The sequence below is a fragment of the Patagioenas fasciata genome, chromosome 2 (assembly GCF_037038585.1).
Source record: "Patagioenas fasciata isolate bPatFas1 chromosome 2, bPatFas1.hap1, whole genome shotgun sequence".
Taxonomy (NCBI): domain Eukaryota; kingdom Metazoa; phylum Chordata; class Aves; order Columbiformes; family Columbidae; genus Patagioenas; species Patagioenas fasciata.
In genome coordinates, this window is record NC_092521.1 from 42695156 (window position 1) to 42767244 (window position 72089).

Consider the following 72089-nt stretch of genomic DNA (forward strand, 5'->3'; position numbering starts at 1 on the left):
GCTTAACACAAAATTTTGACATGTACAGTTAGAGCTACCTATTTATAAAGGCCCAAATTGGGCATGCCTATTTTAATTGGAACTGTAGATATGGGTGGGTGTGGATGCTCATTTCTCTGCTTTAATCCAGTATCCAGGTATCGATTTGGTCAGGATGCTTCTCTGAAGGTATAGCTGACTGGGACCTTTAGACAGGGAGGGGGTCCACTCTCTTCTGGAGCTTGGGGACTGGTAAGATCATGGAACTAAATGATTTTTTGAAGGAAAGGACTGGAAATTGGTAGCGGTATGCTCGCTAGCTGTGGTAGGTGTTATTTTGGAGGACTGAAATATTTTGTGATACCTAATAACCACTGACATACGCAAACTTAGATTATCCAAGTTGTGTTTAGAAAGTTTATACAAATCCATACAATGTATAAAAACATACATAGACTGCATATTGTCACTGTGTAGTACTTTCAAAACGTATCATGAGCAGAAATCTAGCTACTGCTCTGCTGTGAAATGAGGAGGCATCCATGTGTTTCAACAGTAATTGACTGAAACAGTCGTTGACCTCTTTAACTAGTGTTCTGGTATTCCCTGTAATGAATTCCTTTTGGCCGAGAATAACTGCTATTCTTGTAGGACTGTTGTTGATTTGGCTCTCATACTTCATAGGCGGCTGCAGATGCAACCATAACTATTTTCTTTTCATCTGTCCTTTAATTTGCTCTGGCAATCTGGTCATTTCAAGCCTAAAAGAGTAGCAAGAGAAATAGCCCAACTATTCCACAGGGTTCAGACTGATATTTCTTTCTATTCTGTTTCTTAGCGGTGTTTTATGATTGTTGATTCCCTGCACTGGTGTCCCATGGATTATTGGTCACTATTCTCTCTTTTTTTGTCTAAATGTGTGTTTTATTGTTTTAGAGCCAGGAACACTAATATGGCCCGGCACAATGTAAATAGTCTCATGTGAAAAAACAAGGCTATCTAATTTGATTTTTCTCTTGCTGTGACATTTGCAAAGTGCAGTTAATCGGGTAAGAAACTCCAGTTAGGAAAAATCTTTCCATCAGAGTGGGACAGCCAAAGGCCCAGCAGAGTCAACAGATGTGTGCTGATTTGTTATTTGTTAGACAGGTGTTCCCCTGGCCCTGCCGAACGCTAGAACCTAGTTGGATGGTTGGGCTCGTAGGGTGGTGATTAACAGGTCATACTTTAACTGGAGGTTGGTGAGAAGCAGAACACCACAGGGGTTTATCCTGCAACCTGTCCTGTTTTACATCTTTATCAATTACCTGGAGGAAGTGACATTGCACACTCGTCATATGAGAAGATGGCACCAAACTGGAGAGACCAGTCAATATGCTCAAAGGCAGGGCTGCCATCCAGAGGGACCCAGACAGGCTGGATGAACAGGCCAACAGTAAACTTATGAAATTCAATAGGGAACTCAATAAGTCCTGCCCTTTGGAATGAAGAATGTCTATCAGCAATGCAGGATGGGGACAGACTGGTAGGAGAGCAGCTCTGCTGAAGAGATCCTGGGGGCCATGTCAGACAGTGAGTGGCACAGGAGCCCAGTGTGCCCTGTCAGAAAGAAGGCCAATGACGTCCTGGGTGGTATCAACAGCAGCATGGCCTGAAGGTTTAGGAAAATGACGATACCCCTTAGCCAAGTCACATCAAGATTCTGCATCGAGTTTTGGGACACCCCAAAAATAACAAAGGCATCGGTCAAGTGGAGCAAGTTCAGCAGAAAGCTGTGGAGATGGTCAGGGACTACAGCACTTGGCCTGTGAGGAGGAGATGGGGGATGAGGTCTTGTTTGGCCTGGAGAGGAGACACCTTTGGGGACACTTAACAGCAGATCCTGAGTATATACGGGAAGGTCATCAAGAAGAGAGAATCAGGCTCTTCAGAACAGTGCATAGTGGGAGGATAAGATATAACAGGCACAAACTAAATGAGAGAGGTTCAGACCGCAAACAAGCACAAGGTTTTCTTCAGGAGAATAGTCAAAACAGTAGCATAGGCATAGTTGTACAGTTCCCATCCTGAAGGGTTTTCAAGACCTGGCTGGATGAAGCCCTGAGCAAACTGGGCTGACCTAATGACTCAGCCTAGTTTGAACAGGTGATTGGACCCCTGCAGATCCTTCTAACCAGAATTTTCCTGTGGTTCTCTGGCGAGATGGCATCTATCACACAGCAATTCGCAATCTAATTTGAGACCAAAGATGACCACAAGGGGATCATAAGAGATGCAAAAGAGCTGTAAAGCATTCTTGATCAGGTGGGAAACAGTAGTTTTGGCATCCAATGGCTTTACTGTTTTGAAAATTTAGGTCAAAGGTGAAGTGTGGAAATTTTGAAAATTGTAGTAACTGTGACCCATAAAGACTGTGCATGGCATTTTCTTGACAAAAGTGTCAAACCAATCCTGTCCGAAACAGTGTTGACTATAAACACTGGTGACTCCAACATATTGCAGTAGAGGGATGGCTTCCTATCTGGAAGAGGTCAGTGACAAAAATAAGTCACAGCTGTTTTCTTGAGAGCTTGCTGCTTTCAGACACCAGGAGAAAAACCCGACATGGAATATATATATATACTTTTCAGTTCACCTTTTTCCTGATTTTTTTTTCCAGTGCAGATCAAGCTGGGCTGCTTACCGTGATGATTAGAAACTGGCATTACTCTTTGCATCTTGATTTTGTATTCCTATGTCTGGGTTTCCTAGTCCTGTGGTCTCTAAGTGCTCTGTTTAAAATCATGCTTTCTATATTAGCAATCACTGCATGCAGCCTAAAAAATGAATCTGACTGCTGTAAGTCCTTTATAGAATGTTTTAAAGATGAAAAAAGGAAAGTTATTTGTATATATGGTAGTCATGTACCATATATACCATATATGTACCATATATATCAAAATTTTGACCTCTTTAGTCAGAAAGGTTTTATCCATTTAGGAAGGATTAAAAATCACACTTTTTCTTTCTATTACAGCTCTCTCAGTCAACATTTCCCTATAACATGGAAATGTGCAAAATTTCACATTCTTCTTATCTCTTTGCTTGTCATCTGCCTCTCTCCAAACATATTTTGCGCTTCCTCAAGCAGAAAGTGCAAAAGATATGCCCAAATCTGTTAACAGAAAATGTACAAATCTCTTTTGCCTGTGTGAAATGTATTCACTGTCATAAAGTTCAACTGGTATGTTTAATTCATTCTGCAAGTTTGAATCTGCTCATTTGACCTTTTTGGTATACCGTCAATAACACCAGTGCTAGAATAATGAATTATATCTATTCTGAGCACTGATTTACTGCCTTCACAGTAGGTTTTGGAAAGTGTTATGTCATTCAAGTGGTATTAAAAATGAACAATGCAGTGTTGTGGAGCAAACTGGTAAATATCACCTTTAATAAATCTTGGAGATATTGGAGCAAATACTTTCTAAGGAGATTCATGAAATATTTCTCTCCTATAAAGAGAATTCTTCAGCACTTTTTTCCAAGCACTCTGCACCTTTTTATGAATCCTCATTTTCTTTTCTCATAGTCTCTCATCTATGCACTGAAGTTTGAGGTGCCTCAATTTTTTTATGTGTTCATATTAATGACCTAGTGTGAACTAGTATTCAAATAGAGTTGAAAAGATGCAAGAAAGCCTATGAGATTGTATTAGGTTTATGCAGCAAGGTTTTGGTATCTGAGGAGGTTGCAGGGATGGCCTCTGTGAGAAGACATCAGGAGCTGCCCCCATGTCCAACAGAGGCAGCTCCAAGCAGCTTGAAGAGGGATCCACTGTTGCCAAAGCTGTGACCATCAACTGATGGTGTTTCTGCAAAAGATATTCAAGAAAGTGTAAAAAATGCTGTGCAGCAGCTGTGAAAAAGGGGTGAGAAAATGTGAAGAGGGAGAAGAGGAGGTGCTGCAAACACTGGAGCAGGGATTCCCCTGCAGCCTGTGGTGCCGACCACGGTGAGGCCAATTGACACCTGCAGTCCATGGAGGACCATGCTGGAGCCCACGTGCAGCCCATGGAGGACCCTACACTGATATGTCCCCTGCAGCATGTGGAGAGCCTGTGCAGGAGCAGGCTTCTGGCAGGAACTGCAGCCTGTGGAGAGAAGCCCACACAGAAACAGGTTTTCTGGCAGGAACTGCACCACCACTAAGCGGTTCTCCTGTCCTTATCTCAGTCCACAAGCTTTCCCATCTTATTTTCTCTCCCTGTGGTGCTGAGGACAGGGAGTGAGAGAGCTGCTGGGTGGGCACCTGGCAGCCACCAAGGTCAACAACCTACCACAGAGACACATGGCATATAGACACCATTTAAGAACCTGTTGGCGGTAGGGGAGAGGAACAGACAAAACTTTAGAAAATCAAATCTCAGCCTGGTTCTGATCTGATGGATTTCTGATCTAAGCAAGGTCAGAAGACAGTGGACATTGAATAGATGATTAACATATATACGATTCGTTGATCTTTCTTCCTAACTATGGAAATAGGTAGTTGTGATTGTTGGTAAATTAAAGAGTCTGCGATAAGAGGTACGGGCTTTATAAATTTACATGTAACCCAAGCTCAGAGTGGAGAGAGGTATTGCCACACAGCCCATACAACTTCTTATTTTCACCCAGCATTGAATTAAGATTTTATTTTATTTCACAACTTTGCAGTTGTAAGCAAATGCTTGCTTGTAGCAAGATGTTATTTGAATCAACCTTAACTTGTCATTGTGAGGTTGAGAAATATTGCTGCCTTCCCCTTAACAAATGTGATACCCTGTAGGACTGGTTCAAGATGACAAAGAAATGCAGGACTAAGATTAAACTGGAACCCAAGCTCCTGATGGTGTTGGGGTGATCTGGGTGCTGGCTCTCACTAATCATAATCAATAAAACTGTGTTAATCTTTTCACTACATCTCTCTACTGGATGTATTCCCTGCATGAAGCAGAAATGCTGAAGGCAATAAAACAGTTAATCTCCTTTAGAATTTCCATGGTGATACATCTGCACAGGAGGGAGAGCTGCGCAGAGGAAACCAAGTCAAAACCAATCATCCTTCCCTCTGCCTTCTATGCCTCTTCCATGCCCAGCCTAGGGAGCTTCCTACATTGATAATATTGCACTTAAATAAGCAAATTTCCACCGTAGTAATTAAAGATAAATACTATTTCCTCAGTAATCTGAAAAGTGCAATTGGACATAAATACAGCACAAAATAGCTTTAAAAAATTAAATCAACTTTTATAGTTGTACATCTGCATAATTATGTTTATACTCATGTTTACTTATAAACACATACAGAGAAATGTATATATACATAGACAATATTATGTAATTTCAGAAGTTATGTGAGACTATTTCAGATCAAAAATACTTTATCAAAAGTTTGTCTTTTCATAAATGTGACCTAAACCCAGTGTCTGTTTAAGAATAACATTTAAAAGAACATTTTGATACTAGAATCAACATTAGAAATGTTATTGAAAAAGAAACTTTTTTAAAGCTTGGAACAAAAGTAAGGATCTTTGAGATGGAACTTTTTTGTGTGTGTTCATTACAGATATGTACAGACCCTACAAGGTATGTGACATGCTTCATGTTCTACTACTTGTTCTTTTGGTGTCTGGATTGACTAAATGCTGTGGCAAGGATCTGTGACAAAGGTTTATGCAGGCATTAGTTCAAATTAAATTTGTTTTGTATAAGCTACAAATTGGAAATTTTTATATGTTTTAAGGACAAATTAGTCTTCAGTCTGGACTTTATTTCTGAGTCCCAGTGAGATTTTAAGAATAAACCAAATGGCAGAAAACTAGGTGGCTATCTTTGAAAGCATTTGTATAATGATAATAACACTGACATTAATACATATTGTCCCACTGGACCAATATCTTACCTGTTTTATGCCAAGAAGTTGTGGCTGACAGGAATTCTGTTTTTTAATGTAACCAGAAGATGATAGCTGGCATCATTTGTGGCAAAGTTTAAAGTAATTGGAAAAAAAAAAATCCTCTTAGAACTCATATGCTTGCTTTCTGGATTTTTTTTTTTGGATACTTGGCCAGCTGTGCAGCATTGGTTGTTTGTGCAACTTCGTCCCCATGGCATTTGGAAGTACATGTCCCACTTCTGTCCCCTGGAGTAGCACAGAGCTGAAGAGTGCATGGTGCTGGGCTGTGCTGAGGTAGGTCTTGCTGGCCATACTGAAGGAAAATGTGCTCCAGATCATGAAGCCTTCAGCACACTAACAGGAGGGAATGAATGCTGCTGTTGGCATTACAGACACCAACGTGGTGAAGATTTTACAGTCCTTGTGTACGTAAAGCAAACTTATTTTTTTTTTTTCTTCAGTGTAGGCACAAAACATTTTCATTTCGGCTCCTAGTGGACAACCAGCTGGATGCTAAAAAAGGAGGTGAGGTTTGTTGGTGCTACAGACCTTGTTTCAAAGGCTGAAAATCATAGCTGGGCCACATCAAAGGGAAAGTATTTACATAGTATGACCAAAGAACATCCCCTGAAGCTCTTCTAGCCACTTGAAAAACTGCAGCCTGATTTCCTCACATCCTTTCACTCTTCATAGGCTGACACAGTGGCAGGCTGTGGTTGACAATTTTGGGTACTACCAGACTAGATTTAGTGAGACCAGGATTTCAACCTCAGACCTTCATAACAATGAAGAAAACATCTGTTAATTAAAACATTTTATTAAAGCATATTATAAACTACCTTGTCCTAGACAACGGCAGTTGTATGGAAACAAATTAGGTGTTTATAATCACTTGTTTTATCATCCTCAGAATTTCACCATGTTAGAAAATCCAGGGACTCCTAGAGTAAACCTTGATCAGATGAAATAACCTTTTGATCATGTTTGAAAGCATGACTGGACTTATTCAAGTAAAGCCACAGTTAGTGTCAAACTACAGAAATATTAGCTAGTATGATATGCACCTTCAGCTGAAGGAGATGAGGAGCTGATGAATCTCACTGTACAAGATGTGAGTGTCATAGCTGTCTCCAAAAGCTGGTGATAGAGATACTGGAATTACTGAAATATAAGCAAGGGTAAGATTCGGTCTACTGCACAGTTATTCCTGGTCCTAATGGAAAAAAAAAAAACTTAAAGTTCTACTAGTCTTGTAGTTTGTGTTGAGTTTCTGAGGCGCAGATGGTTAGAAAACTGCCTGTTTATTTCTAAATTGATATATACTGTACTGAGACACAGTACCCATGAAAATCAATGGTGCCATTCTTGCAGTACCCTATGAACTGGAGGAGTAGTCCAAATACAATGAGAGGAAATAACTCTAGAGATATCTTAGGGACAAAAATAATTTTAATTTACAACTCTATTCGTTACATTCAAGTGTAGATATGTACTGACACAATGGAGAAGTAAAATGCTACATCAATTTCAAAGTAAACTTTGTATTTAAAGATGAATTTTCAGGGAAAAAATTTAGGAAAGCCTATGCAGTTAAATTAGTATAATAAGAGTGGAATTTAACACAATAATCACAGTCAGCTTTAGAAGGTCAGGAGACTTTCCTTCATTCTCTCCAGATAGAACATAATCCAGCCAGAGAAGGGAAAAATAGCTATGTGAAACTCCAATAAATTTTTCATACCCCTGTAGGACTGTAATCTCCTCAGAGCAGCAAAAACGCTCTGAACTTTTTTTTTGTATGTAACACCAGAGTCTAACATGTGAATTGTTGTGAGTTTCTCAGGGGGGTAAATTTTCGATTCTCAGGAATTTACTTTCCATATTTGAGAATAACTTCAATATCAGGCTAGAGAATAACATTAGGAAAATTAGTAGCCATAAAGTACTTGTCTAATCAAATGGCACAAACCATTTTAACTATGTGATTGTTAAAACTAGTGATATTTTAAAAGAAGCAAAGAATAAAGCCTGCTTATAATGGCTGTAGACTAATTTATTCATGAAGACCTAATAGCAGTCCCAAAACTTATGAAGCATTTTATTGACCTCCTATCTACAGAAGTGTGGTTAAGTCAAGCTTTCTTTGGAGAACACTTTACTGTACATTTGGGTTTAGCAACAATGCTTTCTTTTAGAAGAGTTAATATCAGTTATTCTGTTTGTAGCTATGAGTACAATTCAGGCTTTTCTTCAAAATATTTTAATGTTTGGACTGAATTCCCCTCCGAAGCACACCCTAGAAGTGAACTATGTGATTTCATATACTCCTAATTTATTGTTTTAAATGTAAGAGACATAATCTGTGACCCCCCGATCTTGTGGCCATTCTCAGCACCAGGTTCAGTTTCGTTGGTGCCCACACCAGGCATGATGAGTCTCTCCCACCAAATAAAGAGGAAACTTGTAGGACTAACCTTGAGCAGATAGCGAATGCTCTGTGTGTTGAAGGCAAGCCCCAGTTCCCCCAAGTGGGCTGCCTGGTGTTTCTGGTGTATAACCAGTTTGCAGCAGGCATAGCCTACCAGTCTCTGTAGGAAGCTCATTATAAAGGATCTTAACTCAAGGTTGTGCTAAGCATGCTGCTAACAAGCACTGATACTATGATGGATATTGAATAGCAACGTGGCAAGGGTGTTCAAAATGCCCCTGTGAATGCAACCGGTCAAGCACTTTTTGTGGTTGTCTTGGCTGTGGGTACCGAAGCCAGATGTGACCGTGAATCATTACTTGCTCTGAGCCTCCTGTGGCTCTGCTGTCTTATAGTAGACATTTATATCTCATTTGGAACCAAAATTTAGGAATTATTCACTTACTCCACATTTAGGAGAGAGTGAGTCAGCAGCTTTGTGACTCTGTGCTGTATAGAAGTATCATATGCTAAGAGGAGATAAAAAGTGTCCTTGCTGTCTGTGTAATGGCAGCAGTGTGGATTGTTACAGGTATTAAATGCTTCTCATTGCATTTCTCTTTTAATTGAAAATTTACAATATGGAAGACAGGTTAGCTAAAAGTAATTTTGGAAGTTCCTAGCACATAAATTTCAGAGAAGTGATCTAAAATATCTGAGACCTTGATTAAAAAAAAAAAAAAAAGAAAAAAAAAAAGCAGTGTGATAAATTCATACTAAGTGGAAATAATATAGTGGATAGTTGTGTTAGGCAGAAGGAATGCTCCAGTCATTTATCCAGTTGGCTCTGTTGTGTCTCTTACCACTAAGAGCAGCAAAGGTAGTTTGTTGGTAGAGACGGTTATTCTTCATTTTCTCCTCTTATCTTCTGATCCAGTAATTAAGGCCATGATGTAGCAGATCACAGAATCATACAATCATTCTGTTTGGAAAAGACCTTTAGGATCATCAAATCCAACCGTTAACCTAACACTGCTAAATCCACCTCTAAAGTGTGTCCTTAGGAATCTCATCTACATGTCTTTTAAACCCCTCCAGGGATGATGACTCCACCACTTCCCTGGGCAGCCTGTTCCAATGCCCGGCAACCCTTTCTGTGAATAATTTTTTCCTAAACCTTCCCTGATGCAACTTGAAGCCATTTCCATTTGTCCCATCACTTGTTACTTGGGAGAAGAGGCCAATACCCTTGTGCCATATATGAAGACATCTGAACATAAGGTCACTGTAAGTTGGTATTCGATCCACTTTAGGGCAGTACCATTCCCTGTGTCAGAACTATCTGCAGGCTGCTGTTCTTGGCTAAATGTACCCCCTGCCAGGCTCCTGAGCATCCCGTGGGAATTGCCCTTCAAGACCTCCTGAGCTGTGCTCCTGCCTCATGTGTGAGCAAGCAGGCAAGACTCCAACCAGCACTGACCACAGCAAAGGGATGTATCTGGGGTCCTTGGATATCTGGGAGCCCCAGGAGACTACATCTAGTAGAGCTGTGAGAACTTTCCAGGCTCTTCAGTCCAGCTACTCAAGAAACAAATTGCCTCAGGATCAGATATGCCCAATTCAAGGATCAGAAGTGTTCTGAGTTAATTTTAGCAGTTCCCTTTTTGAAATAATTTGCTTTACTTCACAGCTTTTGTTAGGGACCAGGATCTCTCATTGTAATTTACTTTTCAGAATATTTTATAGGGCATATTTTCTCTGTTTTCTTTTGCATACATTACCCTTTACAAAGAAATATTCCAGTTCAAGTCTGCTATCATTCTCGAGGATTACTCCCTTCCCCCTGTGATTTAAGAATGTCCTGAGATTCCTGCCTGCTTTTGAAAGGTGTTTTTGTAAAAGTCCATATTCATTTCCATAATTATAAAAATTGTCTAACTAATCTATTCTGTTACTGATTACAGTTATATCAGTGCTGGACAAAGAAAAAACAGCAATCTACTTTTGCCAAAATTATTTCTCTGTTTCAAACTCTTGTTTCCTGTTTTCTACTGATCCTCAAACTAATTTCCCAGACAAAGTAACTATTTATTGTTTTTGTGAAGTATCTTTTGCAAACCTCTCAGAGATTTAGTAAAAATAATGTATGATAAATGTAACTAGAATAAAGAGAAAAGCTCAGTCAAAGTACTACTAATCTTGTCAACTGTAGAAATATAAAGGGTGCAAAACTGATTAAGTCGGAAAGAAAAAAAGTCAATGTTAACTTATGTTTTTATAAAGTAACATGATGTTGATTACTTAGAGTGTAACCAAGCAGGCTAGTATAAAATAATTATTTTAACATATGACTAAGATATGACCTTTCCTTAGAACAGGTAACATTTCCAAGTTTTTGCTCCCCTTTTTCAGTTTGAGTTGCAAATCAAGGTAAAGCCAATGGTCTGATAATAGCATAACTTTTCACATTGTCAAAATTGCATTTTAGGTGGTCAGTGGCTGACATCCTAATAAAATGGGTGCAAATGCAAATGGTCACTTTTTGAAAAGTGAGTGCCAAGAACATGTCATACTTTTCTTATGGTGTTTAGCTGCTCCCATGGCATCAGAATGACCACCAGCTTTGGCATTCCCTTGTCAACATTTACTTAGGATGAAGCAGCTTTCTGCTTTGCAGGATTTCAGCGCAGCGTCACAGCTCTCCATAACTGGTGGTAAAAAGCTTACAAAAAAAAAAGAATCCACACTTGGTCATGACTTTTCTTCCCTGAGGCAGTGTCATACCAGCTGATTTGGAAAGGGAGCAATACGCTCGCAAAGGTGCAGAAGTCTTTTGCTCTTTTTGTTGGGCCAATTATGCGCATGAAAAAATTGCAGAAAATTTTCACTCCAGGTGAAGAGCAGGAGACACTTACTGGCTTTCTGCCCTGAAATTGGATCTTGTTGGTTCACTGGTGGAAAACTGTGCTCTCTGCTCCAACAATAAATGGAGCAGTGGGCATTTCACATGCCTGGGCTCTGTGAGCACTGTTCTGTGTCACAGAAGGAGAACGTACGCTGGGATCTGTCTGGGGACAAAGAGGCCACCCATGACTCATTTCTCCAGGCTTTGTCTGTGTGGCCCATTTTCATCTGCAACCAAAATAAAAAATTCCTGTAACCCACCTCCTTGGTTTCCACATCCAGCTCCTATGGGTAAATCAAACTATTAACTTTAGAGGTGCTAAACCAGCCAGTAGATAACAATATAAAGATACGACATGACAAGCTTTGCAAATTCAGCTTCTCTTGTTGGTAGCTTAAGTGGCAGTCCAAATAAGAGACCAACAGAGAAATGAGTTGATACATGCTTAAGGAGATATACACTCCAGTGTTTTACTTAAAATAAGTGACAATTCTGGTGTCAGAAATGTCTGTGTGGTAATCAGGGTCTTGTTCTCATGTCTTTAAAATGGAGGAAAGGCTCCTCATTCTGCTTTCTCATCTATTTCAAATCATTCAGCTATGTGTCATAGGCTGTTGCTTCTTTCCCAATGGTGGAGACCATAAATATTCTCATTATTGTTCTTCCTGCTCTTATTAATCAATCTTATCCCAGAAAAAAAGAATGCATTTGTTTTTAAAACCCTGGATTTTTCCATATTTAATGTTTATTTTCTACCTAACTTTGACCTTTTCACTATGAGCTAGCGTCTCTGTTCCTTCACTAAATGGGCATTGGCTGTTCTTCAACATCCTTGCCTCATTTCAATGCAGCTGAAATATCTGAGGAAAGGATCTCTTTATTATAGTAACAACAAATGAGCCTTGGACACTGAAACTCCTTTCTTCCTGATAAATATTTTTATTTTTATGGGGAATGCTTATGTTTTTTTTTCCTTTCTTTGGAAACTGATTTTTCTAAACAAGTTGTTGTTCATATTGATCTTCATTGTTCACAGATAGCATGTTTTAATCCTATAAACAGTGGATTATACATTTTATTTATATTACACAAGCAGATTTCATTGTTAAGCTAGATTTGGATGGGATAAAAATTATAGAATCATAGACTCATAAAATGATTTGATTTGCAAGGGCATCTAAAGATCATCTAGTCCAACTCCCCTGCCATGGGTGGCAGGGACACCTTTCTCTAAATCAGATTGCTCAAAGTCCCATCCAATCTGGTCTTGAACACTTCTAATGATGGGGCATCTACAGCTGCTCTGGGAAATCTGTTCATGTGTCTCACCACTCTCACCATAAAAAATTTTCTTCTTTATGTCTAATCTAAACCTACTCTCAGTTTAAAACTGTTGCCCCTTGCCCTGTCACGACAGACCCTGGTGAAAAGCCTTTCTCCATCTGTCTTATAAGCCCCATGGAAGTATGGAAAGGCTGCAATAAGGTCCCTGAAGCCTTCTCTTCTCCAGGCTGAACAACCCCGGTTCTCCAAGCCTTTTTTGGTAGGAGAGATGTTCTATCCTTCGGATCATTTTCCTGGACCTCCTCTGGACCTGCTCTAACAGGTCTATGTCTTTCTTGTAAAAAACGCTTGTTATGAATTTGTCATCTATAGGTTTTTTTTTGTTGTTGTTGATTATTTTTTTTCTCATGACTGAGCCCATCTTCAGTCTTTATTAATTCTTTTTTTTTTTTTCTCTTTTCCTCAATGATTCTTCTTTTCCATTTCCCTTGTTCAGACATTCTTCATCTTTTGTGGCAGCTAATGTCATCTTCCTCTTCTGGCAGGTGGAAACAGTGGATCATAATTCGTGTTGCAGTCTCCGTCATTACTTTGCACAGATCAAGAAAACAGATTAGGTGATCACTGCAGGAAGATAGTTCTTTCCTTCTTCTGTTGCTAGAATCCAGATCTTCAGCGGATTCCACTATGGGAACTTTTTTTTTTTTTTAATCACATTTATCTTGAACCAGGACAAATTTCTACGCATCTTCAATTTCTCAGAGGGCAGTTCCTACTTACGAAATCTCAACTCCTTTGGAACTGGAAGGCAGGAAAACAGTTTTCAGAATGCTATCTTCTTTTAATCTCCAGCTGCAGGAAATTGGTTAATTTTGAAGGTATGCCATGACTGCAGCACCATAGTCCTATTGTGATACATACAGAATTCAGAAGGGATAAAATTGCATTACTTGCTTTTAGGTAAAAGAACAAAACTAAATGTCACATATGTCTTTCTGTCTGTCTCTCCTAATGGCTTTTAAAGATATTGGACAATTTTAACTCAGCTTGTCAAAAGAATAATCAAAAGGATTTAATACATGTGAAATGAGTTTAGTGAAATTGAATGGCTGGATGGAGAAGAGAGTCCACACTAGGAGCACCATATGAGGTAGAAGCTGAAGAGGAGGTTTTAAACAGGACAATTAATACACCAATGGGCCACTATGGTCATATATATGCCCCTTGGTCAATAGACAGTGCCCTTGACCAATGAAATGCCTCAGTTAAGAGAACTTCTAGAGCACTACCATAAATGACCACAAGCTCAACTAGGGTATAAATGGAGCCCTCCGAAGAGCCCCATTGAGTTGGTCTTCCTTGGAGTAGTGGGTCTGCCGTTCAAGACTCTCCTTAGATCTGGGACGCCATCTAAAGAAACTGCCTTGAGGACAGAAACACTTTGGTGAGTATTTATGTCTTCTGCGTACCCTTGAAAGACCTAATTTTTTTTATGAGTGAGTAAATGTGCATTTTGAATCATTATGGTAAAGATTTGGAATCCGCTGCTTCTGAATCAGTTGTGTAGCAATTGAACTCCTAACTGGTATGTGAATCTGTCTTTCATAATGTTGTCAGAGTGCTAGAATGATTTTGGATAAACCCTGTTTCTACTTGGTTCTCTGCTAAACAATTCTGGTTAGATTTAAGTCTGTTTGGAGCTTATGGTCTGCCTAAATTGATGTTTGGGATGCGTCCACAACAAAGAGTTCTTAAAGTTCTCCATGATGATCACTGACTTGTCTTGGCTTGAGAGTAATTGTCTGGGTCACAGTGCCCTGTACACCTAATTCCTTCCAAAGCAAGTACACTTAAAAATGTACTATATGATGAAGTGTTTAATAAATTTGTGTTTTCCAAATGTCAGTTTGCGCATCATTTATCCACTTGGAACAGTGCATTTTTGCCAATCCATTACTGCCTCTGTGATTGAGCGTTTCTCTGGGAATAGCATGTTGATTAACTTCACTAACAACATGTTCTGCATTTTTCTCTAGACTGAAAGCACGTCATTTCTGTAGAATATATATAAATTAGATAGGCTATTATGTTGCTTTATAGCTTTGCATACTAGATAAGCCATGAAGATTACGTTAGCCTCATTGTAAAATAAATGTTTGCTACCTGCACATTTTTTCTAGTATTAAAAAATGCCACTTGATATCCATCTTGATCTCCCTTTCAAATTTTAAATACTTTATTTAATCAAATTCATAATCAAAACATGCTTGAAAATAATTAAGAAAATGCTTCCACATGAAATGAATGTTATTTTCATTGGACACTTATGCATGGTGGTAAATTTATGTAGATTCAATTCAAAGCACTCAAATACCAGTGTAACTGTCCTTCCAAATTCAGGTTTTTTTCTTAACAGCAAAGAAGCAATTCACCAAATTCTTCTTGTGAAAACTTACATGCAAGGTTTTCTGCATAACAGCTAGGTGAAAAACTGTCTAAGGATTTTTTAAATGGGCAGGGTATGCAGTTAGGAAGAATTTAGTGTAGAAAATTTCCATCTTTCATGTACTACAAATTTGTTTTTCTACATTTTCTAAAACCTATAAATATTGGAAATTACAGATGCAGTCATGATCTTGATGCAGTCAATGCATGTTTTTCTGTTGACTGGAAAATGATCAGGATTTTCCCTTCATTTTTACTTTATATTTTATTACCTCAGTTTTATTAGTCCTATTGCCTACTGGAAATACCTAGCTGGTTTGTGAAGTAGTGTCTGTTTTTTTCACCAAATACATTCTTAGGCCAAAGACCACAGGATTTTGAGAAAACTGAAAGGGAAAGACAGAGGAAGGGGGAATAAGCCTTTAACTCAGAGTAGATTTTCTGTTATTTTGAACAAATCTCTCTTTTAGTAATGTCAAAAAACAAGTTAAATTCACAGTGGTGGTGCTGAAGATATTAATGAGCAACAAATCGATGGTCGTGGCTGAGACAGTGTACTCTCATGGCTGTAGAAGGTTTTTTCATATCAGCCTTCAGAAAAGCAGGTAACAGACGGGGGTAACAAATAGGGCAATAAAATGACCCCAACAGATTAACAAGGATAGTACCAGTTGCACTGCTGGGTACCTGCACACATTAAGGTAGCAAAATCACTTAAAAGCATAAGGCTTCAGAGGACCATTTTTTTCAAGTCTAATTTCAATTTATTTGTGTGATTTACTCTAAAGCATCTTTTTAAACAATCAAACAAAACCTCCAATTTATTAAATATGATTGTAAAAGAGGTTAATTTTCTTGTCCATCTTTCAATAAGGTGGAAAATTAGTAATTTTATGGTATTTCTTATGGACTCCCGAATTAAAAAGGCAACATGGAGGAAAACATGAACACAATTACTGAATAGTTTTGCTTGTGAGTTGCCCTGGTGGACATTGATTGTAGAATAAAAAGATGAGCAGTAAAATAGGCCATAAAATGGCAGTAGTAGTAATTCCCTGTAGTCTCACCTGGAGAACCCTCAGACTTGGGTTTGTTCCAGGCCAGATGAAACAAAGCTTCTGAAAGTTACTGCCCTATGGCTGGATTTTGGAAAATCTTGGGGAGATATCATTCAAATCTTGACATTTTCAGCTGGATTTTTCTATGTTATTCAGTTAGTTATGTGCTGACTGGATATGCTATGAAAGAAATACTGAAGTGGAATAGGCAGAAAAAGTATTCAAGTGATCAAAACTATGATGTTTACTCTCTCTGTTCACAAGCTAAAAAATACTTACAGGCTACTTTTCTGGACTCCACTCTCTCTACAGAGATGATAATTAAAAATTAGTTTTCCCATGTACAGTTATGATGTCTTGGTTTAAGTAAAGGCAGTAGGCAAACAGCCAGCTGTTTTTGTCAGCCTCTGCCTCTTCCCTCTTCAAGTGTCCCCAACCTTATAATCCTTCTTTCTTTCCTTTCCTTTCGCTCTATGCATTTCTTTCTTTTCCTTTCCACTAGCTTGGCACTGGGTCAGGACCTGATGAGCTGAGATTGCTGGGTTCAGTTGGAGTCAACCTGCTCAGGGTGAGCAGACTCTATGGAGATGTCACTTTCCTGTGGCCTGACAAGTCTCCTCAAGGCACTTACTAAGGTGACAATTTTCAAAAGCTTTCAACATAGCACCATTTGGAGAAATTTCCGTATGAGGCGTACTCTTGTAGTTCAAGGTGATTCCGCTCTGAAAAATATGAAGTCTTGCTGCTAAGACGTGTTAGTCCCAGGGAGCCTCAGCAAAAAGACAAAGTAAAACCAGACTGCCTAACCTTGTTCTGCAGAGTGGGTAGATACTTTTCTTCTTTGCCAATTTCTCCCAAAATCATTAAGCTAATGACCACAAGTTAGCAAGAAGAAAAAACAAACAAACCCCCAAAATACCAAATAAACAAAAAACCCAAAGCAAACACCAACATATCCAATATTAAAAGTTTGTCTGAAAACTGAAAAATAGTGTCTCTGAGAGGACAATGACTGAACGTCTCTACATGCAGCAGCAGTAGCTTCTTCAAGGCTGATTTTAAACCCCCTGTGAATAGCCCTCCTCGTGGGGCTAAGGGAAGGGGCACGAGGAGACTTTCTTTGCTTATTGTAGAGGGAGGTCACCAATGTCTCTCCAGGAACTGCTGTTGATGCCTTTTTGTTGGCTGCTGTGGGGCAAGGCAGGTGGAGCCACAAACTTGGGCTTATTTTGTGGAACTTCATGATTCAGCAAAGTGGCTGCCAACTAATTGTAGCCTTCAAAGTCATTTGGAACATTTTTCAACGGAAGAATATTTTTTCAATGTTTATTCTGTTCTTCCAGTCGGAAGCATATTTAGGTCAGAGTCGGTTAAATATGCATTTAAAATATTAATTCTGGGAGTGTTCTCCTTGTTAGCCAGGCATTACCTGTCTTGTGAGTTTGGCGATTTTTAACTGCTAACAATTTGACTTTACAGGAAAAGGGGAATGATACTGTCGGTAAGACTGTAAAAATCTCTCAGAACTGTAAAAAGCTTTCAGAAGATGTTTAATGTTGCACATCAGTGCTTTTTTCTCTTTTCCCCCTTTTTCTTTTTTTTTTTTTTTCCATATACAAGTATATTTATACTGCATAAGTTAAATACTTGATGGTTGTAGAACACATTTTTCTTCTTGAGGCAGAGTTTGTAAGCTCATCAGGTTAGGACAACTTTGGTAGTGCAGAAGCTAAAAAATCCAGAGAAGCTATTCTCCTACTTTATTTCAAATCGTATCTTCTACATATGCCTTTGTCTATACCTCAAAAGGCAAATGGGTGTATAGTGGAGATTAAGTTTGGATCTCACGGTGAATAGATTAGTAGTTATATGTTCAGAATTTAATTACAGCAGAATTGATTGAAAAAGAAATATTTCTTTTCTGCTGAGTGTAAAATGAAGAAACAGAAAAGAAGAAAACTTTCTTAAAACTAAGAACAGGAAAGGTTTAATACCAGTGCAGTCTGGGGAGATGATCATAGGAGGAAGGATATATCCACCTATAGAGTTTTAGGAGCAAAATGAGGAGAACCTTCTGTTGTAGAACAACAGCTATGCAGCCAACTATTTAGCAGTGAATAAATTACTTTGGAGTGATTTTTCAATTCAGTTTTAGTATGTGATGGAATTTTAAAGCCCCCAAATTTGAATTCTCCCCAGGAGGGGTAAATTACAATTTGGCAACTGTATTTCATATCTATTGTGGTTGCACCTTATAGACATATCAATGTCAGAATTAAATTTGTCATCCTTTCTTATTTTCAGTTTTTTGTATTTCTTGATTGCACTGAAAAGATTATAAGGCTAAACCACGTTGAAGATTTGCTCTCTCTCATGTATCAATTTGTACTTCTAAGAGATCTTTTTCAAACCTCAAAGATGTACAAAGTCTTATCAAAATATAGGTTTGATAAGATCATGTGCAATTCATTTACCTCCTGGAAATTAAAATGAAAACTTGAAAGGCATTTTTATATTTAATAGTTGTAATTAGTTGTTGCTTGTATCTTTCAAGCAAAAGCAGCAATGCAAGTGCTATTTATCAATTATATATGTATAAAGTATACACTTTTATTTGTGGAAACAGGTGTTTTTAAAGACTGGTGGCTGAGGCAATAGTCAGCTGTTAGTTTTGTTGTTGCTCAGTTTCTGAAATTATTCTGATGTACACTAACTAATAATTCCTTCTGTTGTAAAGTTATGACACCAATCAGATATGGATTTTAAACCCGTGAAAATTCATATTGGTCCAGATTTGAGTGGCTCACATAATCCCTTTCCTTCTCCTGCATGGTAAAGAGCTATAATCAGACTATGAAAGCGACTAATTTCCTGAATATGCAGGTGATGTGAAATACTAAGGACAGGTGTTTCCACAGGGTATGGTGCTTTTATTTTCTATACTTCTTATTGATATGGAATCAGACAAAAATAATCCACTATTTTTGAAGACCTGTCCTGTTGGGCCTTACTATAATAACAGGGCTAATTGGACCAGCCTCTCTAGTGGACAGCTTTTGATAGAGACAGACTGTTTGACTCACAGAAGGTTCACAGGTCTGATGCACAATTACCCAGTGATATTAACACAGAGATAAAGCTTTAGGAAAAGGAACGACAGGAAAGCTTGCAGAAAGCCCAGACATGCAATCTGGTAAAGGAGAGAATAAGTAGAGGTAGAAAAGAAGGGACTTTTGAGTCTGCTTCTGGCCCTCTTACTGATGCTTTCTGTATGTCTGGAAGCACAGGACAAGCTTCATGTGTTTTCTCCATTTTACACATGGTGAGGCTTTTTACTGTACTCACCTCACAGCAGTACTGAGGTGCCTAAGCAGTTTGTAAAACACTGTGTTAGAATTAATCAGAATGTGCAAAATGCAGAAAGTTCCCATCAACAATGGCATTTCCATTCTTCCTCCATGCAGGACTGGTTCAGACAATTTTGTTGGCAGAATGTATTTGATCATGTCCAGTTACACACAGAACTAAGTTCACAGGGAAATAAAAGAAGAATTGGGGGATTTAAAAATCCCCTACCTACCTGGACTTATAATTATGATGAAAAATATTTTAATACTGCCAAAATCCATTTAGTGCATTACTATAAAAGAACGGGGAGCAATCAGAGGGAAAGCAGTAGCTGTGTGTGTATGTGGTACATAGGTTCAAAACCTGTTAAACCTGGATCCTATCCCAGAAACACCTTCTCTCTGGGAGGAATTATTAATCTGGAAATGATACAGTCTTACGTACCCTTTCAAGTGACAAAATCTGAAAAAGAACAATATTAATGAACATAGTCTGCAAAATTTTAAATAAAACTGGTCTTCAATTTGTTGAAATAAGTTGCTGCAGAAATGGTGCCTTGTAGAAACTTCACGTTATATAAATAAGATTACTATTTCACCTGATTATCAGTATTGTATTACTTTAGGTGTGCAGAGATGGCTGAGTTAAAACCGATTATCGTTAAATATTTATTGTATTTTTTTATGATTTTTTCCTTAGTATACAGTAGTTTGGTATAAAGTACAAGCCCATGGGGTAAACCAGCAGCTACAGAGTAGGAATGGCAGGGAGAATTGGTGACAAGGAAAACTACCAGTTTGAATGGAGGGCTAACAGGTTAAGGCAAACCACAGGTGTATAATACTAGTGTCAGCTGAAACACACCATGGGTCTTCAGATTAATCACAGTGCCAAGGGACTGCAGGCTTTTTGAGCCAAACCACCAGCTGGTAATTGCACAGTAAAGGTTTATCAAAGCTGTGTTACTTAGAAGCTTCCATGGCAACATCCACAAAAGAGGACCTTCACCTAAAACCCGACATGCCTGCATGAAGCATTTCCAAGGGTGGTGGGACTGATTTTGCCTGTGGGGATGGGCTGCACAGCAGGGGTGATCATGGACTCTAAAGATCACTATTTTGCCTTCTTTTTTTTTTCCATAAACACTCAAAAGAAGAGAAAATCCAATTATAAGAACAGTTTATCTGCTTTTCCCCACCCTGCCAAGACACTTACAGAAACCCAGGAATGTAACTCTTTGCAGCAGCCTTGGGCTATTTCCATTTTTTTTTTTTTTTTTTTTTTTTTTCTCAGAGGCAACAAAGGTACAAGAGCAGAGGCCTTCTGTGTACTTTCAAATGGTTCTTTCTCATATTGTCCAGACTACATAGAAAATCTGGAGTGTCACATCTCTTGTAGAAGAATAGCTCTTCTCTCTTCTTTTGTCCTGTTTGGTTCCTAACAGCTGGTTCTGTATTTTTGGCATTTCTGATAATGGAAGGAAAGTTAATGACAAGAGGTATCCTGCATTATTCTGAGAAGCATAGAGAAGAACACCTCATCATGATCCTCTGAATATAGTAGACCTGTCTATTAAATCCAGACCCTCATTTCCTTCTAACCAGGATTCATCACCACGATTGTCTAAGGTGATCTCTGAAACTCTCTTCTGAGATGGTGTGTACATGGTGATTTCTGAAACAATACTGTGTGGGTCACTGCCGAGCAGAATTAGAAGGATACAGATTTTGCGATGGTGCAATAAATACTTTAATTGTGGCACTCAGCCGACAGTTCCAGAAGAGCAGGACATAATTTACCTTGAAAATATTTTTCTTTATAACTTTTGTCCTCTTGCATATCAATTTAAAAATAATAAATAATAAACATATCTTGCTGGAGGACCCATGATTGTGTCTGAATTTATGGCTGACTGCTAACACAATAAATTTAATCTGAATAGTTCTTAAGACTTTCCTAACTCTTCATCAATTTCAGACATGGATTAAGCATTCTATATGCATTGTGTGGCTTTTAACTACACAACATCACGTAAACACTTTGTAAAATTCAAGGTAAATATCATTCAAAATCTACTGCCAAAACTTCAGATTTGAAAGACTGATGTAAGACATTCAGATTCGTACCTAAATATTTAGTGAGATTATTTTATCATTTCTGTTAAAATATTTGGTTTATTACTTAGAATTTACAGCTTAAATTGATATTAACAATTTAAATGTGAATGTTCTGGATAAAACCAAGCACATTACTGGTGGGACCCAATAAGGACAAGCTCACCTGGCCAGCATGTGGGAGATCAAGACAGTTACTATACCTGGTTTGGAGCAAGGAGGTGAGTCTTGGCTTTCTACATGTCTAGTAAAAATTTTGGCTACTAGACTAGAGACTAACATGCCTCTCCCTGAATATTTGTTTATCTACAATGGGCTGACTCCAATATGAAAGTCTAAAGCCTAAAGATGAGTTGTTTCTGTAACCCTAAGCACCAACTCATTTGCCAGCCTCAGCTGCTGGGGCTTCATTTCTCTCATTCTCCCTGTATGGTATATATTCATCCATCTCCCATCTTTGGCAGCAATAAAGTGCCATCAAAATAGACAGTTTCTACAAAAATTGTGTTCAAGAAACTCTGAAGTCTCTGATGGGTTATTTGCAGATCTTGAGCTCTTCTGGTTTGAGGAAAACCTGCTATACAAGACAGTATCTTTGTGAGCATATCACAGGACAGTCTTGAGGAATTTGCTGATTGTGCAAAATTACTTAGAGCTATTGGATGGCACACTTATAAAAAGTGTGTACATTCTGGCTACCTGTAAGTACATTTTAGGAGTAATACTTGGTTTAGTTATGATGCAGATTTTCTTAGAACTTGTGTATCTGCATAAGAAGCTGGTTGCTGGCCTCAGTCCCTCTAAGGTGAATATTTCTCAGGAGGCTTTCTGTCCTTACGATGCAAATGAGCCAAAGGGTTGCATGTTGTGAGGAATATTACAGGCTGTATACATGCTTTTTGTTTTCCAGACCTCATCAGTGATTTGTTTGTGTCATATGAAATAAGCACTTACATGCATGTTTAATACCTTGTTCTTTAACGGATAAACCACATGTTGTTTTATTTTTAACAGCCAGCTGTGTAAAATGCATGGCTGGCCAACTCTCCCTGCTGGCAGAAAGCAGCGGTTTCTGCCACTTTGCATGACAAAGCAAGTAAGAAGCCACAGGCAGTAAAGTGTCTTCACTTAAAGCATGCTATTGAAACAACGCAAATACAACCATTGGGCACTAAAATGAAACTTTCTTCTATTGAGGTTTCAAAGGATCTTTGCATTTACTAAAAAGAAATTCCTTCAGTAAGTAGAGCAATTAGCAACCTAAAGCAATTAGTAATCTTCTTTTCCCACAATTGAAAAGTACTTTGGAAAATTAGCTGGTACGGGGTTCTAATTTATTCAAATAAAAAGGAACTGCCTTAGTGCCATTTATTTTATGAATATGCTGATGATTTGCAATAATAGGCGGTTTTACTAACAGTAAGAGAGGTGAAATCAGAAAAGGTGAAGACAACCCAGTCACATGGTATACTTCAGTGTAACGTCTAAGCCTTTGATGATTTTCTTTGTTCCCCTGCCAAAGTCTTAATTTACACTGGATGTTCCTTTTTGGTGCCACTTGCTCGCACTAGTAACACCTAGTCAACACTTCCTCCTTCTGTAGGTTTTGTTCAGCTTCTGTTGCTTTTGGAATGTTCTGTGCTACACCTCTCTAGGGATTTTCTTTTCCCTTCTCTCCTCGTCTTTTAAAAATAAATTTTTTAGCCTCGTATTTTTATTCCATAAACATTATTACTGAATTCAATGGCACTACACACAGCAAGTAATGGCAATAAAATGTGGTTTTGGTATTTTATGTGACCCACTTAGTATTTTTATAAGTGAAGTATGAATTTTCCAGTTAGATACCAAACTTGGCTGTAAGTAATTGACAAATTGATCCCGGACTCATTTTCTTCTTGCATCCGTTATTTAAACAAATGTCTCAAAGGGTGCACTCCCATATGCTGCAAAACATTGGCACGGGTTTTTCAGATTCACTTTCACACTTAGTAATCTACAGTTTAGTAACAGCATCAAACCCTAGAGTGTAACAAGCCCGTTTGTCTTCTTTTTGTTTTATTCACGAGCTGAAACGTCTTTTTGCCTTTCTTCTAACAAATGTTGCTATTTCATACTCTGAAGCAAATGGCTGCGAAAGGCTTAAAGTACGTGCCTTTCTGTCGCCTGAGGCGACTGAGTAATTATAAATATAACCACGGAAAAAAAACGAGTAGGGGTACACGACGGTGCCGCGCAGGGGAGAGAAGGGAGAAAGGCTGTGAAGACCCCCCCCGCTTCCTGCCGCCCCGCACCGGGCGGTGGCTGCCGGGGAGCCCGGCCGGGGCAGCTGGGGGACGGGGCGGAGGCGGGAGCGGCCGCGACGTGTTGGGCGGCGGGCGCTGGGCTCGGCGCACCGTGTCGGGGCACCTGCCCCCTCTGCCGTTCCTTCCGAAAACAGCGCTGGGGGCCGGCACGGGCTGCCTGCTCCCCGGGGGCTCTTTCTCCGTCTCGTACAGGGCTCATGTGATTTTTTATTTTTTCTTACCCCCCCGGGTGTGCTGTGGCTAAATGCTCTCTGGAGTTTGACAAATTTTGGGCTTCCCCCCGCCACTTGTGTTTGCGTAACTGCTTGCCACTTCTTAACCCTTTGAGGGTTTGATTTGTATCATGGGTACATATGTATCTGAATAATTCCTGTTTAATGTCACTCCTGCTCCTCCACTGAAGAAAGCTTTGTCCTCCACGCTTGATTTTTCTTGATACTCCTCACTCTTAACATCAGTATTAATACACTGTTCACTTCTACAGCTCAAGTAGGTTCTGTGTGGTATCTACCGAGCAACTAATAGGACTCACTGGGGAAAAGGGAAGGGGGCTTTAGCCTTCATCACTCTGTCCTGGAGTCAGCAGAGACCAGCTCAGTAAGCTAGTGTAGGCACAACCCCTATTTAGAGAGCTAAATTCACCCCTCCTTTATCACAACACTGTTGTGTTCAAGTAATTATTTATGAAGGAAGTTGCAAAAATCAGGAGGCAACAGAGGTGGGAGGGACAAGGTTTAGCAGGTGTGTGTAAAATTTGCTTTTCTCTAACTCCAGCTACATCATTTGTTTGAATCTTACTTCTGCCAGGCATCAGAAAAAGCGAACAAACAATTGTAAGTCTCAAACAAAGAAGAGTAATATTTAGGTATCATTGGCATATAATCAACACAGTTCTTCCCTCCTGAAAATGAATCATCTTTCTTGTCAAAAAGGTGAAGAGAAGGCTCTGCAGGAGCTTGAGCTCTTTGGGGAGAAGTCAGTACTTATCTCACACAATTCACAGGGATCATACCAAGAAGAAACAACCAGGCTAATCTTAAAGTGACTTTTATTCCCATAGAACTTATCAATGAAATCAACAGCATCTCATGTAAAAGTACCAGCTACTGGCATAACTGTGCTTCCACATGCTGGGAAGCCAATGTACTGTGAAAGATGAATAACTGATAGTGCCCCACAGGAGAAGTAATTGTAAGTAATAATTGTTTTGTTTTGTTTTGTTTTAGTTTAAAAACCCCATCTGTATCAGGTGATCTGGTCTGTAGAACAGATATCTGTATCTGTTCTACAGATATATGAGGAATAATTTTATCTTTTAATGAAAGGCACTAGAAGTTTTTTTTCAGCCCATGTTCAGCCACTCTCAGCATCCTTGCATCTCCTCTGGGAGTCACAGTTACAGCCTGCTCCAGAAATGTGAGAAGATATAAAACTTCCAGCTGGGAACTGCAATGAAATGAAATGCAGGGAAGATGATGAAGTGGTGACCTTCTTGGAGAGCTCTGCCACTGCTCCAAGGTGCTGGCCTGTGTGCCACAGCTGGCTGGGGCACGGCAGTGTGACAGCAGAGCGGAGCAAATGGCCTCCTGTTATGAACTGCTGGACTCTAATCCCAACCACCCACGTCCTCACTGCCAGTTTGCTCCTGTTTGTACGACACCCCTGCTTTTTAAAGCCCTGGAGTCAGAAATCTTTCAACATCTGTCCAGTGCCTCCCTACAGTTGGCAGTTTGATGGTGGCTGTTGTCACCCTGCCCTCCCAAGGACTTTGCCGTGGGAGATGGATGTGTCTTGAGACGGGTCACAGAGGCAGTTCTGGTTCTCAGGGTTTCATTGGGTTGGTTTCTGAAGGTGACAGCGGAGAACTGTATTAGAATTTTTTTTTTTTTTTAATGTAACACGAACTTCTGCCATCTACAAGTAAAAAAATGGAGCGTGAGCCTTAATGCTGAATATTTAGTCTGCTATGACCAAAACACGTGTACAAAAACTGTTTGGGAAGAAGCATTACATGTACTTTCCTGCCTCTCTTTTCCCCTCTTGCTAGCCCTTGCTGGTCTTCAAAGAGGTTAAAATACACTATTTTCCAAGAGCTGTGTTCACACAGAGAGCTAACATTTCTGGATGCAGAGAGACAGGAGAACTTTGTTTCCTTGGCAACTGGAGTCACCAGAAAGCATTTCCAGCATCTCCTCCCTTTACTCAGGTTTGCCATTATTGTAGCCTTTGGTCAATCAGGTAGTAAAACCAATTACAAACTTTAAAAAGCATCTTGACAGCCTGCTCCACTTAACTCATCTGACCTCCCTCTCAGTCTCTAGAATAAAAAGCGACCTCTGCGAATGGTCAAAGTATCAAAGTACCCAGTGTTAAAACTCATGGTCGAACTTTGAGGCCTGCTCTCTTTTGAAAATGTAGCTTGAACTAGAAGATGTCATGGTCCTTAGGGAAACAATGGTGGCAACTCAGCAGCTTTCACTTAAAACCTGCATGTGCTGGAGAGATGGAGCTTGGTCTCGGTAATGGCGCAGTGAGCAGGTGCCGCACAGAGTCGTGCTGGTGATTCAGTGCGGTTCATTCTTATGTCTGAGTCAGGGCTGAATTAATGTCCCGACACATTGTTAAGGATTTGAAGCAGTATGCTGATGGGAGCAGCTCTTTATTTAGCTTTTTTTGTAATAAAAAGGACAATGCTGAAGCCCTTTTCACTTTTTATTGTTAAATATCACATATCTCCCTCCCTCCATGTTCATTTTTCATTCAGAGAATTTCACTAGGATTGCAAAAGAAAAAACTTTACAGACACAAAATTCCCTGTTTATTGTTGTTCTTCAGTGTCAATGTAGCAATATGGTGTAGCTGATCTGTGAATGAGGGAAAAAAAGTTGTATAAATGCACATGTATTGTAGTGCCTAGTTATTGAACACTGAGTGTGGTATTTCTTTACCTTTGAGGACTGAAATTTTCAGCTTAAACAATGTTCCCTTAGTATAGGATTTGGTATATAGTTTTGCATTTTAATGAAAAAAGGTCCAGGTGATTTCTGTTGTCTCTCCCAAAGTCCACTGAGGGGAACACTGGCACTACAGTGGTGAAGTGAAAAATTCTGGGGATGTGCGAGCCACAAGTTTGTAACAATGTTGGAGGAAAGTTGTAGCTGAGCAGTAAGACTGTGCTTGTGTGCTCTCTGTTTTCCCTAAATCTTGCCTTGCTTTCACTTGAAAGAACAGGGCCTTTTATCTAATGTGATCCCTCAGAGGGAACAGGGACTTCTGGCATTGGTGTGTGGACAGACCAGGTTAGGTCACCAACAAACCCTTTCTTTTCAAACCCTGCTTTTCTGCAGGACTATTGGGAAGGACAGAGGGGCACTGAGTAGTTATGTGTTAAAAGAGAGGAAGATGTTGGTGAAACATGGTTCTTTCACTGCCTTTGTTTCTTCTGTTTATTTCATTGCAGGTGTTTCCAGTACCTGTGGTGAGAATGGTTACTGCTGATAATCCAGATACTAAAGTTTTCAGCAAGAAAGCAAACACAAGAAAGGAAAAGTTTATTTTTAATAGATATTATATGAATTTGACTTGACTTTCAGAAGAAAAGGCATTTCTCTAGCCCACGTGTTTTCTTTCTACTGAATTGCAAAGTCCTACAGTTACCAGGAGCCAGAGTTGAGCCTCCAACATGGAGCACACACAGACAGAAAGCACCAGAAAACTTACATGTTGCTTCTGACTCACTCTATAATTTCCAGTGTTGTGGTCGAACTCCATCTCATTCTGTCCCATGTAGCTGCAATGCACACTCCATTAAGGGTCAGTGAGCATAGCTGTGATGACATCTTTTTTGTGCTAACTCTAAGATCACCGGAGAGTTTTAGTAAAGAATTTAGCCAGAGAAAGAGTAGCTTACTGTCCAGCCACTGATGCTTGAAAAGCCTTCGAGTCTGCTATTAATCTTACTGGGCTTTTTATATGATCTGTGCTTTAGATTTATGCAGAGAAATAACAGACTTTCTTCCTTGTGTAGAAGTTTCTGATCCTTCTGTAGCAATTGTAGAGTGACAAACTATTTCTTCTTTCCCCCTCACTTCAGCCTAACCCTTAGATTCCATTTTATTGATTATTTTTCAGCTGTATATGCTCATATTTAAGGTACTTATCCAAACAATATGATTGCTCATAAGATATGAATTATCAATGAATGCTAAAATATTGTTATCATCTTACAGTTGTCCTGTATGTTTTATTTCTATAATGTGGAGAAGTCCAGGGAAATTATTAACAAGAAGCTCAAAATTGCCAAGTAAAACTATGTATGAGAAGAAGCAACAGTAGAAATTCCATTCAGTACTTTTGCAAGAGACTACAGAGAATAAAAACAGGATAGGGGTACATTTTATGTTAGGATCTCACTTTACCTTTCCAAATTGTTATTATCCCCTGTCTGTGTGCCTTCCTTAAAATGTGTGTGGCTTTGGGGTGTCTTTGTCTCATGTTTGCTGTTTTGCATTTTTTTCTGTCTTCATTAGGGATTAAACTTTCAGGCAGCTCTATACACGTGATGGTGAGCAGATGCTGATGTTCTGGAGAAAGCAGTGACCACAGTCAAATCCATCACCACATTTGCACAACCCTCTGCCTCTAGGAGAGGGGATTCTGTACCTTTTAAACTTCTTTCATGACTTTTGACTCTACAGCTGACATAGTTTCTTATGTTGACTATAGATTTAGAAAAAAAATGTTTTAGAAGTAGAAACTGCAATCTGAGAGAAACTGCAACCTGAGAAACTGAGAAACTGCAATCTGAGAAACTGCAATCTGAGAAACTGCAAACTCAACAAGAGGAGTACGAAGTAAAGTTTCAGCATTAAAAAAGGATGAAGGAAACCTACAATCCCTTTCCTGGCTGTCTAATCTTCACCAAATGCCCAGAGGATCAAGACTGACTGCTCTTCCTTGCAGATCTGCTTTCCTGATGCACATTTTGAGATGTAGCCAGTCTGGCTATTCACCAGCTCTCCCGAGGAAGTGGGAACAACTCAGGGTCTTGCCTCACCTCTCCAGTTTGCCATTTAGAGGGACTCCTGGTGGGAATTTCAAGATCTATTTGCCAGTTAAGGAATATCCTGAGCGCAGATGCGTGCGGTCCCAACCCCTGCTTGATGGGGGGCTAAGCTCTGAGGGATGCGATTTCTACACACACCATCTCTCCACTTCTGGCTGCAGCTGGAGGCTGGGGAGGGCAGAGCTCCAGAAGTGCTACAGGGAATTTTTAGCTTCTCACATGATGTGGGCCAGCTTGAATAAACTAAGAACAGTAATCAGGGTGCCCCTCTCTGGTTTGATAGACAGCTTCTGACTTTCTTCCAAGTTGCAGATGTAAAGGAATAGGGGCATGGCCACCCAGCAAGAAGTGCTTTGGATGTACAATTATGAAGCTGAGGCACAAAAGAGCTGATGGACCAGGCAAAGCATCTAAACTGAAAATTCCTGTTTTGTTCAGCATCTGTAAAAGCATGTGGGATTCAATAAGACACAGAGGATCATTGCCTGAGGCCTGAGAGTACAGGGGGAATGAGGAAAGACAGCTTGGAAAAGTTTATTAAAAATAAGAATTCATTCATTAGAGAACTTATTTTTTGCTTTTCTTTTTATTTATCTGCATCTCAGTGTTCAGAGCGAAGTCATGTGAGCTTCTGAGCTGCAGGGACAGAGACAGAGGAGAACGTGTGCATCAGTGCAGAGTGCTGCTGGAGCCCTGGCAGAGCGAGAGGGAGGCAGAGGGAGCGTGAGAGGGAAAAGGCGAAGTGGTGGGAGCTGGAACAGCAGCAGCAGCAGCTGCTGCTGCTTTCACGTTGCAGCTCATGCCCAGGAATTGTCTCTGCTGCCAGCACAGTTCTCTAAAGGCTCAGGTGCCTCAGGTTCAAAAGTCCTCAAAGGTCCGTATTACTTCCAGGAGCCAGGTGGAGCTGCTTTGTTTTTTTCTTTTCCTGCCAAGAGCATCTGTTTGAAGGCTTTGCTCCTTTTTCCGGATTGAAAGAGGTATTTTGTGTCATTAATGTGTCTCTTCTTTAAAAGCGGGCATGGGATCGGGGAAAAAAATAACTCAGGGCAGGATGTCAAAGCAGATGTGCAGAGAGGTGGTGGGTTTCTTTCTGTCCTCCCTTTATCATAGACCTTAGGTAATAAGGAGCCCCTGCCATTAGGATATTGTTTAACTTAAAATATGGAGGATGGGAGACAGAGGGTTAAAATGTGGGGGTGGATCTGAGCTGTTTCCCATCTGATTTGTTTCTCTCTGTAATCTCTGAAAGTGGAGGAAAACTTTCCTTGTGCACCTGGAGGAGAAGGACTTACCCTTTACATAGTGAGATGTAAAACTTGTAATTATTTAATATGAATATGTTTTGCTTAAGTCTGTGCTTGGTGAATTACGGTTCTCACCACAGCAGAACTCCCCTTAATCTGTACAAATTTTAGCACTTCTGTTTTTTCCCCTCTCTTCCCTCTTTCCAGCATACTCGTCTCCTGCTCTCTGCACTCTCCTCTCTGTCTTGTTCCTGCCTGAGGGGGCTGTGTCCCTATGGATGCCCCCGTACAGATTTTCCGTGAGGAGCCAGACTCCACCTGCTCCCCGGGGCCCTGTCGTCCCCCTAGCACCAGCAGCAGCTGGATCCTGGGCTGGATGGACTATGAGAGCAATGCCACCAGGGCCTTTGAGGACACCCAGCACAACCACACCAGCATCTCCCCTGCCATCCCCATCATCATCACTGCTGTCTACTCAGTGGTCTTCGTTGTCGGCTTGGTGGGAAACTCTCTGGTCATGTTTGTCATCATAAGGTAAGTGGATTTGGAGTATCTGTTGGAGGAGGTGCGTACGGCCATCTCTAAATTTGGCAGTGGAGGGAGGGGTTTTTTTATGGAAGGTCTCTGGGAGTGCTTGCATGAGGAGCTGGAAGAAAGTACCTGGAATGACCCAGACCTTTCCAGTCCCAGTAGTTTGCCTGAACGTGCAGAGACAGAAGCTGTTTAAAAGTGATGAATCCTGCAGCCTGCGGGAAAGGCGCTTAGTGCCCCGGAGCTGCGTTCGTCGGGTGCCCTCTAGGGATGAGAGGCTGCTCGCACCAGAGGTAAAGCTCAAGTGGGAGAAAGAAACTTCTGCGAGGCAGATTTTCTCCCCTGTGAGTAGTCCCCGAGAGATGGCTTATGTGTCTAGTCGTGTGAACACTTATACATTACTGCCTTGTCACTCAGTGACTTGTTTAACAAGGTGGGGAAAAAAGGAAACGATAAAGATATGCGGAAATGCTTAATGTAAAACCAGGGATGTTGTGTCTTTGTCTAGTGATGTTTAATTCCAGTTGTTGGTGTTAGACAGAAGAAAGCAAAGCAGGTGCTGAAATACTTTCTATTGTTCCTCAGGAAAAAGGAGAAAGCTGTGTTTCTGTGTTAGTTTTTCATATTAAATCACTTAGTGAAATCCACCAATACTTATACTTGCACTTACACTTGTGTATTGCTGCATATTTTAGACTTCAGTTTGCACTATGATTTCTCCCTCTTTTTGTCCTTTTCATTTGAAATTCATTAAAATGTTTGGACAATGCAGATCAGCAGGGCGATAGTGAACAACCAAGGGGGCTGAAATCATGCAATTCTTCGGACTCTTGTTTCAAAGTCCATTTGAATCCCGCAAAAAATTCTGAAAAAAAAATAGTTGTGGAGTACATATATAAAATCCCCTTTAATAGTCGGTGCAATAAATAAAGATGCCTGCGGTCAATGTGGAGAAATTAGTTTGCTCCAGCTTTTTGATGCCCTTTCCCCCTTCATTCAGAGATTTAATTTCTTTTTGTATTTTTCTTGCAAGGAGATTCCATACTTGACACACACAGAGGTTTTCTAAGCCATCAGTCACTAACAATGACAGCTGATTAAGTGGTCTGTACAGTGGAAATAAATTCAGACTTAACCAGAGTCCTAAAAGTTAGCATGTATGCATTAAACTGGAGCATATGTATTTCCTTTTTTTCCTCTGTATCTGTTACGCTCCTAAGATTATTTTTGTGAGGGTCTAACTAGTCTATGGCTCTCTCTCCTACCATTCCCTTTTGCTTCAGTTTGCTTTTGGTCCATCTCTTGATTGCATGATCAGAAAATAAATATGACAAAACACCTGTTGTTTTCTTTTCCCTCTCTTGTGGTTTTTTTTTTTTTTTAAGTATCTCCCTCTCTTAGGTTTCTTTTGTGGCAAATGCTTTAACCACTGCTAGAATCATTAGCTGAAGTGCATGTATACACAAACCTACAGTTTGAAACATTTCTTATGATTTTGAAATATTCCAAATGTTTATGCAAGAGGTGTACTTCCTTTACTTTCTTCATTTTTGTCCTAACCTTTCGTCTCTCTCTCTCTTTCACTCATATCCACTCTGTGCATGATTGCATCTCAAGATAGACTTTAGTGACCTATTGAAAAATGTAGTCTGCAGTGATGTCCTTTTGTGTTGAAAGCCGAGGTCCGTGGGAAGCTTATGAAAGAAGGTGGCAAGGGCGAGGGGGATCATGTCTGCCAGCCACCTCATGTTACCTCTCCTCCAGCTGCTGCAGCTCTTAAGGAGGATGGGAACAGCCTGTGGCTCTTATTTACACTCCAGCTGAGCACACAGTTTGTGTGAGACCCTGTGTTGCTGTTTCTCATCTCTCTGAAACTTGGGTCTGCTCTCCTCCCAAACCCTGTTGGACTAGCAGGCAAAGCAGGCCTGGCTCTTTGTCCTTTGCTCTTTTAAACACCACCAGAAGTTAGAATAGCTCATTTTGAAGGGACTTACAGTGATCATCTAGTCCAACGGCCTGACCACTTCAGGGCTGACTCTGAGCCATCTTTTGGGTGACACAAACCAGATCCCTCATGTTCAGAGACTTTGAGTGAAATTATTGAAGTGTCAATTAAACAGTATATTCAGGAGATGTCAAATAGTCTTGAGATGCCTCAAAACCAGGCTCAAATCCAACCGAAAGCTGTTGTGTAGACAGGCCTCGGCCAATTCCTTCCTTTAATACCCCCAGAAGGGCGGTTTTGCTACTTCTGCACAAGGGATGCTAAAGAAGCTCATAGAGACCAGCAAGTCAGCGTCTCAGCAGCCTGTGTGTAGAGATCTGGGTGTCCCAAATCTCTTTCAGGTGTGGTGAGTTGCATTTCTGCTGGGAGGGAAACCCACTACTCCTACATTTATACAGTCCTAAAATTACATCCGACCCTTTGAAGGCAACCACAAGGCTGATGTGGCCTCCGGTGAAAATGGATTTGACACCCCGGTTTTAGAGGGAAAAAAAAAAAACGGGAGAATGGGATTAAACAGGACATATACAAGGTCCTGAAAGAAAAGTAGCAGAGTTTGATACAGCTCCTGTAAACAGAGATTTACGTTGAAGGCAAGCTTTGGGAATGGCACTTTAGCACAGTAGTGGCAGCATGATCTGTTAAACCCTGTCTCAGGAGATCTGGATTCTTCTCTTAGTTTTACTCCCAGGCTTCAACACTTTCTCTTGTCCTGAGAAGGTCATGTCACAGCCCTGCGACCTGATTTTGTCATGTGTAAAAAGGAGATACTGGTATTCACTGCCTTTATACAGCAACTGTATCTTTATACAGCAACTGTTAGATTTAAAAGCCAGAGCCCAGTCACTAAAAATCCTAAAAGAGCAAGACCAGGGCTATTTTAAGTACCTCAGACTCCTCAGGTGCCTTGAGGGTGGTTATTTTTGACATGTTGAGTATGTGGTGCACCCTGCCCTCTGGCACTCCTGTTGTGGCTGGGTGTCATGGTGTGGGTGGTTTGCAGGAACTCTCCTCATGTTCCAAGGGGGTGTGAGGCAGGTGGACCAGCCCCAGGGGGTCTGCTGTGGGGCCAGCAGCCAGCTGGGTGAGCTGACAGTGCCTCCTCGATCATGCTGAGCTGTGGCACACGGGATGTCACGCTCTCCTGCGGCCACTGCTTTTCCTCAGGAGAGAGTAAGAGAGAAACACTTCATCACCTCTTACACTGGTGGGAAATACAGATACTATATGGGGAGCACAGTTCTCCCCCTGTGAAGGAGGAGGGGAGGCATGAAATGGATTTGTAGAAATGAACTGGAGATACCTAACATTACCTGAATAAACTTATACAACTACGTGTGTCTTAACATGATCAGAATAATCTCAACCCCAAACCTTTTATTTTGAGATTAGCTTTACCTCTGAGGTTTTAGAAGATATTTCCGGAAGTGAAATAATTGGCTGATGTTGATAAATAAAGTTACTTGTCCTTGGAAGCAAAAAAAGTCTTTTTCCTCTCTTTCTCCTCCCTCCTGACTTTATTTCTCTAAAATTTTGTTCTGGCTTTAAAGAAAATTCTGTTTTCTTTTGACAACTGGAGGGAAGGAAAAGTGTCCTGACTAAAGTTACAACCTTACTATGGATTTGCTTTTATCAAAACCATAAACATACTCTGGTAAAAACTCTGGGAGATGTTCTCTTTTACCCACCCCAGATTAACTTTTTCTAGGTGCATTACCTCCAGCATTCCTGAAGTCATTTACCGAAAACAGCTGCCGTCATAAGGATCTTAAATAGCCAATCCTGTGTTGCTTTTAAAATTATCTTTCAAGCTTCCAGTGAACTGAATAATTTTCTACATTCAAAAACAGTTTTAACAAGAGGCTATGTCACAGATATGCAGATTCACTCCTAGGGGAAAAGAGAAAGCTTGTCTTCCTCTCCTTAGTCTAATATTGAAGAAAAAATATACCTAGTAATGCAATTTTGTTCTTATATTCATCAAACCGAGTGGCATCTTACGTAACAGAAAGAGTCTGTTAATAAATGTCATATAAAATTGAATCCTTTCCAGATAGTTTTTAAATCTTCTTAGTTCATTCCAAGCCACAATGAAAATATTAAAAAAAAAAAGTATCAAAAAATGAAGGTTAAATATATTGATTTAAATCAATATTAGATTTTAATAACTTCAAAAGATTATTTGTTAATTTACTTTTAATTATTGTTCATATTTTACTAAATTACATTTGGAAAGAATATTGTTCTGAACTGAAAAATGAAGCTCCAGAAGAGTCAGCCTAATTGAATTACCTGTTCCATATAATTTGCAGTTTGTACCACTTTATACTTTTATGAAATCACCAGTTCGGCTTCTAGAAGTGGAGACCTAACTGTAGTTTACTTTGTGGCTTTTTACCTTTTTTTTACCCGATCAAATATTCGACACCTTACTATTATCAGTACTGAGGTATCAAATAGATTGATAGTAATTAACCCCAGGACCTAAGAGCATCTGGGCTTACCTCATTGAGTGGAGGTAGTTTTGGTGGATTCTGCAGAGTTTGGCCAATCTTGGTGTAATTTCCATCACAACTTGGAAGACTGATTATTACCAACAGCTTTTACAGATGGCACGAAGACCAGGAGGGCAGAAAAAATAGAAAAGGACAAGTTTATAAAACAATACAGGTAGTTTGAAATGCACAATCATTTACACAAGTTTTCAGTGTTTCTAATACATTTAATACCCTGCTAGACAATGCCTAAGTGAGACCTGCGATTTCTAAGCAGGCAAGAAACTCAGCACGGGTTCCCAATATGATGCTATGATAAGAAGAGCTGATACCAAAAAAGCAGAGAGAGTCCAGAAATGGATTAAAAGGAATATTTACTAGAGACAGTATTAAAGAGAGGCTATAGCGTATAGTGAGTAATCTGTTTGGCTTCTGAAAAGTAATTTGGTATCCATCCAGACGCTTCTGCTGGGCTAGCAGCCAGGTAGTCATCTATTTCACAGAAAGGCGTAACTGGAATCAATGTCTGGAAGCAAGACAAATTATGGAGAGCCCTTTTGAACTGGCAAAAAGTGAAAACTTACAAGAACTTTCCAGTTTGGCTACTGGCAAGGCAGAAAGCTTGAGATAGCTTGCCTGTCCTCAGCTAGGAGAATACTGGGGAAATTCATGCTCCTGGCTGAAGCGTGGGGAGGGAGCACAGCGTGGAGATGGTGTTGGGGGGGACAGGCTGTCTAAGCCCTTCTGTTGAAGGTGGACAGAAAAAGGAAAGAGTAGGGACCCTTAATTTGTTTTTTCCCAAGAGAGGATTTTGAATTTAGTGAAAGAGTATTGTGGCAGGAAATTCTTAACTCGATGCCTTTCAATGTCCTGGGATGAACCAAGAGCAAGACAGGATGATCTTACTGGATTACCTACTCTTGTTGTCTGGTCAAACTGTGATTAGTTTGCCCCTTAAGTTAAATTTTCTGAAACAAATGAGTTCCCAAGGGGAGTTTTGATTTCAGTTACACACTGTTTTCTAAAGGAAAAGCATCCAGAACTTTGATAAACTATACTTCTAGGAAGTTTACTTCATGTCTTTTTTTTGGTCCTCCCATCTGTAAGAAACAGGTAATTCTTGCAAAATATGAACCCTTCGTTCTTCTCCTCAAGGAAGACTTGGTACTTTGCTTATTGCAATTCTCTTTTGTGGAGTTAAAAAGGCATGTGGAAATGGCAGAATGAACATTATTTTGTCTACAGACAGGCATGCGTGCGCAAACTGAAGGGTGTGTACGGATGGAATGAGGACATGGAAAGAGTAGTGTGTAACCATGCTGGCATTTTGCAAAATGTAAAAAGGATATAAATAAAGAGTATGTGAAGGTGCAGAGCACCTTTGTGTGCTAGCCTGTGTGTGTATCATCTTTGAAGCGTTTATTTCTCCTGAAGATAGAGGGTTCATGTCTCATTAGATTCACCTTCTAATCCCTAGGGAAGCAAAAATTAATTCTAGGTAGTTGCTACTGTCAGTTTTGAGACATTATTTACAATGAAACCTCCATCTTCTCTGCATGAGTATGAGAGCCTAAAGTGATTTTCTTCAGTGCATGAATTTCCACTAATACATGGCAAAAACGTGCACTGAATCTTTCTGTTTTCTCCTGTCCTCCAGTTCTCTTATGCAACAGAAAGTGCTCTGCCTGGCTGTTCCTCTCTGTTCCAAAAGTCAGTGCCATTCAGTAGTGCACTATGAGTGAATATTTAGGGTTCCCAAACTTAGTTACAATGCACCTGGAAAACAGAGTATTTTATATTTGCTGACTGACTACATAGCTAAATCCACTTCCTGCTGCATTGTAGGCAGCCTAGACACTGTGGATACCATTTGGCAACTAGGAAAGGCCTCCTTGAGTAGTGATAGGTAGGAACCTGTATGATAGGATTAGCTTGGACAAGGAATTCAACATTCATTTAGTGTTTGCACTCCGAAAAGGTTTTTTACCACAGTTGCTGGCTGACAGACAGCATCAGGGCTTACTGTTAGACATGTCTTTCAGAATGCTTGACTTTAGTTAAAGTGTGCAGGAGAAGAGCCATGCTTTCACCTTCTTTTTTAGTTGACCGCATCTTAAAGAAGTTTCCTGCATTTTGCTTGTATCATCTCCTTTGGAAAAGTGTGTCTTCAGTTAGGCTGTCCTCTGAGGCAGGTGAGGATAACAGATGAATGGATAGAGTCCAGAGAAAGCCTCCCAACTGAGTCTTAAGAGGGACTGATGACTTTTCTCCGAGCTACCTCAAAACTGATATATCCATGTGTTGCCTTAACATATAATCCTATACATTTTATAAAATGAGGTCCCCTGTCTCCCATTCAACTTTATTGCAAGAGTGCTGACCAGAGATTCAGGTCTCCACGCATCCAAGAGTGTAGTTGTCCTATAAAACTCCCCCAGCAGTGGCAGTTACTATTTGTCCTTGTGGCAAAATGAAGAGCGGGTGCCTTGTTCTGAGAACAAGAGAGATACCCACAGCCCAAAACCTCTCTGTGAGACATTGTAAAATTCTTATTTCTCTCCTGCAGAAACATGTAGGGGGAGCAAATGGTCAATAAAATTTGACTGCTTCCAGCCAAGCTCTGCATGCATAGCTACCTATGGAAATCAGAGCCTCTCCAAAGAATAAGAAGGAAAGTAAGACCTTGAAAAATCTTTTACTGGAGCTGGTATCCTTATCTGCTTGAGTAATGAGATTTGTTCTCTTTGCTAGGCAATCCTTGTCCTACAGCATAGAAAACTCACTTCCCTTGCCCACAAACACATAGGAAGCATTTTGCTCTGCTAAGGGGGCTCATGTCCTTAACGAAAAAAAAAAAAAAAGAGAGATAAGAACAACGGGAAAGGTGGATGTTACCAGAAACAGAGACTTATCACTCATCAGTGGAATGTACCTGTGGCAAGGAAGAAGTATTAGGATGGGCTGTGTAACACCCTGGGAACTCTCCGTATCATGACTAGTTACTGAAAAACATCTGCAGCAGCATAAAGTTTCTCAACAGAGTCAGCTGCTTGATGAGGTCTAGATTCATCTTACCAAGAGAGGCAAAAAAAATCAGGTACCTCATCTAAGTTAATTGTCCAGGCTCTCTAATAATAAAAGTAGACATACTGGTTTTGGAGAGAGCACCAGTTTTTTAGAATTCTGCATTCTCATTATTTCAGTTTAAGCCACAATAAATAACAGAACATTAATATTTCTCTGAACTCCCCTAGCAAAATCATGGAATCACAAATTTCGCAATACTGATATTCCTTACGTTAAGCATATTTCTTAAAAAAAGAGGTTCCTAAGCTCACATAAAAATATTAGAAATCTTTATCACAGAAGGAGGAAAGAAGTTAATTTTTGTTAAGTAGTGTGAATTTTTCTTCTTTTTGGCCAGGATATATGTGGACTTGAGCATCTCTTCTATGATTCAGAAACTGGTTCTTGAGCTAAAGAAGGAAAGCTTCCACATCTAATCTAAATCTGCAAGATCTTGTTTAGACTCAGTTTGTGAATAGTTCAGACGAGTAACGATGGTGGTAAATTGTGCAAATTTTAATGCCTTCTGACATCCAGGTAGATTATGCTCCCTGAGGGGACAACAAAAGATAAGATTGTGCTTTCCTTCTTTAAGCTTCTTGAAAATAGGCACCTACAGGTGCTTATTAATATAATGAATGCCACTTTAGGATACAATTTTGTAGACAACATATACAATTTTTTGTAGGATCCTAACAGTTTTGATGTTGAAGACAGGCAATTTTTAAATGTGTGCGGTTACAATGTTTGCCTTTATTTAAAGTGTTTCCCAAGGTCCTATCCCCTGCTAAATTCCGGCTGCAATTCAAAATGTGGTAATAACATATAACCCATTATGAACATAGAAACAGCAGCATATTAATTTTTACATTCTTTAAATAACCTCAGTCTTAGTTTGATATTGGCACAAGCCTTTTATATTGACTTATGAAGATACAAAAGATAGCTGAGTCATCCTTCTGACATGTTATATGTTTGGAATAAATAATCTTTTTTTCCCTGTTCTGATGCATTATGATATTGAGTGTGCCCTGAATATAGCCTTGAGATTTAGAGCTTTTCTGACTAAGCTTTTCAGCTGCTTGATCTCCATATACTTAATTCAGAGGAACCTAGTGGAACACTGCCTGCATCCTGCTGATAGGTGTTTTGTAATTTGCTTTTAGATGTGCTTTAGCTTTCATTTTCATTCACTGACTCAGGTATCTGCAGAAAATATGTGTTTGTTACAGCTCGTTGTATTTCATGCTTTTGTACTTTCACTCTGCTACTGGAGAATGTTGTTGTAGTATATTTGTTAGTCTTGCTCTCCACCCCATCCCTCATTTCATACTGCAGGGAACATTTCAGCCTGTTGCACTTAGTTGAAAAAAATTTGACCAGAGCCTCCTTCCCAGCTTTTAGTAACTTTACTAAGGTTACAGCCCACTTCAGAATCACACTCTTTTCCTCTGCTTGAGATAATAACTCTAAGAGGCTCTACTAGCAGATTTAATAATGCATTTTGATTTTTTTCTGAAAGCATACCAGCTTCTTAATAGCATGCTTCCTTCTTCCGTTACCACAATTTCATTGATAAGCTTAGTCTGAAGGTGTCATTTCTTCCTATTTACTGTGTTAAAAAAACGTGCAAAGTAAATTCTACTCCAGAAGGAAAAGTACAGTTAATGATGAGTCAACTGAGAAAGAGGAGATTTTGTAAGGGTCAGTCTGAAGTCAATCTCAAAAAATTTTCATTTTGGAAAATGGACTTAGCCCAAGTAGTGATGATAGTTTTCTGCGTTTTACTTTTGATATATAAGTAAACATAATTTAAATCTTGCTCCTTAAAAACTCTTCTCATATATCCATCCAAAAATACATCCAAACCAAAGATTTATTTTTCATCTTGCCTATTTTTCTACAGGGTTTCTATATATTTTCCAGTTATTTAAGATCTGCAGAGGCTATGAAAAGTCTACAAGATCCACCATGTGGCTCAAGTCATCAGAGGTTTTCCTGCCCCTTGAAATCAGATTCTATCATCTTAGTCAAAAGAGGGACCATTCATTCCTATGTAACATTAGAAAAGCTGTAATCTTGTTATGAACTCCCAGTATTTAGCAAATTGTTTTCTAGACACAGGATTTCCCATGAATAATTTATACAACAATAGTCTATAAATATTTCAATGGTCTTTGACAGTTATATCTCAAGACCACTAAGAAAATGTTTGTCATTAACTACTACTGTGCCATCTATGCTGTAGTTATGTCCAGGTTTCCCCTATCTGTTCTGCTACACTAATTAAAGCAGATAGTAGTATTTGTTCCTTAAATTAATTTCAGGTATTTGATAAAGAATTTTTGTTTTGCAAAGGAAGACAAGATTCCCTTACTCGATCACTGTTTTGACTTTGTTCAAGTGCAGATATGGGTGGGTATGGTGGGAAAAACCCAAACCATGTAAAATATTGCCTCCTACATTTTGGTGCAACAGAATCAGTTGTAGGAAAGCAGTTAAATCTCTCATCTCATGTTTGAGTTAAGACTTGGTCAGTGTCCACTTCAAAGTGTCTGACAGCAACAGCGATTAGGCCAGTACTTTAACTGGGCTTTTGATTAAGCCTGTTAGTGCATATTTTCAGAGGCACGTAGGCATGTAATGATTTTCAGGTGTTTAATTAAAAACATTGAAAGGAGTTTAGATGATTGAATCCATATTCTCAAAGACATTTCTGTTTTTTTCAAACTTCTAAATGAATGTATGATTTAATCTATATCGCCCAACAGCTTTACATTACTAGCATGAGATCAGTGAATTTTAAGGTTGCATCAGCGAAACGTGCTGGAATTTAGCATTGCTGAAGTTGACCAGTGCACCCTTCACCCCTGAGCTAGGTATGCATGATCCCTCTACAGTGGCCGGGAAAAATTATTGCCTAAATGAAATGAAGTATTTATTGAAGCAGTATTTATTGGCCTCTCACCTTCTTGTTTGAAGTCTGGCAGAGAAGGGGTCAGGTGCCTCTTTTGGCTTAGACTGAGTGGTACAAGCAGGTCTCTGTGCTCTGTGAACCAGGGTGGGTTTGGGCAAGGCCAGCTAGTCGTGGGACTGCCAGTCTGGTGAGCTATGGGGAAGCACTAGGTGTACACCAGTTAAAGTTATCGAAGCTGGGATTGTTATCTGCCTATGTGTTCCTGAGTCGAACCAAAGCTTTCACAGATCTCTGTGGGAGGAATGGCACACTGAATTTTCATTTCCCTGTTATATTTTCACTCCCATATACAGCTTTGATATGGTTACACTGAAAGCTGTCTAAATGCTGGTGTGAGGATGACTGTATTTCTTGCTACCTGTGAATGACAAGACATCCTTCCTGTTGGATCAATAGTAGTGAGGAAAACAAATTTTCTTACATGTGCCTGTGTTGCATAGTCCAAAAAAAGCAAAATTAGTTACTTTATGTGTATAACAGGAGCAGTAAATATACAGAGAACATGTTTTGTGTTGCAGCTTCAAAAATTTGAATTTTGAAGTTACCTAAAAATCTAGTTCTGTTTTACAGAGGGTCTTTCCTAATCTGTCACTGAAAGGTGGGGGAAGAAGGGAAAAGGGTACTGGAAAAATATGGTATATATGGTCATGTAATTCAGGTTGTGAGGGCCAGAAATGCTGGATATGAAGACTTTCAGATATTTGATTTTTCAAGGATAATAAAATCCTCTTAGTTATTTTTCACTACGTTTCTGGTTTTCCTTAAGGAAAAGAGATCAAGCTAATTCTTCTATATGTGAAAGTAAATTTTGCTTATCCAAACCCTTGGGGATGTTTTTAAAGAGCTACAGAAGTAATGATTCAGAAGAACTACTAGTTACTTCACCTCTGCTTATCACAGGCCATTGCATTTCATTTAAATTGTCTAGTAACTTGTACTTGACTGAAGCACAGTTCTTGCAAAGCAGCAGACATTGATTTGGAGACATCAAAAGATGGAAAATTTACTCTTCTTTTTTTTTTTTTTTTTGTAATTTGTTCGCAGTAATAATCGCCGTAGCTGTTAGGAAAAATCCGTCATTGTTTCTAAGCTGAGTTTGTCTGGCTTTGACTTTTATGTATTTGTCCTTGTTACGCTTTTCTTTGCAGTCTGAAAGAGCTCTTCAGTACCTGCTATTTTCTCCCTATGGAGGCCTGGAGACACTGTAATCAAGTCACCTCTCAGTGTTCCTTTTTATAAACTAAAAGTACTAAGCTCTTTAAGTTACTCACAGTAAGAATTTTCTCTAGTCTTTTCACTTATTTTTGTGGTGCTTTTTATGCATCCTTTCCAGCTTTTCAGTCAGGTTTTTTTTTTGCAATATGAAAAGACAACAATTCCAAATATCATCAGTGATGTCCTTAGCAGTAACATCACCTTCCTGCTATTCGTTTTCAGGCATTTAATGATAATTAGTCCATTTTAGCACAGATTTACAATCTGACTGTTTGGTGAGTTTTTGTTCAGTCTTACATCCGAGATGCATCCAGACCTGTTTTACCTGTGGTGTTTTTTGTTGTATGTTTGTTTGTGTTTTTGTGGTTTGTTTGTTTGTTTTTGTGTTTGGTTGGTTGGTTGCTTGGTTTTTTTTACCAGGAGGAAAGTTCCTAGTCTGTTAATGCATCTTATATTTGTTTCTTGTAGCTATATAGTCTCCTCTGCTGCAGGGCCTGTTGAAGAGATTGATTTGGGAAGGGGCAGAACCCCAGCTCTGGGCTCCTGGACTGGCAGATTCCTCCTTGCTTTGCCATTGATCTTGGAGAATGGGGCAGATCTGGGGCAGAAGGAGTCTGGATCATGGGGGTCATGCCATCAGTGTAGGCTTTTTGTTGCTGCTTCCTTTTGGCTGTCTTTGCTTAGCGATTTCTAATGCTTCACTGGTTCTCATTCAAAACGTGAGCCTGGTTATGGTATCTGAGTGGGAAGAGTTTCCTTTCCCTTGCAGATCCCTTTTCTATGCTTCAAACCATTATTTTGTTTCATTTTCTCAGTAGGTCATAATTAGAGTGTTTTAGAAAAACTCGTGCTATTTTTTGATCATAAAATGACATTTCTACCTGAATCTGAATTACTAGCTAATTTACATATTGGGTACGTTTTGTCAACACTGCTCAAAATTTCTTAAAATTATTTTTTTGTTTCACACATCAAAGTTTTAAAGGCAAATAGGCACATTGCCCTACATTAGCCAAACCGATCAAATCTTATATTTCTACTGTAAATTATAAATGACACATAGCAAAATCTAGCTCGATGTTTTTCTGTGTGTGCTACATATGCACATTTTAGTTTGGGCACACATTCAAAATACAGGGCTGAAACAGTTTTGAAAAGAAAATCTGTTGTTGAATTTGATAATAAATTAACAACATCGAGCAAAAGTGACTAGTTGGGGGGAAGTATTTCAAAAAAGAGAGTTAGGTATATCCCTGTGTTAACAGACTCTCCTTCATCCTTGGTGTCCATAGCAGAACTGTAACTAGTCACCCACACCCCATGGCACAGCCTGTCCCCCCAAATTGTCATCGGGGCAGAAGAAAGCAGGGTGCTGTCTCAAAAAAACAGATCCGATCTTTCTGTGTAGGTTGAGGTTCTTACCAGCTGGACAAAACAAGTGCTTCATTTTGATGAAATTAAAGGATGCAGAAAAAGTATTGCTATGATAAATTTTTCCCCCTGTGGTATCCTACTTAAACAGGAGTCACCCTTCACATTAGCAGTCACAAAAGAGGGGACTGGGAAAAGCTAATGGTAAGAAAGGGGGAGAAATTGGAAGTGAAGGAGCGAAGAAGGGAAATGACTAAGACTTTTATAAGCTGGCATCATTGTAGTGAATTCAAGGGAAAGAAACTATTGTAGAAGAGGCAATCTGACCTGGCAGATGTAGCAGTCTAACATGGATTCTTATCAGAGACTGGGATAACTGTTCATTCCACAAAACCAACCCAGAAAGCTGGTAGTCACTGACAGTTAGCTATAAGAAAAGGACAAACAAAACATTTTAATCACTTTAAAAATGTAAAAATGAATGATATTTTCTTGTAGAAGGATTTGAGAAGTTAGAATTGAAGTCAGTATTTGGCTAGTTAGATTAAATGTCCTTGGTTTTGCCTGTGGTGAATAGGTCTAACTGCTAATTCAGGTGCTGAGAAACTAAGTCAAATGTGTTTACTATTATCACAAGGGTCTTGCATTTGTGTGTGCTTCTGTCATAAATAGAAAGGACAGAAAAAAAATGAACTATGGCAAAGTTGATAAACTGTTACATAATGTACATAATCATTCTTTGAAATAATAAAGCCTTTTTTTTGTTTTTTGGTCTTCAGGTACACAAAGATGAAGACAGCAACCAACATCTACATTTTCAATCTGGCTATGGCAGATGCGCTAGTTACCACAACTATGCCTTTCCAAAGTACTGAGTACCTGATGAACTCTTGGCCTTTTGGTGATGTGCTGTGTAAAATAGTTATTTCAATTGACTATTATAACATGTTTACCAGCATATTCACACTGACAATGATGAGTGTTGATCGATACATTGCTGTGTGTCACCCTGTGAAGGCTCTGGACTTCCGTACACCTCTCAAGGCAAAGATAATCAACATCTGTATCTGGCTATTGTCCTCATCTGTTGGTATATCTGCAATAGTTCTTGGAGGTACCAAAGTCAGGGAAGGTGAGTGCGAACATTCAAAATTCAGTATTTTTGTTAATCCAGTGACATAAAATGTAATTTGGAATATTGATTAAATGTAATTGATTCCTCCTTCAGAAGTATGTCTAAATTTCTGACATTTTGTAACATAATGTATTGCAGAAAATTACAGTGTGACATGGAAATCATTTAAGCTCAGATGCCCTGACCAGCTAAAAGAACAAAATGCAATTAGAAGCACTGTCTGTGATAGAATAAGACCATAGAATAAGACCATCAAAAACTACTAGCAAACAGCAGAGGAAAATAATCAGGAATTTGATCACAGTGGAAAGATCACTTTAGGATGAAACCTGAAGTGTGGGCTTAAGGTGGTTTTTGTAGGTGTTGCAAGAGTAGTTTTGATGAAGTTCCAAGAGCAGAAGCTAGATTGCTCGTCATTAGTGTTAATATTAAAATTCTCATTAGTTTTAAGACTTAGGAGGTTATTACGAACGGCCATTTCACAGAACTTAGAGTCATGCTGAAGAAAGGAAAAGTCAGTAGCTGGAGAGAGAAAATCAAGCTAGATTATATATGACAGTATCTCAAATTCTTCATTAAAAAGAGATAGGGATGTATAGGGAGACTTGGAAAAGCTGAGAATAAAGATCAGCAGAAGAACTGAGAACACAGACCATGGCAGAGAAGCAACTACAAGAATATGAAGTCAAAGAGACCACTTGTAGGCTCTGCTTGAAATTTTTAATCCATGGAGACCTGTGGATTTAGCCCCTATAACTGGTGACTCATTAACAAAACCGCGCTACTATGGAGTTAATCTCATTTTGAAATCCTCCTTGAGAAGGAAAGAGGAGAAACATTTTCACACACACTTCCTACCTAGAGGCATGACTGTGATTCAGGAGCACCTCAGTGTCTTCAAAAGGCTTGAGGCCTCTAATGATATCCTTGGGTTGGGGCAATCCTGTTGATGGATGGCCTGATAGAACACAAAACATGCATATTTATTTGGTGGTAGTCTTATTTAAAAAGTGAACAATATTTTGAAAAATTATTAATAATCTCCTGAATTATCAACCTTTTCTATTAGAAAGGTTTCACTCCTCCCAAGAGAAATGCTAAACTTCACATAAGGACACTGTTCTATTTAGCAAAGACAATAAATACTGTGTGTTAAACTGTTTGACATAGGTCAGTGCAAACAAAAGAGTTCAGTAACAGCTGCTCAAGGGTTGATTGATTTGGCTGAAGATGTATAGATTTTGTTCTTGCCATTGGTCTTCTTGTGGGTAGGTGACAGGAGAGTTCTCTGGAAACTCTTTCAGCCCTTTGGGGGATCAAGTGTTCTGGTCTGCAATGCTGTAACTCTTCTCAGTAAAGTTTTGACAGACTCCATAAAACAATGTCCAGATCAGAAAAAGATTAATTTCCAAGCATCTTCACTAGGGAAGAGTTATGGCTTCACTATGTTTGAGATCTTGAAGGCCATGAGACTTTGGCTCCATTAGGTGTTTTGTTGGAGCCTGCTTAATTAGAAGATTATACCTGCCATTCACTCTAAGCATCACATTTAGATCAAGGGACTGCTCTGAGGCCAGAAACAAGTATCTTTTGCCACACCGCGTGTCAGGCAGCTTTTTCTTACTCGTGAAACAGAGACTTGTAATACACAGCTCAGCTGGGCCAAATGAGGTTGGAAATGATTGGCAAATGCTTGTCAGCCCCTGCTGTTCAGCCCTGCTTGTCTGATCTAAGGTCTCTCTGGAGCATTTACTGCCAATTATCTTGTCTGGTGTGTTCATGAATTTCACTGATAAAAGCTGAAGGGGAAAAGCAAGGATCCTCCCTTTGCCTGACAGCTGGAGCTTGGGACTGAAACTGTATGTTATGTTGGTCAAAACAGTTGTTGTCTATGTGCTACAGGGCCTCTGTTGGATTCAGATTTAATCAACCACCGAGCATCAAATGGACAGTGATTATATTTAAAGTTACCACCCCATGCTCAGTCCCTTTTGTTCCCACCGTACAGGACTGCTCCCAGGGATGTTCTTCTGGATACATTTTCTCTGCAGAATACATTTTACATCTGTGTATATATTCCCTCTCTGACTTTAATGGAGCCTTTCTTGCTGAACAATTGTTCACTTACAAAAACTTAAAAATTAGAGGTCCTATTTACAGTAACAGTATGAAGGCTCTATTTGAGCACAGAGCAGTAGGAATGCCTGAAGGTGACTTAATTAAAAATGTATTAAACAGATTTATTTCCTGTGTCAAGATTATGATTAATCTTAAATGGTAGTTTGACAAACACATTTTAAAACATATAAACACTGTAATACCATCTAGAATGCAGTATTTTTTCCTAAGTATATCGATGTATTCAAAATATTTGGCTTTCAGAGTGCAGAAGGTCAGGACGAAATCTGAAGTACTCAGTTTATGAGGCTGTACTTAGTTCTGCATCTTTTCAAACAACAAGAATAAAATATAAATTGGATTTTGTTGTCTTCCAAAGTTCCTGAAAATTATTATGATATTGTGTATTATGACAAGGATTTTTTTGATTGCTTGCCAGTTGTATATTGAGAAAATGTAAATGGACTGCATAAAAATTCATAACTTTGTATGTATCAAGTGAAACACATTAATATTAGTGAACTTAGAATAAGATTTTTCCGTAGAAAGTAAAATGTAATGAAATGTGAGACAATAATTTAATTTGTATTCTATAATTTGGAATTCTAAAATACCATTGCTGGCTACAAATTGTAGTAAAATGTAGGAAGAACGATATAATTATTTTTACAAATATATTAAATTATGTCAGTAGGTCTGAAGAGGCAGTTTCTCTGGGAGGGAGTTTCAGTGAGCAGCTGGATGTGGTCCAGAGCAGTCATCCCTGATCACACTTGACTTTTATCCAGAACTGCACGTCTGGATGCAACTTTACTAGTCTAGATATTACTGTTGCATCCTGATTTTGTTGCTGCTGCTAGGCCATGAACTATTACAAATAATAGTAATAATGAATGTGAAAACTTCTTTGAAGGCAAGTGTTGACATTTCTAGAATAAAATTAAGTGAAAGCGACTACACTTATGAAAACCTAGGTGACAAAGGATTTAGAAAAATTGACTGAGTGTCCAGACCCTGTTGAGTCATACTTGTGCTGTCAGCTTAGCATCCTCCATCAGGCTTGAAATATATGTCTGTTCACTTTTCAGCTTTCAGAATCATCCATTAATTGTCATATTGTTTAAAATATATCCTCAACATATTTAGCTTTGATTTCAGCTTTTTTATTTGAATATTTTAGTATTCGATATCACTCAGTAACAGCTTTCTGATATCTAACCACGGAAATGTCTGTATAATGATAACATCCCCCCCAGTTGTTTTTCAAAACAAATTCTCTGCAATATCATCTTCATTTGTGAAATGTTTCAATAGCATGGAAATATGGCTTGATGGAATTTTTATGACTAGTTCTGTTGGAGACATGAAAAAGTGATGTGAGAGAGTGTATTGGATCATTCAACCCTAAGATCTGATTTAATAAAAACAAATGCATAATAATTTTTAGAGGAATTACACATTTAGTAGAGAAAATGAAAAAAAAAATGCAAAGAATAGTGCAGTGCTCAAGAGGATAAAATCTAAGCTACAATTCAGAGTGAAAAATCCATGTGTTACCTTGACTTGTCTTCAATAGAGTTTGACTGCTGACAGTAGTAAATTTACCCCTTCTCTTCTCTTGTAATTTATCTTGATTTTTGGTTTTCTGTACATTTTATATGCTGGAAGGCTCCAATGAGGTTAGCAAATGAAACATCAAATACTTCATTCCTTAGCAGCCTTCTATCAGATGGAATATTTCTGGGACATGATATTAATTGACAGCCTGGCATGGGCAATCAGAAAGGGAGTGGGCTGGTGTCAGTGGTCCAGATCCTGCAGTCTCTGAATAGGCTGAATTTTCAGCTACATGATCTGCAAAAAGAGTAGCTTCCACTTGACTCCACACACAGAGATATTTTATTTGCTTCTATTTAGCTGACAAGAAGCTGTTGCCAGTTTTTCTGGCTGCAAGCACTTATGTGTATTCCATTTGCACTGAAGAAAGCACGTGGGAAGAGATTATTACACAATTAATCATATATGGGCAAAGTCTTCTTACGATCAAAATCTCATTCAGCTCCCACCATTCATGATACCAAAAATCTTTCTGCACCTGCAGACAAAAACATATGTAGTTTGATAACAATCGTGAGATTTCGATTCCATTGAACATGGTATTTATTCTAGCTTTACATTTCAGTGAGATTCAAATGGAGACAACTTTACAAACTTTTATTTTTTGTGCCCTGCATTTTTAGATCCTCCCATGGGAAACAAATCTTACACATTATGCATTTTAAAAAGCCCCTATCTCTCTTAGTACTTTCTAGAGACAGCTGCATAAAACCAGTATCAGTGGTAATTGAAAGCTTCCCTTGGAGTGATTTAATGGTAACTCTATTTATTAGTATCACATTTCATGCTAATCACTTTTACTAGCTTACGCTATGATGATTACGTTGTTTAGAATATCTAATAATAAAGCAATTTTCTTCTTCTTGCTTCTTTCGTTCCCAGATACTGCTAGCACTGAATGCTCCTTACAATTTCCAGACAGAGATTACGTGTGGTGGGACATCTTCATGAAAATCTGTGTCTTTGTCTTTGCATTTGTTATTCCCGTTCTCATAATAGTTGTTTGCTATACTCTGATGATCCTGCGCCTTAAAAGTGTACGGCTTCTCTCAGGGTCTCGAGAAAAAGACCGAAACCTGCGCCGCATCACTAGGTTGGTTCTTGTGGTTGTGGCAGTTTTTATTGTCTGTTGGACTCCTATTCACATTTTTGTGCTGGTTGAAGCCTTAGGGGATGTGTCTCACAGTACTGCTGCAATATCCAGCTATTACTTCTGTATTGCTTTGGGTTACACCAACAGCAGCCTCAATCCAATCCTTTATGCTTTTTTGGATGAGAACTTCAAGAGATGCTTCAAGGACTTCTGCTTCCCCTTTAAGACGAGGATGGACAGGCAGAGCACCAGCAGAGTCAGAAACACTGTGCAAGACCCGGCTTATATGAGGGAGACAGATGGGACAAACAAACCTGTATGACTAGTCGTGGAAATGTCATCTTACTGTCCTCAAGAGAGAGAAGAGTCTAATGACCTAGGACTGACACAGATTACCACTGCAGTTTGAACTAGATGCACCCAGACAGATGTTTCTCGGATATTTCAGAAATCCTAATAGTTTGAACTAAAACAAGTCAATTATTGACAAACAAGAACCTCCTGAAAATAAGCTCAAATGAAAAGGACCTGACTGACGGTCAGGTTTTGGCACCATGTTTGCTGTACTTGAGCAGGTACTAATACTTTTGGGGAGACAGGAGTTGATGCAGGATAAGAAAAGTTCTAGCTTTCTCTTTACCATACATAAGGTTACATTAGGCAACATTTGGTCTGAATAATGAGTTATACCAGAAACTTTTACCCCCAGAGTGATTGCTTCTGCACTATGTAGTTTGACAACTTGATTTGTTATACTGCTTTACAGTGAAGACTGTTGTTTAGGTTTCTGCAGAACAATGGTAGAGCTATAATCAATATTGTCCTCAATTAATATGTCTGTAACCTTTGTCTGTGCTGTGGAAATCCAATTGAAGCATGATCCACCTACACACCAAAGTGATGTTATTGTGTCTGTATATGGTAAAGCATTTTGGTATTTAAAAAGTCAGGATTTAAGGAGATTAGAATAATCTTAACATGTGTTTAATCACCAGTGTGTAATGTTTTGTATGTGTGATTTTCCAAGATGGTTGTTTATTTATTGATTGTGAATAATATAATACGCATTTTCAGGGTGTATTTTGAAATAGGATAGAAAATTTCAAATACTTCACTTGTTACAAAACTGATGAAAAACTGTGCCGTATTTGTTACATGGGGGAAATGATTGCATTCCATTTTCAGTAAAGGGGACAAAAGGACATAACTAAAATAGTCCGGTACTTGTTTTCCTGGACAATTTGTAAGCAGACTAAAATCAATAAATATTTGACTAATTATAAACTAGCGAATTAGCACATGGATTAACTGGGCTGATACAAAGGAAATGAAGATTAGATATCCTGTATGCTTTAATGGCACTTGATTGGAAAAGTTCCCATTTTATTGATGATGGTACATTTGCTTTGATACAGTCCTATGAATTCAGTAAATTTCTCTTTTCTGGTAAAGAGGGAGACACCAAGGCACAGCTACACAAGTTATTGGCTTGATAAAGGTAAGTTTATAGTAAAACTGAGCTTAACTTTCAGTCTGTAGTCTTTTTCTTCCTAATTGTTCCATATTACTACCACTTACTTCTGCTATTGCTGATGTTTGTAGAAATGCGCTCCTTATCTTCACTGGGAACAGATCACAGAATCATATGAGTAGAATCACAGAATGGTTTGGGTTGGAAAAGACCTTAAAGGTCATCTAGTTCCAACCCCCCTGCCATGAGCAGGGACACCTTCCACTAGACCAGGTTGCTCAAAGCCCCATTCAGCCTGGTCTTGAACACTTCCAGTGATGGGGCATCCACAGCCTCTATGGGCAGCCTGTTCCAGTGCCTCACCTCCTTCATGGTGAAGAATTTTTTCCTTGTATCTAATCTAAATCTACCTTCTCTCAGTTCACAGCTGTTAACCTTTCCCTATCACCACATGCCCTTGTAAAAAGTTCCTTTCCAGCTTTCTTGTAGGTTCCATTTAGGTACTGGAAGGCTGCTATAAGGTCTCCCCTGAACTTTCTCTTCTCCAGGCTGAACAACCCCAGCTGTTTCAACCTGTCTCCAGCCCTCTGATCATCTTTATGGACCTCCTCTGGACTCACTCCAACAGGTCCATGTCCTTCTGATGTTGGGGCCCCCAGAGCTGGATACAATACTCCAGGTTGGGTTTCCCAAGAGAAGAGGAGGAGAATCACCTCCCTTGACCTGTTGGCCACACTTCTGATGCAGCCCAGGATACACATGGCTTTCTGGTTGCAAGTGCATGTTGCTGGCTCCTGTTGAGCTTCTCATCAACCAACACCCCCAAGTCCTTCTCCTCAGGGCTGCTCTCAATCCATCCACCAAACAACCTGTATTTGTGTTTGGGATTGCCCTGACCCTTGTGCAGGACCTTGTACTTGGCCTTGTTGAACAACATGAGGTTCACATGGGCCCACCTCTCGAGCCTGTCAAGGTCCCTCTGGATGACATCACTTCCCTCCAGTGTGTTGATGACATCACAAGGCTTGGTGTCATCGGCAGACTTGCTGAGGATGCACTCAGTCCCACTGTCCCTGTGGCCAACAAAGGTGTTGAACTGCTCCAGTCCCAATACAGACATCTTCCTAGTAATTTTGTTCTTTGTACAACTGATGAATAAGGTGAGTGCCTTTATTGCATGGCAGATGTTCTCAGAAATGCAGTCTGGTTTGCTTCTACTGGACCAAAAAGCTTTTATGCACACCAGTATAAACCATGAGATTTCCTCTTGTAGCTGACAGACTTCCTTTGGAAATGCTTTAGAGATTTACGCTCTACATAACTTCCACATCCTTTATTGTTATTACAGTCATGTATGTCAAATATTTTTTTGATATCAGGTTGATAAATGCAGTGTTCCTACATTCATTTTGCAGTACCAAACCACTCCTGAACAGTCAGAGGTGTTCACACCCTTTCAGTGGTGCTGTCACGGGGAGCAGAGCTGTGAGATTCAGGCCATGGAGTCTGGTACTTGAGAACTAGATACTTTTATGCAATTATCTTTGTTAATGAAAAAATTCAAGATAATCCTTTCTGAACAAATCTAGAACTTTCTGGTTGTTTCTACTTGATGAGTGAATAGCTAATCTCAGAATACTTGATTTACCTGGGGAAATGAATGATGCTGACACAACCGACAGAGTGAGACTAACTTCCTACTCTGGCCCACCTTCTTTTTACATGCATACACATTTCTAAATAAAATTCTGACCTTTAAGCACTCACAAAAAGAGAGTATTTAAGGCAAAAATTGATAACTCAAGATATTTATTAAGATAAAATAATCTGTGAAAGAACTAGGCCCTCCTGAAGTATTTTCTTTCCAAATAACCACTGTTCTTGTTCATGATTTACCATTTGCATATGTATATCTGTGTTTTAATAGAGCTATTACTCTACATGTTATGTGCAGTGCTCTGTATTATAATGGAAAATCTATGTTCTTAATTTGTAAAAAGGAGGTTTATAATATTCTTTTTTTTTTTTTTTTTTGTGCAATTATAGTTTTTGTAAGGAGACTGTCTTCCCTATCATAGTGGGAGGAAAAGATGTGGTATGTGGTATGGAAATATTAGGCTTGAAAAAAGATGTAAGAATGTGTTCCAAAAATTTATTTATTTCACAGAACATTAACAGCCGAATTAGTTTGGATGCAGCAGAAAGGAGTCTTTGAGGTTTTCTTGTCAAATTAGGCAGCTTACCACACTTCATTGAACAACAAAGGAAAGTTGGCCAAGATATTTTTTATAGCTGAGAAAGTATATTAAAAAATAATATTATGGGTTTGCTCACAGAATCTGCTTCCAGATGATTAAATTCCCATTGTTTGTTCGGCAGTTCCTAGACTACAATGACAAGCAAAACCAATTATTCTCGTAGGAACATGATTGGTGATTTTGGAAACGTTTATTTAAGCCTTGTAAAATACCTCACTTTCTATGTAACTCCACACCAATGACTCACATTTGCTCTGGTGTAGCCACCTGTCTCTGCGGGGCAGGGAGAAATGGAATAAGGGGTGAGAACCGCCTGGACCAGCTGTTGTGGGAGATGGAGCAGCAGGGACAGGTAGTACTGTCCCATGGGTCCTGGAGGAAGGTGACATGAGGCAGACATAGGCAGGCAGCCTGGGAATCAGCCATACCTGACGCAGCCAATCTCAACTCTCTTCCTTTTAGAAGGTTCCAAAAACTTGGTATTGCAGAAAAGTATGGTATATGGTCATTTGACCTGCTTGTTGGGTTAGTTGCCAATCAACGTGTGTGGATATGAGGGTATCACTTTCTCTGTTCCCTGCTTCTTTTAATTTAGAAATCTGTATGGACAACATACCAGCTGTTCTGGTTCATGGTTTCTGTCTTTGTTCTGGAGAGCAGAGCAAAAGAGCATTGTCACAGTGTTACTGAAATTTGCAGATCAAGTATCTCCTCTGAAATCTCAGACTTCTGCAGTGTGGAGGTGCCAGATTAACTAGAGAGTGGAGGCTTCCTTCAGTCTCACCTCTCTCTCCAATGCAAGTTTTAACTGTTGTTAATATTTAAATACTCTACAACTACCACTAGTCAACCCCTAGAGTTAATTTTGTGTACTTGTTAATGCAGATTGCAAAAGAACAATTAGATGTGAAAAATAACTAGAGGTCTTATTAAAATTCCTCTGTTTCTGGTGATTTAACTCAGTCTACATGTTTGTGCATTAGAATTGCACCACAAGGAATAATAGTGGTTTTGTTTTTCTTTTCTTAAAGTTGGGGGAAAAATCCAGTGAAACCTGTGTGTGTCAAGTGTCCTTCACTTTCCTTAATGCTAGACATATTCTACATGTTGAAAGTGTCTTTGTTCAAATAAAAAAACTATTGCCTAGGTTTGACATCACCCCCTACAAACCAAATGGCCACAAGGTGCTCCTTTGCCTTCAGCTACAGTTCTGTGGTGCATTGCTTCGTATTGTCCAAGACAACATTAAACCTTTTTAATTTTTTTTAATTTTTAATTTTTTAAATTTAAGGGCAGTCATTGTTTCCTCCTAACCTAATGAAAGCATGCTAGTACTGAGACACAATTTACTTAACTAATTTCCATGACAGAGACAGCCTAGAAATGGAAAGAAAATTCGATCTGTGTAATGCAAAAGTAGAATATCTCACCTACGGTGCTGAGAATGTCAGGTTGATTGTGTGCATGAGAAATAACTTTTCCTCCCTTGCATATGCACATGCATCTGCATGTGGAAAACTCTTCAATGCCTCACTGCTAGTACATTCAGAATGCATTAAACTGAAGAGGAAATGAATATTCAGCATGATGTTTTCTACCTACTTGGATAAATAAAATACTAAAGGAAAAATATGCATCATTACTCAAATGCAAAACATATGGTATGTTCTGCTTCTGTTGTGAATAGGTTGAGCTAAGTTTTCAGGTGATTCACCTAATTTGAGGTGATTAATGCTGAGAGATGCTATCTTCCTTTGGATTGGACTTAAACATTTTTGATTTAGCATCTGACGAAGCAGCTAACTTAAGCCACCACTTATACTTTCTTACATTGAACAACTGGTTACAGAAGGAATCTTTAGAGCAGCATAAAATATGTTCCTTTCCATGTTGTTCTGTGCTGATACCAGATGGGACCAAAAGACTAATTTTCACATACTCTGAGAATAGTCAGATTTTGTATTCTTTCCAGCTAACTAAGGGGAAAACTCAGGATCTGTGTTTCACACTGTCACAGAACTAAGATAAGTATGTGATAGCTGAGGTGTTCCAGGGAAAATACATGACTTTAAGTATACTGGGGGAAAAATGATGTCACACAAACATTGCAATTCTTCTTTTTATACTCAGTAATAACAGTTTTTAATAGGAAGTTCAAAGCTGGATAAGGAATTTTTCCAAACAGATATTTTCATTTAACTCCTATATTTTTCCTAGCTAAAGCAAGGAGGTTCAGGTATTGTTTTTCACATCAGAGTATCACTCTCAGCTTTTCAACTGTGATATTGAGGAGGAACGTCTGTGCTAAGGGGCAATGAAACCACTTTCAAAAATATGCATACAACATTGTATACAGGTTCTAGTAGATCTTGGATGTCTTATCTCACCTGTGCCTTTAAACATCTCCACACATCCATATAGCACTTTATTGTAAAGATAGCCTCTGGTAATGAATTCAAGGAAAGATGAGTATTGTTAACATTTTTAAAAGCATCTTAGACTTAAGACATGCAGATGTAAATGAAGTGATGCTATTTTACCACCTCTGACAAGTTGCCCAATGTCCAAAATTGCCTTTCAGGTTCAAAGAACATGTCCATTAAAAGCAGTTGTCTCTCAGCAAGCAGAACCTTCCCCCAAAATTCAGACCTCCTTATGTTCTGTCAAGGTATGGTTAATATAAACAGACCATTAATTAAATTATATACTTGCTACTAAGACATGTTTGATAGTCAGACTTCATATTAAAATGTTTTTTTTTTCCTACTTGCACTTCTTGTAATCAGCTAGAAATCTGCTGCATGTATTTGCTTTCAGCTCGATGTGTTGGTAGAAATTTACTTCCTCTTAAGCTGCCTTGACTGTATGACAGGAATAGTAGTAGCAACATATTTGAGGGATTATAAACTGGTGAAAAAATAGAAGGAAAGAATGAAGTGGAGTAAAGCTGATTTACCTCTCAGAATGATGAAGACTGCTCAAAAAAGAGAAAAAAAAAAAGAAAAAAGTAAGATACAGTTAATCTTTCCTTTTCGTACTCTTGTGGATGCTTGCAGAATTTTCTTTTTTCTCCTCTGCACCACCCCTCCACACCCCCCCATCCCGCCAAGAATACATGCGGGACATTGTCAAGAAAGAACAAATTTTTCCGGACTATTGATTTCAAAGTGTTGTTTTGAAGGCTGATTAGTGTTACTTTCTGACAAGGTTTGGTCACCCATTATGCACATTAATAAAAGGTTCAATGGACACACAAATGACCATCAATGAGAATACCCTTGTTTCTCCTGTCCCACCTCTGCACAGAAATGTGGTATTTTTGAATTGCTAGAATTTTGTTCCAGCTTTAAATAATTGTGACACTGCCTAAAAGACAGAACTCTAAGGTGAAGATTGTGTGGTAACAGGATGGTACGGCATGAGTAAAAATATGTTTGAAATTTATGAAATGGTGAGACCAGCAGATGACAGAGAAATTATGCTCAGATGCTGAGAAACTCCAAACTTAGTGAATGAGTGATATCTCAACACATCAAGAAATTCAGAGGAAAATTTAAGGGGAAAATTTTGCCCTGTGAAAGACAAATTGAAAACTTTTATTGATTTGAGCCAGCGTTTTTCTTGATGCTGGTAAATGAATGAAGTCCTTGCAAAGAAGAGAGTCAGAGGTGATTGTGCCGGGATTTCTTTATAATTATCAATTCTTAATCAAACATAACTCTTGTAAATCCGATAATTTTTTTCCACTGGGATATTTTCTTCGGAAAAATGTGTATTCAGTCAAACTGAGTTCGTAATAACTTATCTAATCTGTCAAATAAAGAAATTAATTCTTCCTGGATAATATCCAAGTGTTTCGTTTTTAACTGTATCTTGCAGGTGTGTATTACAATATCGCGAGTGGATCTATTAATTGCCAGAGCGATAGACTGAAAGAAGATGTTTCAGCTGGCTGAATCAAAGTATTATGGCTTGGTTTGTGTCTTGAAAAATCCTGGAAGTTTGACTTCTTTTCTTGATTCAGAATGGAATGTTTCAGAATTTCTCATGGAACAGGGAATTTGCTTGTTAAATATAATCTTCACATTACCTCTGCCCCTGAGGAGAAGGATGTGGCTGCAGTGTGTGTGACAGAAGCCACCAGCAGGAGAACATCGGGGAGCATGGGGAGGTGAAGGCCTCCCGGAGTATATAGTACCCTGCCTCTCTGTGTGTAAAAACAGGGCAGCAAGGCTGTACAACACTCCCCAAAAAGCAGAGCTTGCTGCAGCAGCATCACAGCTCAGTCAACCCGATAAAAGTGAAGGATGCGACTTCGCACTATGTGAATTTTTCAGCTTGGGTTTCTATTAGCTAAGTTCAGGGAGCTGGGTGAGCCACACTAAACATAGACGAAAATGGACATCGAGAGGGGATAAAGATGATTTATCACCATAGTAGAAGAGTAAAGATACATCTTTTGAACCAGAAAACAAGTTGAAAACTCATAAATAAATTACTTTTATAAATATAGCATGTGTTGCTAGCACATTAAATTAAAGGCCGTGGCTCAGCCATAGTCCAAAAGAATTATTTATGTAGTTGAATCAGAAGGTTAGGAGGATGAAAGCCTTCAAGTTTTCAACCACCACTTCAGACTTCAGACTCATCTTGCCAGGAGTATAACACAAATTCCAGGTATATTAGAATATTTAGGACACATCAGGTGTTAACACAGGGACAGCTGGCATCCAGCTTTGTTCCGAGACCCTGCTCAGCACAGCAGGACATTTTAAATGTTGCACTGGGTTGGATACTCAGGCATTTTAGGCTGAACTACAGTGTCTGATGGAAAGGAAAACCAGTTATAAGAAGCAGCTTTTCCTTAGGACTGAGAAACTACAATTTTAAAATGGAGTCTAAAATGAGAGCTATTGCTCAGGAAAAGAATAGCTGCTGATATGCTTTGGTATGTGTGCCAAGGCATTCTGTGTGCTGGATAATAAAGAAGTACTACTTTAGGAAGTTAAAAAAAAGAAAAGATGGACATTTTCATTAAGAAGATTCTAGGGAATAAACAGAGTACTGTTGGACCAACCACCTAATTTTAACAGGTAAAAAGATTTTTCTTATGTGTTTATATTCTATGGTACATTTTGATCTATAGATTATACAACTTTTAAAACCTTTATTACCATAATGCCAACACTTTATTATGTGTGAAATGATCTAATTGTGAAAAAATAAGAGGTGAGCACCATGCTGTCCCTTTCAGTATCGCAACAGTGCTTTGCATGTGTGACATGGGGATAACTGATGAAATAATCTAGCTTTCAAAAAGTACATGGTTTGTCCACATCTTCAAAATCAATACAAATATTTGTCACAAATTACTCTTATAACTGGTTATAACATATCTGGAAAAATAAACATTTTCCTCCCTCCTGCTTCATTTGTACTATGTGGAAACAACAGGGTATGACGCTCAGCATTACTTCATACCATATTTGATGAAAGTGTCTCAAGAGGTGAAGCTGTTTTATTGTGATTGTAAGTAAAATACTAAAACTATATTGACAGTGAAACGAGATGTGTAGGAGAAGAGTATAAAAGCTAGGAGATATGGGAAACAGGGTATGTGAGTGTGTGTGTACCTATGCATGGGTGTACAAGTTCTCTTTCTTTTGTTTTGTTTGGTTTTGGATGAAAAACTGCGGTTACACATGGGTTACATAAAAAAAACCAAACCATCTGACTTTATCATCTCTTTCTTCTCACTATGAAAATTCTCCACAGGACTTTAGAATTAAAAATTGATTTAATCTTGGTCTGGCTTAGAAATGAAGACTGCAGGTAAAATCAGATTTCACAAAGTAGAAAGGTTAAAAGGTCTTAAGCTTTTGTGGATTCATCTCTATAACTTCAAATAGTACCTCTTCTTCCTCATGCCTGTAATCAATATTTAGTTGTAGCTTTTTCTTCATTCATTACAGCACACTTACCTACTCATCTATGTGTTGGAGTAACACTCCCTGGGAATTTGGTAAGAGGAGGGCACAGAACCCTGATCTCACAGCTTTAGAAAGCTACTGTAAAGCATAAGTCGGTAGCTCTGGGTAAAAACAAAGTTATTGGTAGGATCAGCAATGTGGAGTTGAAGGCCCAAGGAGACACAAAGATGTCAGGTGGAAGTGTCATCCCTTTGACTGCTACAGGCTGGCAACATGGCTAGAGGTGGAGCTCCTGGAGCTCCTGCCTGCACAAATCCTCTCCATAACCCAGCTGTTAGTAGAGTTGGAGTGCTGGATCTCTGTATCCATCTTAAGGCAAACTTCATTAATAAAATAATTTTGTCTTAAAATAGTCAAGTACTGTAACTTGCTGTTTTGCAGAAGACTGGTCCTGGAATATTAAGTTTTAAGATAAGTGTGTGTATTGTGGAGAAGGTCATCAGCACCCAGTAGGACTGGATGAAACATTTTGTCCATGGCAGAGTTAACACTTCAGGACAATAGTGTGTGCTTGCCATTCTGAGGTAATTTCTAACCTGCAAAAAGAAAGAGAGTGATATAAAAAGCGGAGAAAACTGTTAGCAATGAAAATTTTCAGTGTGATTTTGAGGACTAATGGTAGAGATGGGATGGTACTCACAAGTGCTCTTTATATCTCATTTTAAAAGATTTTAATAGAAGAATAATTTTGTATTTTGATCTGAAATTAGAATTGTTTAATTTGCATTTTCTCTTACATCAGAACGAAAGAGAAATGAAAAGACTCCCGTTTCAAACAAATGCACAGTTGAAGAAAATTATATTTGAAAAATAATTACTTTGCAGAACAAAACTGAAAGAATAGTGTGTGTTTTCTATAAGATGGGAGTTTGTATTTTGTCCTATCATTTCAACAGAAAGGTAACATACCTCTCTCCAAATCAGCTGAAATATGTTCTAAAAGATTTTTAAACTCAAACAGTTTGGAGAGCTTTGGTGTAAGGAGGTAAAGTAGAAAAAATGAGTATTGAAATACAAAAGTAAGGTACGAGATTTTGTATGGTGGCGAAAAGTTGTAAGGTAAAAAGGAGTTTTGAAACTTCTATAAAATACTGTATCATGTCTCAGAAGAAGATGTATCTTGGAAGAAGACTACTTATTACTGCTGATGTGTTTTGTTTCAGACGTTCTCCTGTCAAAGCAAACACTTAGTTGTCTATCTTAAAAAAAGCCATGACCATTCTCAATATATTTTCCTGTATAAGAAGATTTTCAAAAAGCAGCACCAGGAAGCAATCATGAAGGCAGCCTGATGATAGACCTGTGAATAAAGCTCTTTACTTATTGCGTCCTATGGGCAAGAAACCTATTGAATGTATTTCTCTTCCATTTCTAAAAATCTGACACACAGCATTGAAGTTCTGCATCTGTTGGACAATTGCTTGATTGACCTGTGAAAACACTCTTGTACTGTGAAATTGTAATGTACTTGGGCAAAGCCATGGTTGATTAGCCAAACAAAAAGCAAAACACATTTTATGGATATATACCTCCCCTCTGTCTTCCCTTTCTTCTAGAAGAAAAAAAAATGGTATGAGCAAAAATGTCTCTATTTAAAATGCATTTATTCAGCTCAAAAATAGCATTAATATACTACCCTCTGTAGTACTAAATTGGTATTTTGTGCTCTCAGAGCACAGGAAGGAGGTGCTGCTGTCATCACCACATGTTGTATAACTCCCTCACAAGGATCAGGCTTACCCAGCATATCATGCCTGTCCTTTCCACTCCTGCTCCACCTCCTGTCTTCTTCTTGGCTGAAAAAAAGGGATTTAGAAATTTTATATGTAGGCATAAAGATGTTTTGTTCACATCCATAACTGATTTTTTTTTTCCCCTTTCCATCTTAGCATCTCCTATAAATCCACCAAACTCAAGAATTACCTCCATCTATATGAGTCACATTAAAAGTATAGTGCTTTGGCCCTATGTGAACTATGGCAGGTGTTACAGCTCTGTCCAGTATGTTAAGTATGCACACACAGTGCTCCCTGGCAGCTGTTTCTTGGTATGGAGTTTTCATTTTCTTATCTGACAGGGTAAAGCAAACTTTAGCCACTTCACTGCACTCTGTAGATGTTAGCAACATATGATGATATAGATGGTTCTTAACAGTGTGTGTGCATTTTAAAAATGTTTTGTTGTACCCAGAGATACATACAAATTGAATCCTCAGTTTGATGACCATAAGAATGAGTACAATAATGCTACTACTAATAAATGGATTGTATAAAATGTTGTGAAAGTAATTGAAATATTTTTCCTGATGAAATGAGACATATGAGACATTTCATTCATTTAATGAATGCATGTACTGTCCCTGGGATCAAGGGGAGAACAGAAGCCGTTCTCATCCCAGAGGAACACTTTGGTCATGGCTAACAGGCTTTATTTGGGTTTACACAGTGGAAAAGCTTTTGTTTTCCACTGTATAAAACTCTCTACAACTTCCACTTTAAACAAATCTTCTGCAACACAGAGGACTTTCCATATGCATTGTCAGGGCATTTTCAGCAGAGTGAGTGATAGAAGTTTGAACCTCCCATAGTAGGTCTCAGAGCTGGATTTGAGTGTGGTGTAGAGTGCTCTGTCCCCAAGTTAATGCTGTCATTACAGTGTTTTTTTCAGCAGCTTGAGAGCACCAAATGATAGCATTTGCAACTGCACTTTATGTTGAACCCCAAGAGGCATGTGGGAAAGGTTTCCAAGCCACTATTGTCAGGCAAAAACATGAATTAAGCAAATAGTTGCTTGGGTTGGGCACAGGCTCAGCATACACGAAGCAAAAATTTGGACATGTGGAAAACTTCAGGAACACGTATATGCTTACAGGTTTCTGTAGTGTTAAGTGGTAGCTGGGCCAGATCTGGAAAGTATGTCATCTATTCTTTAAAGAAGAGCAGATCTTTCTCTTCACAGGCTTTGTACTGAAAGTAATTGCTCTGTGGGTGACAGAAATCACATTTCTGATTTCACTCTGATAAAATAATTTAAAATAGAAGATAAAATACAGTTAACTTACAGAAACCTAATGATAACTCCATGAACATCATCACAGCTGCAACTCATATCCCATTAACATCAGATGTCTACTATAGAGCTCTTTTTAAGAATTTACAAGCTTAACTCTTCATATCTGTTCTGGGCAGAAGCAGACAAATTACAAATCCTGCCTACTCAAGAAATACAAACTGGTGTTACATATGCAACATGTCAGATTAGATTCCCTCATATAACCACTGTGCAGCACATGTATAATGTTATTGTTCATTTCTTAGCCAGTATAGGAAAAGGTAGAAAGATTTTATGGAGGGATATTTCTCATTTATGTGACTTTAAAAAAATCAGGTGATAGTTAGGACAAACATCACGCTATTCTGTGGTCTCATCAAACAGTGCAGAACTTGCAAATAAATTAAAATAGTAAAACTGTATCTTTTTACAGCCCTTTTCTTTTGGAGGGATCGGACGGTGCTTTATAAAATGCTTACAATGAATAGAAATGTGTTTCCTCCTGAAGAAATGCAGCAAGATAATTGCTTATTGAGGTAAAAGTGAAAAGATCTTTATGTTTAAATATAAAGCCAGAGGATTTCAGGTAGGTGAATTGCCAGGCTTGTAACTGGCCAGCCCCTTTGAAGGAAATGCTATGGTTTTGCAGAAAATGAGCAGATATTGTTTCCAGCCAGTCTTATGTTCTTTACAGCAGAGACATTCCCAAGGGGAAAACAGTCTCATGACAAGAGGAAGAATTTGGTTTCACCAAGTACAAGGAACCAGGCAGGAGATAGGAATGGAGGGCACATTGGTTGGATAAAAGGACATGAAAAGAGCTCGTGGAGACGAATTGCTGGCAGCAGCTGTAGCTCTGAAGCAGGACTTTTATTTGCAGAGTGCCTTATGTCCAACCAGCAAAAGCTGTTGGTCCCTCAGGCGGGACTTTGGGAACCTCCTGTTTTACAGAATAACTATCTTGTTAAAGCAATTCAAAGCCTGGGGCAACTACAGAGGTATTGCTGGAGTGGCCTCTTCTGGCCTTGTAGTCACCACAGGAAATGCAGCTGAAAGCCTTAGTTTGTGCTCCCTCCCACTCAAAAACCTTTGACTGCCATGCTCCATTCCAGTGAGGATGAATTTCATTGTCGGGTATCATTGATTAAGAAGCTGATACAGGTGGGAGTAATATCATTTGCATCCTAGCAATCATCAGGTTTTAGTGCAGGCTTTTACTTTAATTGTGATACATTAATCTACCTTACCTTGTCCTTTGCCAGCATATTGTTCATAGGTGCCAGTAATAAAACAAGAGTTGTATACTCCTCAAATGGTCTTAGATTGGGTTCAGATGTGTTGCACTTTCCCCTCTGCCAAGTCACTGGTCACTGTCTCTTGCTAGAGTAACAGTCCAGTTTGATAAGGTGATTCCTACAAACTTTTGTGGCTTTTTTTTTTTTTTCCAGTTCAGCATTCTTCATTGTCCTCAGTGGAGACAGAAGCGCTTGTGTAGCAAGTGTAAGGTGAATTCCCTTAGTAGATATGCAAAAATGGGCAGATAAGCAGGGGCTTCTACAATGAACTCTAACCAGAAATTTCCAATTTAGTAAACAAGATTAACTGGATGCTTTAGACCTTCTTGCAGATTCCCATACTTTCCCTCTTGTCAGCTAATCTCTTCCCTTCTTTCTCTCTCAACAGACAGATACCCATTTCTGTTTGTTTCCACTCAACATGGATCAACTGTATGCAGTGAAACCAAGGCTTGCATTAAGCATGCTTAAATGCTACACTTGTTTTTCCAAGTCTGATAAATGTTCTCTTTCTGACTTTCAATTTTTGGGGTTGACAACTTGCCAGAAACTTTCTTCAGTGATCACTAGCTTATTGCTAATTATGACAGCTGACAGAAAGAGTTCATACCTATGCTCTCATTTTTGTGAACAGTGAACAAATCTTACCACACCCCAGTAATTAGCATACATTGAAGCACTAGGATCCGCCTGTGAGAGCTGTACTTATCACTAGGTGTGAAGGGGTTTCATTAGAAGGAGATATGTTGTTGAATTAGTCAGGCCCAAAGGAATCTCAAGGCCACTTCGAGAAACTGAGAACAGAATCTGCTGTGAGAAAGAGGGGCGTTTCTTCATTAACAGGGCCTCAGCATGGCGTGAGTCGTCGGACCTATCATCAGTGGGGCTCCAGCGTGTGGACTGCCCACGATACTCATTTAGCGAATCCATGCTTGGAGCGTGGATTCGTGATTAGAGAATAGTTGCGTATATAAGGAGACATCTGTCTGTAATAAATGGCTTTGGCGTGATTCACATTGAATCGGAGTGCTGAGTCCTTTATCGTTCCAACAAATGGTGACCCCGACGTGATATTCCGAACGGCGTCTCACTAAGGTCGGGGAAAAGCCTGGAGCGGCCCAGCCGGAGGCGGCTCAGCTGGACTGAGAGCCGGGCAGAGACGTACGGACGTTCCGCGGATAAATTTTGTTGAAGAAGGCCCCGGGAAAGGTGAGCGGCTGGGAGCAGGAGGAGGGAAGAGTGAAGTTATGGGGCAGAATATATCCTCTGAGGAAGAAGCTATAGTTAAGATCCTCCTGCATATTCTCTCTATGAGAGGACTTAAATATGAAGAAAGTAACATATGTAGACTGTTGGTTTGTTGTAGAACTAACGGCTACCCGACAGAAGCTGAGAAAGCTTTTAAAATTGAACTTTGGGACGATACAGGGCAGAAATTATGGGATAAGGTTAGCGACAGAGATAAAGAAGCTAAATCATTAGCGACTACATGGAAGCTTATAATTTCCACCTTAAAAGAATTTAAGGCTGAGCGGGCTGCGGTTACTGGAATTTTTGCAGCGTTACAGCCTGATAAGAACTCTAAAAATAACTGTGAAGCTTACCCAGTTCGTGTTTTCGATACCCTCCTTACTCCATCCCATGTTGTGCCTTCGGCACCCCCGATGATACAACAGTCTGGGGCAGAGGGAGGAAAATTACCGAGTGGATGGCCTCCTGTACCATCACACGACCCTGGAGAGACCAAGAAGTCCAAAGAACTGGAGTCAGATAATTTGTCAAAAGGACTGGTGAAAGTTGAGAATGGTAAAGTCGTAAATAAGTGTAATACCAATTCTTTTACTGATTTGTGTCCGCCTTCACCGCTTTCTATCCTTCTAACTCCTACAAGAGAACAGAAGGAGCCGCCGGATAAGAACTGGGCAAAAGAACTGTGTGAAAGATCAGATCAGCTATTAGCGAGTGAATCCAACAGTCAGCAATATCAAGCTATGAGAGAGGTGCCTGAAACCAACAAAGCAGCCAAATCATTTGCAACTGTTAATCAGGGTCCCAATGAGAATTACATGCAATTTATTGACCACCTTCAAGAGACCATCAATAAGCAGATTGAAAACTTAGAAGTTAAGGAAGCACTGGTGTTGAAATTAGCAGTAGAAAATGCTAATGTTTGCTATCAGCATGTTATTTGCGAGTTTTACAGTACATATTATGTGTTCCTGTGTACCGTCTCTCTGAAAATCAAGCAGCTTGTCAGGAATGTGAGTTAATTGTTTCACTAGTTGTTTTTAAGTGCGCCATAAAACCTTCTGCCTGCTCTTCCCACTCAGGCTGCAAGCAGCCCTGTGCTTCCCCCCCGCCTCCCCCACCCCCCCTCAAGGTTTTTACTTGCAAGATGGGGTCAGGAATGATTGTTTTCAGTTGTGTTCCTAAAAAATCGGTATTGGGAGGTGTTTTAAAACATAGAAAAGCACTCGGACAAGAAATCATTAAATCTTTTCAGACAGTTTTACAGGCAGGGCGATTTGAACTTCAACAAGCTGAGAGAGACTTAATTGATAACACACAGGTCAGAAAACTTGTTAAAGTCTGCAAGATGCTTTCCTTATTAACCTGTTTTCTTTGTGGGTATCTGTTTAAGAATGTTGCAATTTTGATAGGTCTTTGTTACATGGTACGATAAGTTCACAGTCTGTTAAATCATGAGATTCTGTTGACTCAAAATGTGCATTTTGTGATAATACAGAAGAACATGAGTAATTTAGTTCTTTACTGCATGAATGTGATGTCTATCCCTGTTTCTCTATTAGGACGGGATGTGTTAGGACAACTAGGAGCAACTCTGGTGACAAAACAACAGCATTTCTAGAAGCGGCCATTGATGATGGGCGACCAGTACTTAAATTACAGTGGAAAAATGATGATCCAGTATGGGTAAATCAATGGCCGCTCAGTAAAGAAAAACTCGCCCATGTCGAAGAGCTAGTACAGGAACAGCTTGAAAAAGGGCATTTAGAGCCATCTACAAGTCCCTGGAATACTCCTGTGTTTACTATTCAGAAAAAATCAAAGAAATGGAGGTTGTTACATGATCTTCGAAAAATTAATGATACCATGGAAGACATGGGAGCATTACAGCTGGGATTACCATCCCCTGTCATGATTCCAGAAAATTGGCAGATCTTAATAATTGACTTGAAAGATTGTTTTTTCACCATTGCTTTGCATCCTGATGACTGTAAAAGTTTTGCATTTTCCATAAATTCTGTAAATAAGGCTGAACCTGCGAAAAGGTATCAATGGGTAGTTTTGCCACAGGGAATGAAAAATTCCCCAACTATGTGTCAAATTTATGTAGCTTGGGCCTTGCAATCAATCAGAAAATCTCATCCTGAGTTAGTGATTTACCACTACATGGATGACATATTAATAGCTGGGGAAACTTTTTCGACTGATTTGTTGATAAATGAAGTATCTGATACATTGCAGCATAGAGGATTGCTAATTGCTCCAGAAAAGGTACAAATTCAACCAGCGTGGAAATATCTTGGTTGGGAAATTTCTCAGTCCACAGTGAAACCTCAGAAAATAGTATGTCGGCCTGTCATTCAATCCTTAAATGATGTGCAGAAACTAGTGGGTGGTCTGAATTGGGTCCGGAGCATTTGTGGGATCACTAATGAGGATTTAGCTCCAATTGTAAAACTGCTAAAAGGGGATAGTGACATTAGCTCTCCTAGAACGCTTACTGCTGAGGCGGAAGCTGCTCTGAAAAAGATTATGTCCAAACTTGTAAAAGCTTTCAGCCATAGGTGGAACCCAGATTATGTAATCGGACTACTAATTGTAAACAATACTAACTATCCTTTTGCTCTCATAATGCAATGGACAACTGGTAAGGAGCCGTTAAAGATCTTAGAGTGGGTGTTTTTGCATTTTCGACTCAAACGAACCATTACAACCAGGGTTGAGGTCTTTGCTCAGCTTATAATGAAAGGTAGGCAGAGAATAGTCGAAATTTCAGGGGCTGAGCCTGCATATATCATTGTTCCCCTCGTTTCAGAATATTTACAGTGGGTTTTGCAGAACTCCTTACCTTTTCAGATTGTGTTATTAAATTCTCAAGCTTTAATTAAGACATTTTCCCCTCCACACAAGTTAATGTCAGTTTTGAATATGGGATCAATGGAGGAGGGTCCCTCTCTTCTCTCAGAATTTCCTGTTAAAAGACCCACAGTGTTCACTGACGCAGGGGGTAAAATGCAGAAAGCAGCAATTACATGGAAAACAGATGGAAAATGGCACAATGTGATACTAACTGACCTGAAAGGATCAACTCAGCATTTGGAACTCAGGGCTGTAATAGAAGTGTTTATCAGATTTGCTCATAGCCCAGTGAATATTGTTTGCGATTCTTTGTATGTGGTAGGTGTGGTAGCTCGCATTGAAAGATCATTGCTCAAAGAGGTTCAGGACACACAACTAATGTCTTTGTTCAAGCAACTATGGTTGTTGGTCGAAGAGAGACAACACCGATACTTCATAACACATATCCGTAGTCATCTGACAATTCAAGGCGATTTAGCTGAAGGAAACCGCCGAGCTGATTTTCTTGTATCTCCTGCCTCGGTTCCACCTCCAATAGATAGGTTTAGGCAAGCAGTACACTCTCTTGTTTCCTCCATCAGTCTGCTCAGGTCTTACAGCGGCAATTTTCATTGTCCAAAAGTGAAGCCCGAGGTATTGTTAAAAGTTGTGCAGATTGTCAGCGCATCTCAGTAGGGCTGGGTGCAGGAGTCAATCCAAGAGGATTAGGAGCCTTGGAATTGTGGCAAATGGACGTCACACATGTCCCTAAATTTGGCAGGCTGAAGTATGTGCATGTGTCTATTGATACATATTCTTTCGCCATATGGGCCACTGCTCAGACTGGTGAAACTAGTTCACATGTGCAACGACATTCACGTTCTGCTTTTGCAGCTTTGGGAGTTCCTGCACAGGTCAAGATAGACAACACACCTGGTTATATCGCCAAAGCTACTGCCACCTTTTTTCAGTTGTGGGGTGTTAAGCACATTACAGGGATACCAAATTCTCCTACTGGTCAGGCCTTGGTAGAAAGGATGAATCGAACTCTCAAGCATCAGCTTGACAAACAAAAAGGGGGAACTGACTGTACTACTCCACATGACAGACTAAGCAAAGCATTATATGTCTTGAACTTTTTACGCCTTCCGCAAGGGTTCGACATTCCACCTATGATTCGTCATGGAACAAGCTTAAAAGGACACTTGACAGACCTTAGAGAAAATCAGTGTCAGGTCAAAATACGCAATGGAGTTACTGGTGAATGGGAGGGTCCTTTCCAATTAATAACTTGGGGAAAGGGTTATGCTTGTGTCATTACAGACCAAGGATCAAAATGGATTCCTGCGAAATGGATCAAGCCATGGCTGAATAAAGACAACAAAGATTCGACAGATGCAGAAGGACAGGAGGGAGATAAGTTGTGAGAATTGTCTCAAATGTAAACCATGGATTCTTATTCAGTGTTATAGATGCTCTTAGACCCAGTGGTCTAAAAACTTATTAGTAAACAGATAAGGTACCTTCCATAGAGAATGCTAATTTGAACAGATAGTAGGAGTTCCAAAAGGGTGATATTACAATTAGATAATCTATGCATAGATAAGGTAAAAGTATAAGATATTTCTACCATGGTAACCTAATTTAGCAACTGGTAAGGTTTTAAAAGAGATATTAAGATTAAGCTATAGATCTTTTAAATAGCTTAATATAAGTTTTAAGATATTAATTCAATAATTAGCATATGAATAGGTTAATATAAGTTTTAAGATATTAAGTCAATAATTAGCATATGCTGATGGTATTAAGTACGTTACTCTATAAACTGCGCAGTTATAGATCTTTTAAGAATTTAAGAGAACATATTGTATTAAGTTGTCTCACTATTCTAAAATAGTGCATTGGTAAGGTTGTCATAAGTAGAATTAAGGTTTTATATATGATATGAAGGTTTGAGTATAAGCAGATAGTTGTTTAATCTTATTAAGTAAGGTTTAGCTACATTATATGTAATTGTAATTATGCTGTTAATCACGTGTCCTGTGTTGCAGTGTATTTCAAAGATGATTCAGCATGCTGTTTAAGGGGCCTGACTAGTTCAAGAACAAAAAGGGGGAATTGTGAAGGGGTTTCATTAGAAGGAGATATGTTGTTGAATTAGTCAGGCCCAAAGGAATCTCAAGGCCACTTCGAGAAACTGAGAACAGAATCTGCTGTGAGAAAGAGGGGCGTTTCTTCATTAACAGGGCCTCAGCATGGCGTGAGTCGTCGGACCTATCATCAGTGGGGCTCCAGCGTGTGGACTGCCCACGATACTCATTTAGCGAATCCATGCTTGGAGCGTGGATTCGTGATTAGAGAATAGTTGCGTATATAAGGAGACATCTGTCTGTAATAAATGGCTTTGGCGTGATTCACATTGAATCGGAGTGCTGAGTCCTTTATCGTTCCAACAACTAGGAGCTATTGTTTTGTCAAAACTAAAATTCTTTGTAAATGTATTTGCTCTGCTAAAACTTTTCTAGGGGAGGTTTCTTAGGGAAGGGTATAATTTTTAGGGAGAACAAACACAACGGTCTCCAGAAGGGCTGAAGCTCAGGTACTGCGTGCTTACTGGGGATGCAGGAGACAGAGATTAGTATGGTTGAAAAGGGGTGTTCAGGGCCTATAAAGTGTTTCCCCCATGTCCTAGAGAGTGTCTTCATCCGTGGACTAAATGAAATCTTTTGGTCATCGCTTTCCAGTTTTGCAGACCTCTCCTTTGGAGAGATGTGAGACCGAGGAATGGTTCATGCCATGGGAGAGATGACCTGCACTCTGAGGGCTTCAGACAAGCTATATTATCACATAGGGGCTGTGAAGGCAGGACACTCAGCCTTTTAGCTGGGCTCCTCAGAAAGTGGGCCCTGCCCAGACAGTGTCAGACCTGCAGTGTTAGACCCATATACTCAAGGCCACATCTGGCATGGTGCAGGAGAGAGGTCGTGACACCGCACTGTGGAGAAGTGGGATACAATTCTGCTCGAGGAGGAGCGTGAGATGGGAGCCAGCTGCTCGAGTGTCTCGCCAAGTGTGGGAGGCTTGTCAGGTCTGTCTTTGAGGTTTTTCTCTCTCTCCCTGAACATTTTCAAGTGGTCTTGGTTTTGTTGTTAGAAATTGAATACTCGTTTTACAGACAGCCTGAACAGCTGCTTTCGGTTGAAAAGAGAGTTACCCTCTTTTTTCTAGTTCTTTGTTTCCTTACTCTCTGCTTTGTTAGTAAGAGTTCATGTAGGCAATGCTTTATTGGCCTGAGATTTGATCATGTCATAATTCATGTTTTGATGTATTGTATACCAAAACACAGGGTGTTGGGCATAAGTGTTTGTGCAGACGCTAGCTCTGTTCCACATCATATTGTTAGTTTTCTTTCAACAAGTGGAGATAAATAATATCTGTGGGAAACTTGCATATGTGGAAACTGGTTGTGAATTCCAAATTTCCTTTTAACAGAAACTATTGACATATTTGTGACACTTAAAAAAAAAAAAAAAAAAAAAAAAAGCTGGTAAATGTTTTGTCCCTTGAAAGCTTATGGTCTAGCTCTTCAATTAACAGCTCCAGGAGTGGAAAGATGATCCTGCTGGTAACCTGAACCAGCATTTAGCAAACCGGAGGTTGCAACCGGACACTGTCACAGATATTTTTGGAAGATCAAAAAAATCAGGTTGGCAAATTTTGCAAGGTAGTTTCAAGCAAGATTAATTGGAAATGCTAAGGCAGCTGACTCCTCAAAGGAGTTGGATGCCTGTGTGTTTTAAAAATAACACTGAAGGCATATCTGCAATTTTGGATATCTTTACAAAGATGGTCTATAGGGTTTAGATAATTTCACAGCTGTAGGTGGTACAGCTTGCTGTTGGCTGAAGAAATTGTCTTGCTATAGGTCTGACTGTGGTAAGCATGTCAGACCAGGAGTCCTCTGCCCAGAGTATGTGGCTTCAGACAGAACTGGTTGGGAACAGGAACCAGGACCCAATATTAGAGACACATACAGACTGAACCATAAAAAAGCCTGTTTCTACACATGGAAGTCTTGCATGACCTATGTACTGCAGTGATGGGATGGTCGTTAAGCTGGTTTCCAGAAAACAGGTCTGATGATTTAAAATCTGATTTTTTAACTAACCCAATTAGCACTAGATGTGAGTGTGAGGGTATAGCTAGCATATGATATGTTAAAAAATTGTAAAGGGTGTGTTTGC

The 72089-nt window shown here is 39.3% G+C and overlaps 1 protein-coding gene across 1 annotated transcript; it reads left to right on the top strand.

Annotated features, from left to right (window-relative positions):
• Positions 1-29519: 29519 nt before the first annotated feature.
• OPRK1 (opioid receptor kappa 1) lies at positions 29520-57150 on the top strand. Its single transcript, XM_065831213.2, has 4 exons — positions 29520-29804; positions 30279-30605; positions 44511-44863; positions 49484-57150. The coding sequence occupies exons 2-4, from the start codon at positions 30346-30348 to the stop codon at positions 50014-50016; spliced, it is 1146 nt and encodes a 381-aa protein (XP_065687285.1). The 5' UTR covers positions 29520-29804; positions 30279-30345; the 3' UTR covers positions 50017-57150.
• Positions 57151-72089: the final 14939 nt, after the last annotated feature.

Coding starts and splice junctions, on each gene's coding strand:
- OPRK1 (XM_065831213.2), top strand. CDS start 30,346: ATGGATGCCCCCGTACAGATTTTCCGTGAGGAGCCAGACTCCACCTGC. Junction 30,606..44,510: donor GTCATGTTTGTCATCATAAG/GTAAGTGGATTT, acceptor TTTGGTCTTCAG/GTACACAAAGATGAAGACAG. Junction 44,864..49,483: donor AGGTACCAAAGTCAGGGAAG/GTGAGTGCGAAC, acceptor TTTCGTTCCCAG/ATACTGCTAGCACTGAATGC.